Source organism: Lactuca serriola, chromosome 6 (assembly GCF_051521515.1).
Source record: "Lactuca serriola cultivar US96UC23 chromosome 6, Lser_US96UC23_V15, whole genome shotgun sequence".
NCBI classification, from domain to species: domain Eukaryota; kingdom Viridiplantae; phylum Streptophyta; class Magnoliopsida; order Asterales; family Asteraceae; genus Lactuca; species Lactuca serriola.
Window position 1 is genome coordinate 101011019 of NC_136413.1, and position 72089 is coordinate 101083107.

Here is a 72089-nt window from a genome sequence, read left to right on the forward strand (position 1 = left end):
TGATGATAAACTATCAAGGAAACACATTCAATATTTAGAACTTATTGTTATACACTTTGCTCAACATAATACATAGTGTTATGAAATTTATATGCTGTTAACTAAATTTAACCTTCCTGCGCTGTTTTAGAAAAGTCATAGAAAAATCATACGAAGTCGAAAACTAAATCCGTAAATTCTGAGAGTTCCCAAAATGTGTCTAGTTTACTCATAATTTTTATCATGATTTTTAATAACCTCCAACTTGGGTGAAATAGTCCATAATCACAGACTGGTCCGGATTGGTGTTTGAAATGATAGGCAGTTTTGTAAAAATCACCATAAATTGTAGACAAATCGTATGGAGATGTGCAAGTAGTCATTTTAAAGATAATAACTGGAACTACTTACACCTAAAACATTTTTTCAAACAAAAATGTTTAAGTTGTCCAAAACAGTCTGTGAATGGAGTCCAACTTTTCTGATGAAAGCTGTTAGAAAATTTTAGTTATGTTCTTGGTGTTTTAACTTGTATTCCCCCCCCCCCCCCTAAAAACTTGAGAAAACATGAAAATGTAGGGGTATGAACTCACCTTGAGTAGTTTCAGTAGATGAGTGTTGAAGGAGAGAAGTGTCCAACTCAAGAACACTTGAAGAATCACTTGAAGATTCGAAGATCTAACAAATATGATGATGTTTGTGTAAGCAACCTATAATTTTGAGTAGGAGGATGTGTAATAATCATAAGAAAGAGGATGATACTTACTAAATGAAGGAGAAAAGCCTTGGAGTATGCCTTGAAGTTCTCAAAATTGAGAGAGAAAGATGAGAGAGTTTGGAGTGTGATTATTGGTGGAAAAATGAGAGAATGAATGAAGTGTGAGGAGAGAGGGGACTTTTCTAGCCTTTGACCAATTGTGAGGTTGGAAAAAAGGTGGAAAAAGTACAATGAAGTGACTAGGTAAGGGCTGGTGGGGAATAGTGACATGAGTGGGTATGGGTGGTTGCTTGTGTCATAGAATAAAGGAAAGTCAACACTCCACCTTTGTACTTCACCCACTCTTCTTGGATAAGGTTTTATCCTTAAAAACATGATTAATCATTAATTAAAGGGTCTTATATGTTAAAATAAAGTTTTTGGTGAAAATCCCATGTTAAAACAATTAAAAACGGGCCTAAAACGCAAAACTAGACGAAAACCGGGAGAAAAATAACTTCCAGCGAGACCTCTCGGTCCTAGGCCGAGGTTCGGTCCCTACTGATGCCGAGCCAGAAGCGAAATGGGGCGAACCAGAAGTGAGAGGCGAAGGCGAAGGCTCAGTCCGAAGTCTTAGAAGCGAAGGTGGTCAGACCCGAAATGAACAGTAGTCTCGGGTTCGGGTGGGTGTATGCGAGGTTCGGCCATGAGAGGACCTTCGGGTTCGATTCTTCCTGGAGCCTTCGGGTTCAGGTCTTCTTGGTCTCGGTCCCTAAGAGGACTTTCGGGTCCTAAGAGGGTTTCGGGTCCTTAAGCCTATTTTATTCGTTTTTACCCCGATTCAAGTCGTTTTTGATCTGGTTAAGGCTCGGAATGACCCGAATGACTTCAAAAAGTTACGGGAATTTTTGAGAGAGATTTGGGAGAGATTTCATATTCTTGGAGAGATTTCTCATACAAAGAGATATTTGGGAGAGATTTCATATTATTGGAGAGATTTCTCATACAAGAGAGTTTTGGGAGAGATTTCACATTCTTGGAGAGATTTCTCATACAAAGAGAGTTTTGGGAGAGATTTCACATTCTTGGAGAGATTTGGGAGAGATTTCATACTCTTAGAGAGATTTCTCATACAAAGAGAGATTTGGGAGCGATTTCACATACTTAGAGAGATTTGGGAGAGATTTGACATACGTGGGGAGGTTTGGGAGAGATTCTAGATAAAGAGAGATAGAGTGAAAACGATTGAGAGAGGGTTCGTGTGTGGCAAATGCGAGTGTCCGGCTTCGCATTGCAAGGTTCGTAAACCCTGTTAAGCCTTGTTTAAGGATCTTACACACTCCTGATGAGTATGCAACATTGTTTTATCGGTTTGGTTCGTCACTTACCACAGTTTTTAGGTTAAGGAGATCTAGATGTACGCACTTTTCGATTCATGATCTCTCATTAGAATAGCGAGTTGTTTAGAAATTACATAACGTAAACTCTAGTACTCACGGGCAAATTGAGTCGAATGGTTTGACTTGTTGACTTCAGTTGACTTTGAATTGACCGGAAATTGACGGTTGTCACAGCAGTGAATTCGGTGAAAGATATGTATGTCAAGGAGAAATGATAGCAGTGTGGTAACGGGTCGGGATCCCGGTGGTTCAGAGTTATTTCTAGCTTGTATGAGGCAAGTGATTGTTGTGATCTGGAGCAAGTGAAGTATCATGGAGTGGTACTCGGTTGATAGGTGTGGTATCAGGACACCGCAAGGGGAAAGTTGGGTTTTGGGTTTCGATGGTTATGTTTTGAGGAACCTGGTCTGGTTAATGTCAGGTGGTGCATTGCGAGAGTAGTTCTGGAGTTGTGTGCCGCAAGCTTCGAGGACGAAGCCTAATTTAAGTGGGGGAGAATTGTAACATCTCGAGTTCAGGAGTGAAAGTTCAGGGTTCAAAGTGAAAATGTGAATGGGCAACTCGGCGAGTCCATGGGTGGACTCGGCGAGTAGGGTCGCAATTCTGGTCGCGTGTTAAGTGGCCAACTCGGTGAGTCGGCGGCTGGACTCAACGAGTTGGTGCTGTGTGAAGAAAACCCTAATTTCGGGGGTTGAGCCCTATATAAAGGACATTATACCCTCTCCCCAGCCTCCTTACTCTCCCTTGAAGTCCAGAAAACCCTAATGCGCGTTTGTGAGTGATTTTGAGAGCATTTGGACCTTGGAGAAATGTTTTTGGAAGAGACCTTAGGGAGTTAAGAGGCTTGGAGCAAGGGGCTTTGCAAGGATTTGGATTTCTCTTCTGTTGGAGCTTTCTTTTGAGGTATTATTTCGTTGATTGGGCGGTTATTCATCATTTTGGAGTTTTTGGAGAGCATAGCTTGTGATATTTTGAGTTTGGAGGTCAGATCTGAGGTTGCTACCTCGGATCTGGAATGGAGAAGTTCTAGAGTGCATTAAAGTCCCCGTTCTTAAGTGATTGGTGAAGCCATCTTGTCCCAAACCCTAACCCTAGAGTGTTATATGCCTAGATCTCTTTGGATTCACGTAAAGTTTGCCACTTTACGTGATGGATGGTTTGTAGAAGGGTAGATCTATGGTTTGGATCATCTGCATGGCTTGGAAAGCCTCTGTATGGATTAAGACCTAAGGGTACTCGGCGAGTCACAAGGGTATACTTGGCGAGTAGCATGAAGATAGGCAAGAACTCGACGAGTTGGAAGAACAACTTGGCGAGTTGGTTGAAGATAGCCTTGGACTCGGCGAGTCTGTTCTTGGACTCGGCGAGTCTGATCATGAGGTCCTAACCTTTTTCTGGTTAAGCTGTGAATCGGTGAGTCAAGGGATGACTCGGTGAGTTGAGTGAGAAAGGACTCAGGGTTGTTGGACTCGGCGAGTTGAGTTGCGGATTGGGAAGTTCTGAGCATAGGGACTCGATGAGTCAGCGGGTTGACTCGGCGAGTAGAGTCAGTCAGGAGGTTGACTTTGACTTTGACCTTGACCAAGGCTTGACCAGTTGACTTCCAGGGGCATTTTGGTAATTGTTGGCATTTGTTTTGAGTTCAATGTTTTGGTGTTGTCTAGTGGTGGAGATAGTGTCAGTGGTCGGAGCAGCTTGGTCTTATCTTTTCAGTCAGCAGTTGCAGGTGAGTTATCCTCACTATACCGACAGGGTCTACGGCACCAAGGCCGGCCCTTTATCGGATTGTAATCCGGGTATCGTTGTTATGTTATTGCTTTGCTATGTTTGCATCCTGGTAGTTAGGATGGTATTGTTGGATTAATGTCTAAGTCCATAACTATAATTGGTAAGACTTGACCCGACCCGGCATGGTCCATTTGGGTTGCATGGCATCATGAACTTGGATAGACTATAATGAGAGAAATAAGACACTTATGGTTATTAATATATTATAAGTTCTAGTATATTAATAATAAGAATAATAAGATTATTTAATTAGTATTGATCAAGAATTAATCTAGGATTAATTAAGTGATCAAAAGAAGACTAATTAAATATATGGGTTGATTGTGTAAATCATCCATACTTGTATAGTGGGCTAATGCTCCATGGATAATCAAGTTAGGCTAAAACCCATAGGATGGTCCATGGATGGTCCATGGTGTATTTGAACCCATGGATCCAAGGAAATGGAAAGTCATGACAATTAGGGTTTACCCTAATTCTAACACTATATAAAGATCTTATTCTCGACAAAATCGGCACTAGTGTGAGTAATAGAAGGGTTAGCCGATTTCATGAAGTGTAGATTTCTCTCAAGTTATTCCAAGTGTATTTGGTGTTCTGTGAACCATTTGAGGTGTCACACTTGGGGCACTAGGCACTCAAGCTTCATGAAGACTTTCTACATCAAAGAGGTATGTATTCTATCTTGTTACACTCATTGTTTTGTATGCTAGATTAGGATAATACCTTGGAAGTTCTTATTTGCATGTATAATAGAGAAAACATATATCCAAGGTATTTAGGGTTGCATGTACACTTAGGAGTGTTAGAATGCTCATAACCCAACAGTGGTATCAGAGCCTAGGCTTGTTTTCTTGTTATACTTGCAAAACTGCTTAAAAAATCAAAGTTGTTGCTGTCTGATCATCAGACTCGGCGAGTCCATCAGGAGACTCTTTGAGTCCGTGGCTAAAAAGTGATCAAATCGATCCAACTCGCCGAGTTGGTTCATGCACTCGACGAGTTGGACCCCCAGACAGCATAAATTCGACTTTTTTGGCTGGAATTGGACTAGGAACATTACCCTAAGATGTTTTTGAACTTATAAACTTGTTTTTGATGTGGTATTGTTCATGCTAATCCAATTTCAAAGATAATTGTCAATAGATTCATGTTTTGTATTAGTTTAAGGCTTAGACTAATTACATGAAAAAGTTTGATTTGAATTATCTTGTTCTTATGAGTTGAAGAGATTAATAGAAAAGTTGAGTGAAATAGTTGTTTTCAATCCAAATTAATCTAAGAGTTGATTCTAAAATGTGTTTTTGTAACTTGTCCTCAAGTTATATGAAAAGTCACATTTAAGTTTCATAAAACTCATAATAGTTGGCAAAGGTTACAAAAATGAAGAGTCTAGTTCTAATTAAATGGTTTTATGACTCCATAACTTGTCCTCGAGTTATGGAGGACCAAGAGTCTCTTCATTAAATAATAAATTTAAAAAAATGTAACCTTAATTAATTCCATAAGTTATAAAATAAAGAAAAGTTAATTCTTTTATTAGTTTAAAGTCTTCGATAACTTGTCCTCAAGTTATGGAACTTGAAGAGTTTTTGGATTAAAACTACATTAAACACATAAGTTATGGAATTAATTAGTTTTGAATAGTTTCAAAACTTGCCCTCAAGTTTTGCAATTTGAAAATTTTTCACTTATGAATACTTTAATTCCAAGTTAGCCCTTAGAATTTTAAAGAGTTAAAATTCAACCCTTATACTTTATAATATTATAAGTTAATAATAATAATAATATATATATATATATATATATATATATATATATATATATATATATGTATAAGAGTAAAGTCAGTCTTACCGCTAGTACACCTCATTCACGAAGCCGGTCTATAAGGTGGGTATAAGGTTGTTGCCTATAAAATGGCAACTTAATGGGTGTCCACTCTCACCCACCGCTTGCTTGACTGGTGGAGGGTCGTTAGCCAAACGGGTTTGACAGGACTAGAATTCTCCCTTCATTAAAAGTATTAATGATAAATACTAAGTAACTAAACTCTTAATAATACCCAATCTTAGTTACTTAGGAAAATGTGAATAAGGTGCTAATCCATGAAATTACACTCTGCACTTTGTTTAAGTCGGTTAGTGGAGCGTGTGTGGTTAACCGGCACACTAACTCGTATTTAACAATGTAGGCAAAGGGTAACTTAATGTTTATCATAGTGTCGATGGAGCGTGTGTGGTTAACCGGCACATCAATTGAGTGGTAAACACTTAAGGGTACCAAGTAATTTTCATGGTTACTTCACACCTTGTTTCGTGATCCTCGGCATCCCAGTCACAAAACCTGAAGGGCACACTCGAGATTGAAACATGCCATTGAACAGTTCAATGAATCTCAAAAGATCTAGGAGTTTCATAACCAATTAAAACCTAATAATACATTTCGTTTATCTTGGTGGAAATTGGTGAATCGTCATTCATCTACCTTCAAATATTTTATAGCTTGGATTACGGCATACCTCTTCTAAGTTATAAAATAGTTTGTTGGGTCCTAGCCTTAATATTTCATATTGGGTGTCATATTAAGGACTTAAGATCAACTATCTTGAATATCTCCCAAAAGATGTCTGGTTTAGACATTTATGATCTTCCCAAATCTCTTGAAACAAGCTTTCCTAAATGAAGATGATGTCCCATGGAAATCATACTTCTTTCACCTCCTCCAATTATTCTCCCGAACCCACAAGTTCTTGAAAAGTTTAAGGTCACTCAAGCCCTATTGGCAAGGCAAGGTCTAGGTGTGGTCACATCTTGGAGATTTAGTCACATATTGACAAGCCGGGAGAGTTGGGTGTCAAAGTCTTGAGAAAGTTGGTGGTTCAATCACCTTCTAAGTCACATAGTGAGTTTCTTTGGGACACCTATGAAACAGACTATGACAAGACCCTTAATGATCATATCTATTTGTTAAGATCAACTTCCTAAAACTTTATGGACATTGACAATAGTGACACAGGAAATCCAAGAAAGCATTCTCTTCCCAATGGAAAGGGATCGGCCATAGTCAACTCGGTTGACCAAATGGTAAAGAGAAAAGCTAAGTATGAGATAGTCCCGTGTACCATTATCAAAGGGTCCATATGTTTATATTGCCAAAGAAAGGGGCATTGGTTGCGAAGATGCCAAATTTACCTAAGGATGTTAAAGTCAATAAGTTTGACTCTACTTCAGGTAAAGTCCACTATCTAACTCAGTTAAGTTTCTATTCTGAGATTCTTATTACATGAAGTGACTAGGTCACATGGTGATGTTTTAAGAATCAAAGAAAAGTAAAGGAACTTAAAGAAAGAATATGCTGAATCTGATCGCGTTGATGGATTTCTATCGCGTAGTTTGAAGATCGGATTCTTGAGCTACTTCTTATGAGTTATGAGATATTGCTTAGGAATAGATAACAAGTTTTCATATGGATTGTAAGGATAAGTTTTTTCGCAAAGTTTTAAAATAAAAGAAAATTTTAGATTTTATTTATTTTAAAATATCCTTATAATGGCATTTGAGGAAAAATTGTTGCTTATATGATTCCATTAATAGCAAGAGTGGAAATATGAAATTGATTCTTTCATTTGTGGTAAGTTCTAAATTTACCAAATAAGGAAAGATTCTCATTACCCAAGTTTCAATTGGACCGGAACTTGGAATCATGCAAGTTGTATAGCATGATGAATGAGAACTTTCAAGTATTGGAAAATTAAGACTAATTACTTGTTCACATGGATGTGTGAGTCAAGTAACGGACTAAGGGATCGAGTACACATTATTGTGCACTGATTAAGTCCACCACAAAAGATTGATAAAACTATTCGTCATAGTTTACAAAAGCTCAGTAAATATGATTATACTTACAAGCTTAAGTGTAACTCTAAGACATTGGAAAAAGGTTCCAATGTAAGGCAGAGCGAATAAGAAGAATCAAATTAGGCAGAAGGATAAAAGTTTCTCAAATCTGAAAAGATGGGAGAGTACTTTAGTATCATTTTTGTGATCATCTTAATGATTAAGAAACCATATCAAAGTTAGTTCTCTAAGGAAATCTTAGTGTATTCTTATGACTAAGAAGAGGAACTTGAATTGTTGAAATAGTTAAATCAAGAAGATGAGTCATACTTCGTTCCAATACAAAGTCTTAGAGTCATACTCCAAGATTGTAACTTGAGTGACATGTCTTAAAGAAGGTTTAAAACACTTGTTAAATGTAAGAGTAAAAGTTTTCTACTCTTGTACATTTGAAATTGGTAAGTTGTGATGTTTTGGATAAAACAAAGACCAACTTAGGCCAATTTTGTGAAGTGTTTGTCTTGATTAGAATCCACACTATCTCTTGAATAACTGACAAGAAAGTCTTATATGTCAAGAGGACAGTGGGAGTCTTAAAGGTCTTGAAAGTCTCAAGAACTAATCAAGAATAAAACCTGAAGTTCTTCACTAGCACACGACTTGAGGTTTATAACCTATCGTGTTGGCATATTCTGTGCCCATTCCAATTAAAGTTGGCTTTGCATAGGAGTTCTTAGAGCTCTCAATTGGTAGCACAACAACTTGGAAGCAATGGCAGGCCCTTGAGCTGCCAGGTGGCAAGAAATTAAGATTGAGTTCAATCCATATGAGTTTGGATTTGTCATTATCCTTGTCTTGTGACTATGGTTTTGACAATTCACATGGATAAGAACACATACATCATTAAATCTAAGTGTCATAAGGTTTTTCTCCGATTCATGAAAATGATGGTGAGGAAACACTTTCACTAAGTAGATTTTAGCTAGATAGCAATTGTGATATTTGCATTCTCAAAGTCGTTAGTGGAGCGTGTGTGGTTTACCGGCACACTAACCTGGACTTGTGAAAAGTGGCAAAAAGGTCTAACCATTATGATTACGGCATCCCTCTTCATAATTGTTTAGACACACAAGTGTGCTATCTAAGGGAAGGTGTATGATTTTGATAAAGTTTTATCAAAACAATCTAGTATCAGAAATCTGAACTTTGGTAAGAAAGTTAGCTGATTTCTGAGTACATGTCAAAGCTAGTGGGAGCATAAGTGTTATGCTAATAATCATCATGTTAGTGGGAGCATGATAATTATGATAAGTATTGCAAGTTAGCAATGTTAATTATAGAAAACAAAAGTTTCAATTGGGAAAGAGTTGTTTTGCTATAATTAAGGGAGAGGAAATTATACTTCATCTCAAATCTATAAGCTTAGATCGTGAGGTTTTAATCATTTAGTCAAGGATATATATGAATTTCATGTTGGAATGGCTCAACATAAGGAAATTTTGTATATGAGTCCATTATTTGCGTTCTAAAATTCGATTATGATTACGGCATCCCTTTTCATAATCTGAATTATGAGAACTTGGCAAATTGAAATGGAAATGTTATAGCAAAAGATTGATTTAGTCTTTATGTGAGACATCATGAATCGTGTCCCATATGCTTCGGATATAGGATCGATTACATGTGCTATATTCATCCTTTCTAAAATTTTCCAAATGCCTGGGGCATTAAGAAGGGAAAAGGTTTAGAACTGTAGATGACTAAAAGGATTAAACAATTGTCGAGGACAATCTAAGGTTTACCAAAGATTGGTTGCTCAAGGACAGTTGGAAGTATAGTGATAATTCTGGAAGGACCATATTGACATAATCTGTAAGGAGGCAACTCTTGTTCAGAAGTGATAGTCAAAATGGAATCTGGAAATGTTTCAAAGTTAGAATTTTCAATCTGTTTAAGATTAGGAAACTTAATGCAAGAAGGATGTTCCCAAGGAGCCGATCTTCTTTGAAATGGTCTGTAATGGTTGTTGTCAAGTCCTTCTGACTTTGTGCATAATCATTACAAGAGGTTCAATGCATATAAGTTTAGAATCTAACAGATTTCAGTAAATGGCATGAATTTGGAATTCTTGCATTTGCAGTAAGGATTTGGGAGTGTGAAAAGAGAATCATTGAAGTTATGCTCAATTGATCTAGTTCAAAAAGTAAAGATCATAGACAAACATAGTATGCATACTTGGTGTATGGCATGACTAGTGTTTAGAAAACATAGTGTACATGCTTGGAGCATGGGACAACTATTGTTTTAAATTCAAGAATAAAGTTGATAGCTGAAACAGTATACAATGAATAATGTGTAATCATATGGTGATAAATAAAAGGTGTTTTATTTATGTTCATAGGTTTTGATACCATATTGGATTCAATTATTATTGTGTTTCATTTTGCATGTTTTGACTTCCAGAATAAACTGGGTTATTCTTCCGGAATGACTAAGTTATTCAAACCATCCACATTCGGTCATATGTTGGAAGTAGATATGAATTAAGACTGTCATGGGTTGGCTTGTAGAGGTCTAAGATGTTGGACAAAGGGCTACAACACTCATGAGTGCTCATAAGTTCTGAGTATTGGATTCAACCCGCGCTCATTGGAATCACTTCATGGATTTTATCATGAGTGATCATGAGACGATAATATATTATATTCTTCAAACCTAGAGATATGAGTTGTTACTATGAGTTGATAGTACATTGATTGCACGAAAATGCATTTAGTAACTCGGTGCTATAAAACGTGTCTTTGTGTATGATTCAACAAGTAGTAGAACAAGCCATATGAGTCGAAGTTTATCCATTCCTTTTACCTTCGGGATAAAAGCGATATTTGTGGGCCCCTCGATGATTTGATGATGACAAAAGGAAGTGCTCGGCCGAGCCAGGACTGATTTGATTTCTTCAATTAGTCAGTCATCATAAATCGGAAATCGGGAAACAACAAATGGACAGAGAGAATGATTATAATCCATGTCTCAGTCCATATGATATCTAGAATGGAGGAATATATGATCCCTTATCTAATGGACAAGTCATTAACAAAGGTCAGAGTTCATCGACAAGGTCAGAGTTCGACAGAAGCTTTTGAGAGCTACGATTGCCAGTTGGTTCCTGAAGTCATACGCAATATTAGTTTTAGACTTATCCAAGTGGGAGACTGTTGGATTAATGTCTAAGTCCATAACTATAATTGGTAAGACATTTGGGTTGCATGGCATCATGCACTTGGATAGACTATAATGAGAGAAATAAGACACTTATGGTTATTAATATATTATAAGTTCTAGTATATTAATAATAAGAATAATAAGATTATTTAATTAGTATTGATCAAGAATTAATCTAGGATTAATTAAGTGATCAAAAGAAGACTAATTAAATATATGGGTTGATTGTGTAAATCATCCATACTTGTATAGTGGGCTAATGCTCCATGGATAATCAAGTTGGGCTAAAACCCATAGGATGGTCCATGGATGCTCCATGGTGTATTTGAACCCATGGATCCAAGGAAATGGAAAGTCATGACAATTAGGGTTTACCATAATTGTAACACCATATAAAGATCTTATTCTTGACAAAAATCGGCCACTAGTGAGAGTAAGAAAGGGCTAGCCGATTTTCATGAAGTGTAGAATTCTCTCAAGTTATTCCAAGTGTATTTGGTGTTGTGTGAACCATTTGAGGTGTCACACTTGGGGCACTAGGCACTCAAGCTTCATGAAGACATTCTACATCAAAGAGGTATGTATTCTATCTTGTTATATTGATAGTTTTGTATGCTAGATTAGAATAATACCTTGGATGTTCATATTTGCATGTATAATAAAGAAAACATAGATCCAAGGTATTTAGGGTTGCATGTACACTTAGGAGTGTTAGAATGCTCATAACCCAACAGGTATATGTTAGAGACCTGGTTAAGGTCGGTATCCTGGTATATAGGATGATGCTATGCTAGTGATCGGTTAGGTCGGTATCCTGATTAGGATGATGTTATGCTATGTGATCTGCTAGATCGGTTTGATTGGATGTGAATTGTTATATGATTGAATGTTTATATGCACATGGTTGTTGGACTAGGGTTGGGTTGAGGCGGGTCCTGCTTTGTGTTGTAGGCCAACATACCCAGGGCGTACCGGTTATCCCGAAGGCCCAGCGAGCGGTCTGGATAGGCTATAGGCCCCAAGAGGGCGGACCAGACGTGCCAAGGCTCAGAGAGTGGACCAGGCCGACTGAAGGCCCAATGCGGGCGGACCAGTCATACTGTAGACTCAGAGAGTGGACCAGGTGGATTGAAGGCCCGGTGCGGGCGGACCAATCACACTGGAGACTCGATGTATATGGCTAGACTTGGAGGGTGGACCAGGTGGACTGAAGCCCCGGTACGGCGGACCAGTCACACAGTAGACCCAAAGTGCATGGATGTTCTGTGTTCTGTTATGATATGGCATGTTGTGCGTGTATGGTATATCTGGTTGGTATTTTTGGGGTATCTCACTAAGCTTTCGGGCTTACAGTTGTGGTTTAATGTTTTTTAGGTTCTTCAGGAGACCGTGGCAAGGCAAAGGCGTGATCGTACCGCTCCTCATGATTATGTTTTATGATGTGGTTCTGGGAAGACTGATAATAATTGTATTGAAAACCTTTTTGTAATCACTTAATGAAACTGGGTTGTTTTTGAAAAGTTTAAATTGGTTGAAATTTTTAGAGTGTTACATATGATTCAATTGTTTACACTAGATCTAGAGTTGTAAGCCTTGGATACATTGCATGTTCAATTAGAAAAACGTAGATCCAAGCATTAGGGTTTGCATGTGCACATAGGAAAGTTCTTATGGCTCAAACCCATCAGTTTTAACCCGATTGAAAATACACAGGTGCTTTTGTGCTTGTCTTTTCATTTGATCAAGAAGACTAGTGGCAGTTGGTGTGAGAGGACCATGACATCTATAAATCTCTCTTTGGACATTGCAAATTCTCTTCATCAAATACTCTCTAATATACTCCAAACAATAAATGATAGGTTTATCCCTACCGCCTTGTACTTTTCCATTCAGTACCTCACATAGGTTATTCAACAAGATGTTAGTATGTGCCCTCCCTGTTTAGTCATATAATAAAAAATGAGAACAAATCGTAACAATGACAAGTAAATGTTAACATAATTGAAAGATGAAGTGCAAACCTGAGAAATGAGATCTTGCCCAATGAGCTGGAGGAATCTATATCAGCCAATCATGAGCTTCAGCTTTGAATTTCTTTAGCTCTTTTAATGCTTTCTCAAAATGCCTTACAATAGTAGCAGTTTCACATGCCCACACCAAATTTTTGAGCTCTTTATCCTTCCACAGTCTTTTCATATTTTCAAACATATGCCTCAGACAGAACCTACGCTTAGCTTGAGGGAAAAGTTTGGCAATTGCAGGAATGATACCCTATTTAAATATTTCAGTACTTAGTTGACTAAATAACAAAAATATCAAATTAAATTGAAGTATATGTACCTTCTGCCTATCTGAGACGAAAGTGAAGTTTGAATTAGCATAAAGTTCCAGATCATCACCAAGTTGTTCCAAAAATCATGTCCATGAATTTGCGGTTTCATTCTCAATAAGAGCATATGCAAGAGGCAGTGTTCTAAAAGTCGCGCCATGGCGTGAGGCGTGGCTCCGCCGTTACGAAAAGCCTCATAACGTTGCTGTTAGGCGTGGCGCGTGGCAAGGCGTGATATGGCGCATTATGGCGTGTTATGGCATGTGTTTTTTCGTTTGAGACACAGTTTTTTGCTCTTTTTTATGTCTTTTCTAATCGGAGATACAAGTATTGTGGTTTTTGTTAAATTTTTGTTACTAGTTATTGATCTAACACTTCTAAAAAGTAGTTATATTTAATATAAAGTTATATTTATGTGGTAATATAATTTTAAATTAATACAAAATCGCCGCCTTACATCACGCCTTGAAAAACGTCATGGCTCGCCATGGCTCATTAAGCTTGAGGCTTAACCTTGCTGCCACGCCACGCCTCACGCCATTTAGAACCTTGGCAAGAGGATATATCCCATTATGGGAATCTACCCCTACGGCAGTCAAAATTTGACCAGGATAGGGACCTTTCATGAAAGTACCATCCAACCCTATGAAATCCCTTAGATTAGCCTTAAATCCTTCCTTTAATGCTCCTAAACAAATGTAAATTCTCCTAAACGTCCTTGTATCAGAATTTAAATTTGGCTCAGTGTGACAATCGATCTTCACATTAGTACATGGGTTTCTTTCCATCAACTCTAGTCCATAGCCCCTCAAGATAGCATATTGTTTCTGAAAATCCCCAAAAACATGCTTCTGAGCCAATGCCTTTGCCCGATGTACCTTCATTCTTGACATGTTCATCTTGAATTTTTGGATGAGATCTTCTTGAAGTGCATTGACTGGAATGGTTGGATTACTCTCAATTTGCTTCACAATGTTTTTTGCAATGTATTTGTAGTTACAAGCTTTAATGGTTCTTGATTACACACACCGATGTTCACTAACTAGGGTGTTCACCACCCAGTCATCTGTCTCTTTAGGTCTAAACACTAGTACAACCCAAGGACATTTACCCTCTTTCATATTTATTGTTTTGTCCTTGAATCCAGTCCTTGACTTTGTCCATGGCCCACCACTCATATTTGGGACCACTCCTCTACACTTAGCCCTAATCCTTGTTTTGTCATTTTTTTCAAAATGTAAATCCCTTTTTGTTTCAACTACAGGTTTGTTTATATATTCTTTCACATCTTTCTTTGTTTTGAACTTTTGTCCTAATGTGTAAGCCTTTGGATGAACTACAACCTCAAAACAACTTTTTGCATTTCTTATGTCACACCCCCAAACCAAGGATGGCGGAAACGTCCGAGGGTGGAGGACTTCATGTAGAGTATCACAACAACGAGTATAATAGTGCTCAAAGTAAATACAACCATCATAAATATAATTGAAAAAGTTACACCAAAGTATATGTTTACATGATTCGAATCAATTACATTATGAAACAAAATGAACTGTTTGACGATTTATCGTCCCATCCTCAAAACGTTGTTGATTTCTTGTTTTCACTGAATTCCTGAGAATACAAGTAGTTTTGAAAAGTGTCAACAAAAAGGTTGGTGAGTTCATAAGAGATTTTGTTGGAGAAGTAAACCGTTTTCCTTGTAAAAGCGATAGAATATGTATCCAGAAAATCCGATATTTTCTTTATAAAATTTATGTAATGTAGTCTTACAACCGACGACCAAAATGTATAAGTAACCTCTCTTACTAATAGAAAATGATATGTGTTTGAATTGACATAAACGCGCTTGAATTAAATGAAATTCCCGTAAATTCTTATGTTTGTTAATACTTTATGTATATGTAGTCCTAAATCTCAGGACCGAGAAAATAACAAGTATTGTCCATACTTAAAGTTATAAATGTGGTTTCAAATGATGTGTAGTCATAAATACCAAAACCGAAAGTGTACAGTAATATCTGTACCTATTGAGATAAAAAGTGATTTTAAAATCGACATAAAACCCATTTAAGTTTTATAAAAATCCCGTAAACTTTATGTATTGTTATATCCCTATGTGAGTCGCTATAATCATACTATGACTAAATGAACCTGCCACGACGTTTCTCAGGCGTCGTAAAACTGAAATGACATTTGTCACCCGTAGACCTGCAGGTCCCACTGTAGCTAGCAGCAAGGTGTGGGGTGTCAAACCCAATATAGATCTATACACAACTATCACGTTCTCCCTCCAGGAGACTCTGATTATAACTAACAGGAATTTATATCCCGCACTCGGACGTACGGAAAGAGATTGTCTCACAATTTAGGTTAACAAGTTTACAAGTTGTGTGCGTGAGTGTAAAACCCTTTTGTATGAATGTACCCTTTTTGTATGTGTGTGTTATGTGATGTATCATAAACTATACCTATTATAGTTTTATCCAAAATGTTTGTAATATATAAGAACTCTTTTATGAAAAAGCGTTAGTGTTATGAAATCCATTAAACTATGCTTATTATAGCTTATATACGTGTTCTAAAATGAATGAATAATCTTATCATGAATGACTTATTTTCAGTTTATGATGATAAAATTTACAAAGGAACACATTCAATACTTAGAATTTATTATTATACACTTTGCTCAACATAATACAAAGTGTTATGAAAATTATATGATGTTAACTAAATTAGACCTTCCTGCACTGTTTTAGAAAAGCCATAGAAAAATCATACGAAGTCGAAAACTAAATCCGTAACTTCTGAGAGTTCCCAAAATGTGTCTAGCTTACTCATAATTATTATCATGATTTTTAATGATCTCTAACTTGGGTGAAAAAGTCCATAATCACAGACTGGTCCGGATTGGTGTTTGAAATGAAAGGCAGTTTTGTAAAAATCACCATAAATTGTAGAAAAATCGTATGGAGATGTGCAAGTAGTCATTTTTAAAGCTAAGAACTGGAACTACTTACACCTAAAACAGTTTTTCAAACAAAAATGTTTAAGTTGTCCAAAACAGTCCGTGAATGGAGTCCAACTTTTCTGATGAAAGCTGTTAGAAAAATTTAGTTATGTTCTTGGTGTTTTAACTTGTATTCCCCCCCCCCCCCCCTAAAAACTTGAGAAAACATGAAAATATAGGGGTATGAACTCACCTTGAGTGATTTCAGTAGGTAAGTGTTGAAGAAGAGAAGTGTTCAACCCAAGAACACTTGAAGAATCACTTGAAGATTCGAAGATCTAACACAATTATGAGAGAGTTTGTGTAAGATATCCATGATTCGAGTAGAAAGAAGTGAAATAATCATAAAGAGAAGGGATTATTCTTACCAAATGTGGAGGAAAATCCCAAGATCAGCCCTCAAATCTCGAGTTCTAGAGAGGGAAAATGAGAGAGAAAAGAGTTTGCTCTTTTTGGTGAAAAGAGAGAAAATGAGAGAAATGAGGAAAGAGGAGGCTTTTCTAGCCTTTGACCAATTGTGGGGTTGGGAAAAGGTGTGAAAAGTACAATGAAATGACTAGGTAAGGGCTGATGGGGAATAGTGACATGGAGTGGGTGGTGGAGGTTGCTTGTGTCATAAAATAAAGGAAAGTCAACACTCCATCTTTGTACTTCACCTACTCCCTTTTGGATAAGGTTTTATCCTTAAAAACGTGATTAATTAATAGTTTAGGGGGGCTTATATGTTAAAATAAAGTTTTGGGTGAAAATTCCGTGCTAAAACAATTAAAAACGGGCTTAAAACGCGAATTTAATCGAAAACCGGGAGAAAAAGGCTTCCCAGCGAGGCCTCTCGGTCCTAGGCCGAGGTTCGGTCCTTGCTGGTGCTGAGTCGGAAGCGAGATGCGAACCAGGAGCGAGAAGCGAAGGCGAAGGCGAGGGTTCGGTCAGAAGCTCAGAAGCGAGGCTCAGAAGCGAGGCTCAGAAAGGAAGGTTCGGTCCTCGGTCCTCAGAAAAGAAGGTTCGGCAAGCCATCAGAAGGGAGGGTTCGGTTAAGAGATAAAAGGCGAGAAGTCAGAACCGAATGAACTGTAGTGAACAGTAGTGAACAGTACCTTCGGTTCGGTTCCTCTTCATCAGAAGGTTCGGTTCCTAAGGGGACTTTCGGGTCCTAAGAGGGGTTTCGGTTCCTGAGAGGGGTTTCGGTTCCTTAAGTCCGTTTTTTGCGTGGACTTCCGTTTTTGGGCTGTTTTCGCCAAATTCGAGGGTCGGGATGCCCCGAGTGATTATAGAAAGTTGGGAGAGATTTCGAGAGAGATTTGAGAGAGATTCCACATACTCAGAGAGATTTGGGAGAGATTTGACATACTTGGGGAGATTTCACATACAAAGAGATATTTGGAAGAGATTTCACATTCTTAGAGAGTTTTGGGAGAGATTTGACATTCTTGGAGAGATTTCTCATTCAGAGAGAGATTTGGGAGAGATTTCACATACTTAGAGAGTTTTGGGAGAGATTTGACATTCTTGGAGAGATTTCTCATTCAGAGAGAGATTTGGGAGAGATTTCACATACTTAGAGAGATTTGGGAGAGATTTGACATTCTTGGAGAGATTTCTCATACAAAGAGAGATTTGGGAGAGATTTCACATACTTAGAGAGATTTGGGAGAGATTTGACATTCTTGGAGAGATTTCTCATACAAAGAGAGATTTGGGAGAGATTTCACATACTTAGAGAGATTTGGGATAGATTTCACATACTTAGAGAGATTTGGGAGAGATTTGACATTCTTGGAGAGATTTCTCATACAAAGAGAGATTTGGGAGAGATTTCACATACTTAGAGAGATTTGGGAGAGATTTGACATTCTTGGAGAGATTTCTTATTCAGAGAGAGATTTGGGAGAGATTTCTGATAAGAAGAGATGGAGTGAACACGATTAAGAGAGGTTTCATTGGTGACCTTTTTGAGTGTTCGGCTTCACAATGCATGGTCCGTAAGCCCCGTTAAGCCTTGTTTAAGGATCGTGCATACTCCCGATGAGTATGCAACATTGTTTTATCGGTTTGGCTCGCCACGTACCATAGTTTTAGGTTAAGGAGATCTAGATGTATGCACTTTTCAATTTATGATTTCTCATTAGAATAGAGAGTTGTTTAGAAATTACATAACGTAAACTCTAGTACTCATGGAAATTTGAGTTAACCGGTTTGACTTGTTGACTTTAGTTGACTTTGACTTGACCGAAAATTGACGGTTGTCACATCTTATGTCTCTCAACATCCTCTCTCTGTTGTTATCTTCACCTACAATAGGCGACTCAAACGATTTTGGGTCTATGACCTCCAAATCTTCACCTTTAGTAAAGTCAACACCACTACCACTTGCTTCTTTGGTCATTTTTTAAACCCACTCAACATCTTCATCAACATGTATATGAAATTCTTTCATATCAACATCCACATCATCTACAATATTTTCTAAATCCACAAAGAAGTCTTCATCCTTACTCTCATCATTTCTCATATTACCCTCACTCCTACTACCCTCACTCCAAGGACCCTCACTAACACTTTCCTTAATTCCACTGTATCCATCCTCAAAAAACTCAACATCATGTAGATTTTTTCCCCACCATATTATGCATCTACATACCCCATTACCACATAATCATCTACTGGATTAACATCCCCTTTTGGTCGGTGTGATGGGTTTTAGCCATATGAACGTTTCTATGTGCACATGCAAACCCTAATGCTTGGATCTAGGTTTCTCTAATTAAACATGCATTGAATCCAAGACTTCTAATGGCTAATAGATTATAATAACAATAAGAAATCAGAATTAGAAGATTACCTTGAATCACTTGCTTGATCTTCTTGTCCTTGGAGCTTTAGAGTCATAATTGTCACTCCTCTAATGGCTTACAAACACCAAATAGCAAGAGGATGATTTGAGAGAGAGGAGAGGGAAGAGAAAAACGGCCAGGGTTTCTTTTCTATAAAGAGTGCCGATTTCCCTTGACCCTTAAGGTCTATATATACTAGTGAGGCTCCTAGGGTTTCACCCTTAAACCCTAATTGGATAACTTAGGCCCTAAGCAATCCAATACCCTAATTGATAAGCCTTTGGACGAATTCTAAGCCTATCCTAAGCCCTATAAATCGTCCACCTTTATCCATAAGGGATTTATAGCCCAAAGTCCAACTATCATACAATTGACAGTTTATGCCCCTTTATTCAATTAATCTCTTTAAGTCACCAAATTAATTCCTAATTAATTTATGACTTATATTAATCAAATAATAATATTATTATTCCTTATATTATTCTCATAATATATTAATAATATTCCTTCTCTCATAATAAATCATCTTGTCAAGTTGCTATGGTGAAGGCAACCCAAAAGGACCATGCACAACCGGGTCAAATACTTGCCTAATATAGTTGCAGCCTTAGACACTATTCCAACAGTCTCCCACTTGGATAAGTCTAGTAACTATATGTACAAGTATAAACCGATTAGCAATCGTAGCTCTTAAAGACGCTGTCAAACTCTGATCTAATCAATTTTGTCCTTTAGATAAGGGAGCGTACAGTCCTCTGTTTAGATATCATGCTGACAATTCTATGGAACCAATTTGTCTAGCATTTGGTTTCTCGATCTCAGATTTATTTGACATAGAACTTAATCGAACACATCAATTCAATTCTGACCGGGCCCGGCACATAAGTCAAATCAAATCATCGAGCGGCCGAGATATCGCTTTTACCCTCTTAGGATAAAAGTAACAGATAAACTTCGACTTATATGCATCTACTTATTCATTAATCAACTATACATAATAATGTGTTTTATAACATCAAGTTACTGATGCGGTTTCGCATTATCAATGTACAACCAATTAACAAATAACAAACCATATATCCAGGTTTTAAGACCATATGATATTATCGTCTTGCGATCACCCTTTATTTATCATATTCCATAAGGTGATTCCAGCAAGCGCGGGTTTGTTCCAATGCTTAAAACCAGTTCATAAGCACTCATGAACGTTGCAGCAACCTTTTGCTATGTCTATTACCATTTAGACAATCTACACACCAATTCATGACAATCTTCATTCATATCTACTTCCAACATATGAACGATTGTGGACAATTTGAATAATTCGATTATTCTTAATAAACTCAATTACTCTGGAAGTCAAAACATGCAAAGTGAAACAATAGTTAAACAATTAACATAAGACAGTAACATTACTCATAAATAATACTCTTTTATTTAATCATCAAATGTTAATTACATTTATCTATTACACGTTTCTACTACTATCTAATCTATATTAATATCATCCTTCAGCCCAATACTCCTAGCATGCTGCAAGTGCTTAACCCTACTCAGTCCCTTCGTAAGCGGATCTGCTGGGTTATCTTCTGATGATATCCTCTTCACCACGAGTTGTCCTTCTTCTACACGATGTCTAATAAAGTGATATTTTCTGTCGATATGTCGAGATCTACCATGATCCCTCGGTTCCTTGGTCAAGGCAACCGCTCCTTCATTATCACAGAAAATCTCCAAGGGCTCCTTTATGGTAGGTACAACTCCAAGATCACCGATGAAGTTCTTCAACCATATTGCCTCCTTTGACGCTTCGCTTGCTGCAATGTACTCTGATTCACACGTTGAATCAGCTACGGTTTCCTGCTTGGAACTTTTCCAAGTTACTGCTCCTCCATTCAAGGTAAAGACCCAGCCCGACTGTGAACGGTAGTTGTCCCTATCGGTCTGAAAGCTAGCGTCACTATACCCTCGCACCTTCAAGTCATCACTCCCTCCGAGGACTAAAAACTATTCCTTCGTCCTCCGAAGGTACTTGAGGATATTCTTAACCGCAATCCAATAGGCTCTGCTAGGGTTCCCTTGATATCTACTAACCATGCTCAAAGCAAAGGCTACATCAGGGCGAGTACAAGTCATAGCATACATGATTGAGCCAACTGCGGAAGCGTATGGTACTCGGCTCATTTCTGCTATTTCAGCTTCGGTACTCGGACTTTGAGTCTTACTCAACTTGGCATTACTTTGTATCGTTAATTCTCCCTTCTTCGATTTTTCCACACTAAAACGTTTCAGTACGTTATCTAAGTAAGTGTTCTGACTAAGTCCTATTAGTCTCTTACTTCTTTCTCTCACTATCCTTATTCCCAGAATATAGGAAGCCTCTCCGAGATCCTTCATAGCGAAGCACTTCCCGAGCTAGGACTTAACCTCCTGCAGACTCGGGACGTCGTTTCCTATGAGTAGTATGTCATCGACATACAGAATGAGGAAGCTTACTATACTCCCACTGGCCTTGACATATACACATGATTCATCTTCGCTTCGTACAAACCCAAACTCTTTGACTTTCTCATCGAAGCAAAGATTCCATCTGCGAGACGCTTGCTTAAGTCCATAAACGGACTTCTCAAGCTTACACACTCTATTTGGATGCTTCGGATCGACAAAACCCTCTGGCTGAGCCATGTAAACATCCTCCGCCAACTTCCCATTAAGGAAAGCGGTCTTGACATCCATTTGCCAAATATCATAATCATGAAATGCGGCAATTGCTAGCATCACTCTAATAGATTTTATCTTTGCAACTGGTGAGAAGGTCTCATCATAGTCAACTCCGGGAATTTGAGTAAAGCCCTTCGCAACCAATCGCGCCTTATATGTGTGTACGTTTCCATCCACGTTGGTCTTCTTCTTGAAGATCCATTTGCAGCCAACGGTCTTATGTCCGGGCACATTATCAACCAAATTCCAAACTTGGTTGTCATACATGGAGTGGATCTCGCTATCCATTTCCTCTTTCCATTTCGCAGACTCCGGGCCTACCATGGCTTCCTTATAGCTATTAGGTTCATCTAAATTTATTAGTGTACTATCACTAATATACGTGTCCCCTTCGGTAGTAATATGAAAACCATACAACTGGGGTTGAACTCTAACTCTTTCGAAACGTCTAAGAGGTAATGACACGTCAATCGGTTCAACCGGAGTTTCCTCCTCGGGTTGAGTGTCAGCGGTAGAGGTTCCTTCATCTATCGACTCTTGAATCTCTTCAAGCTCGATTTTCCTCCCACTGTCTCCTTGGCTTATGAGTTCTCGCTCTCGGAAAACTCCTTTCCTCGCAACAAAGACAACATTGTCCTTCGGTCTATAGAAGAGATATCCAAAGGATTTATGCGGGTAGCCGATGAAAATACATCGCTCACTACGAGGTTCGAGCTTGTCGTGAGTATCTCGTCTTACGAAAGCCTCGCAACCCCAAACCTTCATATGTGCTAACGAGGGAGCTGTCCCTGTCCACATCTCGTGAGGTGTTTTGGCAACCTTCTTAGTAGGGACTCGGTTAAGGATATGGGCGGCAGTCTCTAAGTCATACCCCCAAAAAGAGATAGGTAGTGAAGCACGAGTCATCATAGAGCGAACCATGTCCAACAAGGTTCGATTACGCCTTTCTGCCACACCATTTAACTGCGGTGTCCTAGGTGGCGTCAATTGTGAAACTATTCCACACTCCTTGAGATAGTCGTGGAATTCAAGACATAGGTACTCTCCTCCTCGATCGGATCGAAGCATCTTGATTTTCCTGCCCAATTGATTCTCCACTTAATTCTTGAACTCTTTGAACTTTTCAAACGTTTCTGACTTTTGTTTGATTAATTAGATATACCCATATCTACTATAGTCATCAGTAAAAGTCACATAGAAGCAGTTTCCATCCTTCGTGGTTGATCTAAATGGTCCACATACATCGGTATGTATTAGTTCCAATAGACCCTCACCCCTTTCAAATGTACTAGTGAAGGGTGACTTAGTCATCTTTCCAAGCAAACAAGACTCGCATGTGTCATCTTCCCTAAGGTCGAATGACTCCAACACTCCATCCTTTTGGAGTTGGGCTATGCGCTTCTTGTTGACATGTCCAAGACGACAATGCCACAAGGATGCTCTATCCATACCATTGGAAGAATCCATGCATAAAACATCATTTCCTAAGTTATCTACAATCATAACAGTTTCATAAATTCCATTACACGGTATTGCTTCAAAATATAAGACACCATTTAGATAAGCAAGAATAGAACCATTCTCATTATTAAAAGAAAATCTAAAACCTTGCCTAAACAAACCATGAAATGAAATGATGTTTCTTGCCATTTCTGGCGAATAGCAACAATTTTTCAAATCTAAACACAAACCATTCCTAAGCACTAAAGAATACACTCCAATCTTGGTCACAAGCGACGATCTTCTGTTCCCCATGATTAGATTTATTCTTCCATGCTCCACATCCCTATTTCTTCTTAGTCCCTGCAATTCAGAACAAATGTGGTAACCACAACCGGTATCAAGGACCCAAGAAATAGCATGAGATGAATCATTAGATTTAATTGTATATATACCTATGAAAGACGGCTTGATCTTTCCTTCCATGATGGCTTGCAGGTAGTCTGGGCAGCTTCTCTTCCAATGCCCTATTTTGTGGCAATGATGGCACTCTGCCTCTTTTGGGTTAGGGTTAGGCTTAGCGGGATCAACTTTGGTCCCACTAGAAGAGGAACCATCTCGGGACTTTCCCTTGCGGTGGCTCTTAGACGAGGCCTTCCTCTTCTTGCCTCTTCCTTGCCCAATGGCCAAAACAGGAGCAGCGGGTGGATTGGGAGTGGGTGCAACAGACTTGTCCTTGAGGTTGCTTTCAGCAACCCTAAGGAGACCTTGGAGCTTACTTAGGGTGACCTCTTCTTTGATCATGTGGTAGGTCATCCTAAATTAATTGTAACACGGAGGCAAAGAGTGAAGCACCATGTCGATCGCCAAGTCTTCCCCAAAGTCAACATTCAACTTGCGAAGACGATCGACATACCTTTGCATCTTTTGCAGGTGCACGGTTAGAGATTCTCCATGACCCATTTTGGCGGAAATCATGTTAGTGAAAATCTCGTAACGCTCCTGCCTTGCGTTTTGGTGGTATCTCTCCAACAAGTCCTGGTGCATTTCGTACGGATACATGTCCTCATAGGACTTTTGGAATTCGGCGTTCATTGTGGCTATCATGATGCAATGGACCTTCGTTGCATCACGTTCATGAGTCTCAAAAGCAGTCATTTCAGCCGGAGTAGCGATTTCTGGGTTGATCTTCTCGAGCTTCTCATCAAGGACATACTCCTTGTCCTCGTAGCGAGCAATTGTGCGAATGTATCTTATCCATTCGCTAAAGTTCGTCCCATCGAAAGTCACCTTTTGGCAAAGGCTCATCAATGTGAACGAGCTAGCAGCAGCGTTGTTCGCGTTCGACATCTACAAATAGAAAGGACAAAGATAGATTAGAATTTGAATCCCTAATTATCACCCAATAAGAAAAATTAGGGCTAGGATCCAACAACAATATTTACATATTAGAAAAGGGATGTCATAATCTAACATTCAAACAATTTGAAGGTAACTGAATGACAATTCACTAATTCTCCACCATGAAAACATAGCTTTAAGTTCTAAATGTATTGAGAATTCCTAGTTTTAGATGAGATTCATTGAAACTTTTCAATGGCATGTTTAAATCTCGATATGCCCCTCTCGTTTGTGACTGGGATACCGAGGATCACAAAGTGGGTGTGAATTACCATGCAAATTCACATGGTGCCTTCATTGTAACAATCACCTATTCGATGTGCTGGTAAACCACACACGCTCCATCTAACTATGATAAACAATGAATCACCCTTTTCCACCTTTGCTTAGAACCAATTAGTGTGCCGATAAACCACACACGCTCCACTAACTTCTTAGCAAGGATGCAAAGTGTAATTTCATGGGATTGCATCAATTCGCTTTTCCTAAAGTAACTAAGATTGGGAATTTTGAAAAACATGTAGTTACTTTGCATTTCATATTATACTTTTAATGAGAAGATGAGGTTGCCCTATCCTACCCGTTCGGCTAACGACCCTCCACCGATCAAGCAAGCGGTGGGTGTGAGTGTACACCCATTAAGCGCCATTTTATAGGCCGCAACCTTATACCCACCTTATAGACCGGCTTCGTGAATGAGGCCTACTAACGGTAAGACTAGCATTTTAATTATACATATATATATATTAATCTTGTAGTATTATATTAGTATAGGGTTGAATTTTAAACTTGTAAAATTCTAGGGTTTGAAATTTAAATTGTCTAAATTAAACTTTTAATCACAAAACATAAATTTCAAAACTTGAGGGCAAGTTTTAAACTTTTCAAAACATAGAGGATCAAATAACAAATAATCTAAATTAACATTTAATCACATAATTATCCATATTTGATTTATTTAATAATTTCTTGCAAAACAATTTACCAATTTAATCAAAATAATTAATCAATTATCACATAAGGAAATAAATATTTTATTATTTGATAAATATCTTCAATTAGATCAAGAATATACTCATATATATCAAAAAATCGGATTTATATTGATCTAATATGATAAAGGCAAGTATCTCAAAGATAAACAGCAAGAAATCCCGATATTTGCTCTTTCTGACGCTTGGACTCGCCGAGTACCCCAATGGACTCGCCGAGTCGAGCCTACTCGCCGAGTCCACTATGGGACTCGCCGAGTCCATCAGACAAAAACATAAAATTCGAATTTAGCAAGCATCAGACAAGCAACCAATGCATCAATTCAATAGAAACCAATCTAGGCTCTGATACCACTGATGGATTTTAGCCATATGAACATTCCTATGTGCACATGCAAACCCTAATGCTTGGATCTAGGTTTCTCTAATTAAACATGCATTGAATCCAAGACTTCTAATGGCTAATAGATTATAATAACAATAAGAAATCAGAATTAGAAGATTACCTTGAATCACTTGCTTGATCTTCTTGTCCTTGGAGCTTTAGAGTCACAATTGTCACTCATCTAATGGCTTACAAACACCAACTAGCAAGAGGATGATTTAGAGAGAGGAGAGGGAAGAGAAAAACGGCCAGGGTTTCTTTTCTATAAAGAGTGCCGATTTCCCTTGACCCTTAAGGTCTATATATACTAGTGAGGCTCCTAGGGTTTCACCCTTAAACCCTAATTGGATAACTTAGGCCCTAAGCAATCCAATACCCTAATTGATAAGCCTTTGGACGAATTCTAAGCCTATCCTAAGCCCTATAAATCGTCCACCTTTATCCATAAGGGATTTATAGCCCAAAGTCCAACTATCATACAATTGACAGTTTATGCCCCTTTATTCAATTAATCTCTTTAAGTCACCAAATTAATTCCTAATTAATTTATGACTTATATTAATCAAATAATAATATTATTATTCCTTATATTATTCTCATAATATATTAATAATATTCCTTCTCTCATAATAAATCATCTTGTCAAGTTGCTATGGTGAAGGCAACCCAAAAGGACCATGCACAACCGGGTCAAATATTTGCCTAATATAGTTGCAGCCTTAGACACTATTCCAACATGGTGATCATCCCCTGTGCCAACAACTTTTTTACCATGGTTATCCTCAAACACTAGCCCCTAAAGGGATCACTCTCTCGATCAACTGATTGTTTTTTGTTGATCACAGATTCATTAGGGTACAATCAACTTTGACAAATCAGCGGGCTCATTCAAATCCAACTTTTTACTACATGACCCAACAGCTGATTTCCTTTTCATTCTAACCCTATTCATTTCAGGAGAATGATCCCCTTCAACTTCCTCAATACGAACCTTCAATGGGGACTTAATGTAAGGGACTACTCTAGTATTCCCATGCTCAATGTATAAATTAATTTCCTTATGCTTAGACACATACCTTGCCAGTTGAATGACTTCCTGATCAGTGCCAAGGGGTAACAACCCACTATCCAAGTCTGTTTCTTGGATCATGAAATGGTAAAACATTATACCTCCATCATTGTACCCTAAAACTGCCATCATATCATCTAACTCGTGGACTGAAAACACATCCATGTCCACAAAATCAAAGTGATCCACAAGCCCATCTATGTATGACCTTCCAGATACCGTATTTGTGAACGAACTCCCATGATTTATCTTGAATGTGCAAAAGCTTGAAATAGAACCTGATGTGAAAATTCAAGAACAATAAAATGTTAATGACGGAGGAAAGCAAAATTACATTTCGTCAAAACATAGCATTACAAGGTTTGTGCTTACCATATTCTTTACGTAGGTCGGGTGGTTGGGTGTAGCGTGGACGTAAAGACCACAATGTGAGCACCATTTTCCTCGATACACCCTTCAATCAGTTGAATTATTTTGTCAGACGACGATAAGAACTCACAATTGAAGAAGATGGGATGATCAAAAGGTTTTCTTGGGGAAAGAGATAGAGTGTAAAGTCAATGTCTGAAACTAAACCCACCACCTTAATGAATATAGCTATTAATTTGTATGTTCAGAAAAGGTCATTTAGGGTAAAATGACATAAATACCCTCATGTGCAAGTCACATGGGGCAGCTTAACGTTGGAATGGACGGACATCCAACCCGGGGACCAAATGCGTGCAACTTATGGTCCGTAGGTACTATTTGAGGGAAAAAGGTACTGTAGGGACTACATTAGAGAAAAATCCAAAACCTAAAGGACCATTCGCGTAATTTGTTCGAAACAAAATCATAAAAATCTGATTTTGCAAAGATTGTTGTAGATTGTAATTGATTGTGTATGTAAAAAAAATCAGATTTCTTAGGATATTTTGTGCAAAATCAATTCCTGGTTATTTTTTTGTGCTGTAAATCCCGACTCTCGTTTCTCGATACGCATGCCATCATACAGTTTTCTAATAGATTTGCGAAAGTGTTTTCCCAATTTCCCGTTCGTTTTGATTCCAAAAACGTTGATGGAATCCAATTCCGATATACCAAACTTCGGGAATCAACGTTTAAAGTTTTGCGATTAATAGGATCGGATTCGATAGATTTTACGAATCTAATTTTGGTCGAGACTAAAAATATGATAAAAATATAATAATATAATAGATCATAGTCTGAGTTTAAAAACATGCTCAAAAATAATTTATGAGGCTTGTAGCTATCCCACACGAAGCAGTGTACGGTCTGTTTCAGGAAAATCAGATAAATACTGATTTTTATAATTTTAAAGAGGCGTAACTTCTTCATACGATCTCCGTTTTGGACGTTCTTTATATCCACAAAATCAGGAGAACGTAATCTATTCATTTTTCTTATCCATAACTTTCAAATATACTTAATTAAAAAAATTATCTTTAACGCCACAAATAGATTTTATTTTTGTTGATTTTTTATTCAATCTTCAACGGTGGACTGTTGAAGCAGTTTAGGATGTTCTAAAAGGTGATTATGAACATAATATTTTTAATATACATATTAAACATAAAATTACCCACAATTGCTCATTAATACATAGCGTTTTGTGGTGGTTTGACCGCCGAGCACAGACCAATTTTTACCAATTGTTACAGTACGCCCAACATACTCCAAAGGAGTCTCGTGACTATTCTGCCTAGTAAGCCCAACATACTCCCATGTACGCCATGCATACGAGGCTCAACCCTAAAACCGCCAAACTTTCGAAGGCCATAACTTCTTCGTTCTAAGTCTGTTATCGACGATCCTTATATCCCCAGAAAGGTAACGAGAAGCTCTACACTTCTATCAACTCATCGTTGCCTTCAAACTTCCTGAACTAAAATCCAAAATTCATAAATAAATAAATAAAAGTCCGAACTGCCACTTTACGGTTATACCCTTGGGCTCCAGATCACAAACCAAGAAAAAGACATGCAAACATTTTTAAGTGTACAGACAGTGAGCTAAAACGTATGTTGCCGCATAGACATAGCTTAAATGAACTTACAAGAGATTCTAAACAAAAAAGAGACACCACATTCATAGTTTTTAAACTCATACGAGTCATGAGTTGACTCGTAAGAGTCGAGCCATTTGATACCCAAAACGATGCAACTCGTAACGTGACGCATTTTTCGTCTGACTCGTAAAAAAAATCTGATTCAAGTACTGACTCGAACCGAGTCGAGTTGGCTCGTAAATCGGATGAGTTATGAAACATGTGACTTACTTTCGTTTATCCGATGGTTAAAGTTATTATCCGGTGGTTAAGGCGATTATCCAGCTGTATGATGGCATTTCACGAGACTAAAAGGTCAAAGTAAAAAGGTGTTGTCCTTTTCTTAAATTGTACTTCTTCTTCTTCTTCTTCTTTCCTGACCATTCTTCATTTCTTCCTAAGACGTCTTCTTCTTCACTTCTTCCTGCGATTCTCCTTCTCTCCTCTATCACTTCACAATCTTTCATCACTTAAAAGGTAAGGTTTCTTTCTTTCTTTTTCAGTTTTTTTATAAGATTATGCAAATGAATGTGAATAAATTTGTTGCATTAGTTTTTTTATCTCAAAGATTCTAATTCTTGGAGAAAAGGAGTACCCAAGGGTATTTTCGGAATACTTTTTTTAAACATATTAGAGTTAGTTCAAGAGTCTAACTCTTTCCCGGAAACCTTTTCTTAACCTATTCTCGTTTTCTATCTTCCCTTGTTCACTATGTTTCTTTCTTTGTTCCAATATTACTTGTGTGTAATTCTTATCTTTAATCAGTTTCTATTTAGTAATGCGGCATCAGGTTCTTTGGTTTGTAGATTTTAATTATGCCTAAAGGAAAGGCAAAACTATATATCACTTGGGAACATTGTACTAAAGCAGACCCAACAAATAGAGTTAGATTGCAATGTAACTATTGCAATATAATTTTTTTCTGGAGGAGTATTTAGAATAAAGGAACTAGTACTAATAAAAGGAAGAGAGGTAAATTATTCAAATGGGTGATTATATATTATAATACTAATAGGTATCAAGTTTAATAAATACAAGTTTTACCTAATTGTAGGACCAAGGAACCTGAACAAAGTGTCTTATGTTAACAAAGCTAAAAAGCAAACTTGTTGACTCAGATGATTGATGAGGGAGATGATATTGGTTTCTATGAGACAACAGTGGTTGAAGATGAAGATGAAAATGATGATGACCACTTTATCTCTGAAGTTTATTTTTATGATTAAGCACACCAAGTCTTTTTGTCATTTGCTTTGTTACTAAATCACTGGTTATTTTTTGATACTTTATGACGTGTATGACGCCTAACTAATGAATTTGTAACATATTAGTAAATGTGCTTAAATATTCGGTTTATATTTTGTTTACACATGATGTTCTATATAATTTCTAGTGTCATGACTGTCATGAGTCGGGTCATGATTCGAGTCACGAGTTAAAATTTAGGATTTCGAGTCACGAATTGACGTCTATGACCAAATTATTGTATACCAGCGATTTGATGTTTTTATCAAAATATTGGGTTGATTTTTTTTTTCTTTTTGGGAGGGGAGGATTGATTTTTTATTTGCTAAATACATTTCTAGACCCCGTGAGCCTCTAAACCCAGGTTAAGTGATTTCATTATTCAAATAATTTAGGTGAAGATACTAGATAGGACAGCTTTAAAGCTAAGAACCACTGGATATTTTGATGAGTTAAAAACTAGTTGGTATAAAAGGAAACACAAATCTCCCATAATATTATGCAGCTATACAAATACATTACGTTTATGAGTGGTTGAAAGAAACAAAAGAAACCCACCCGCATTTGTGATGAAAGCTTATGATTTTGGATGTGTGTGTATTATTTATTATTATGCTTCAGAGAGATCTGGGTTTGGTGTTGAATCCTGTGGTTGTTCAGGTGGCTGAGATTCATGCTTGGCAGCAGCTTGCAGTACCCTGTTCTGGACATTTACCGAGGAAGGCGAAGTCGGTAAACCATTGCGATTACTTTCCAGCTTCGCAGCCGCCCATGAAATCGCCTGCCCTCCCAACTTAACAGGGACCACAAGTTGCCTTCAACGGATCCATCAATCAATCAATCAATCATTTAATCAATCATTAATTATGTATAATTAACATACATCTCAAATATTTACCCCACATCTCTCTTGAAATCGTTAGAGTCCTCGTAAGAAGCAATCCTTCGATATATAGTCTGGTGTTTGTCAAAAAAGGAATTCATGTAAAAAACTACTAGTATTTAATTTTTTCGTCAACCGTGATATAGATAGAGAAAGAGTACCTGACCAATGCCAGCAACAGCAATGAATTGCAATGTCTTCTCCCACTCTGTTACAAACATACATCACATATATATCAACGCTTAACAAATAAGCACTAACAGTAGCACGTAGTTTTATCATGATTTCTGCAAAATGGGACCCACACTATGAACATGTATTATGTGAGATGTAAATCACAGAGCCCGGTAAGTCCACAATGGAAACTAAAACTCTCTCTCTCTCTCACACACATGCCTGACTCAGCAGAGAGATTTAGTAATTATTTTTGTTAAACTTTGAATGAAGTTGTGTCTAGTGGTGGCAATGTGTTGTTACAGCTTCTATTTACATTCTTGAAAGAATAATTTGGAAAAGATACAAACCTAACAATGCAAATGCAGTTGCCAGAAAACCCTGTAGACAACCAAGCAAGCAATCACAAGAATTAGACCAAAACTGTTACTAGTGTATTTCAAAATTCAGAACTATATTGAATGGATATTTTTACTCTTTAATGTTGTTGTAGGACTGTTTTTGCACAATAAACAAACTTAAAATATCTTAAGATTATATATTAGTACTGAAGACTAGTGAAAAATAGGCTTACCATGCCATACCCGATAACTTGGAATGGAGTGATACCCTCAAGAATAGCCTCAGCTTCCTGTCATTAATTAAGCCAACTTGGATTAACAGATACATTGAGCAGTTGAGACTAGTTTATCTAAATTGCGTTCAAGACAAGTACAGGCAGACAAAAGTTAAAATAAATTATATACCTCATTGAGTATCGTAAGTGTTGTCTCAGGTTTTGGATCTTTAACACGCAAACCCTCCTGAACCCAAGAACGGAACCCACCTTGGACCAAGTATGGTCTCTGCCATTTCCAAATAAAAAAAATCAAGATTTTAGTAGTAGTAATGATTATAATATTTTAGTAGTAGCAAAATAGATACTTTCCTTAATCCCAAGTTTCCTCAGCGATCTTGCGATTCCCTTGGAGCGAGTACCATCAGCGTCCATCACTATCACCTTCGACCCTTGCTATATAGGTCCACAGACAGATCACAGATAGAAAAAACAAGTTATTATACAAAAATCATGCTATTTTTTAGACATCGTCTCTCAATTCTAACTAATTAAGTGCATCCGCCCTCAAGGTTTTCAATTCCAGTGTCCCATATTTACATCTCATGTGCGATATAGGATTGCTGGAAAAACAATCCTTTTGTAGAAACTTTCTAAAACCAATTACTGTGTCTTTAAACTCAAATAAATAAATAAAATCCAGGCAATCACATACTTGAACAACTTTCAAGTTCCGAATGACAGCAGCAACCAATGCATCATCAAGATCTTTCCCACTCTTGAGTAACTTTTTTACACCAGTATCAACCTGAAATTCCATAGTAACGAAATGTTAATTAATGGCATTCACCAAAATGATACAAATCATTATTTTTTCTTTGCAACACTCGTGTTATTATATGACAAAAGGAGAAACAGATCATCATGGGAGAGTAATCTCTATAGTATGAATCAACCTCAGGATATTCCACACTAGCATATCGAAATCGAGCTGTCCTTCGGAGATCAGGAATTCCATCTCTCTCTCTGAAATCCTTCACATGGATAATGTAATATTTGAGCCATACTTTTCGAGAATGAGATGATAACTTCATAATATAAAAACATTTAGGAAAGAAAGGCTAGAAAAAATTACAGTCTCTTGCCTCAGGCCGGACATCAATTAGTGCAACACTTTCTTTCCCTTTCAGCAGCTCAAAAGCCAACTTTGGGGATAAGTCTCCAGCATATCCAGCATAGGTCAGGATCCAGTAAGAAGCCCTGTAAGCATCTGAGGACACGTAAGCTTCCATCAGAGCATCAGCTGGTTTTTCAAGAAAGAGGAAAAGAAGGACAGCCATACCATAAAGTGGTTGATGTTCCAAGCAAAAGTACAAAAGGGACGATCGGATCACTAGGATCAATGCCAATAATTCTCTCAAATCCCTCTATGGAAACATAAACCTGCTGAAAGGTTGTCCCAATAGGCTTCAAGACACCATATGCCTTATCTTCTGAAGAATTTAACACATTCTGGAGCTCTGGAGGGAGCATATCCTTGGCGGATGCATAAGCATACACCAAAAACATGGCCCCTTCTGATACCAACTCCTCAACTGTGACGATCACAGTTCTCAACCCATCAACAGCAATACCTCCTGCTTTACTTGATACTCCCTTAGAGTTATTTGATAATCCAGACAATGCACTACTAACAGAGAGCTTCAAGTTATTAACAGAACCATCAATTGCACCATTAACACCCTTTGAAGCAGCTTCTACTGATGAAGTGATTGTTTTGAGTGTATTGCTAATAGCAGTGTCTGTATTGCAAACTAGGGCACTAAGGGATTCATTTATTCCAGCAAAAACATCCTCTGAATCTGTTTTTGAAAGGTATTCTGAATATATATCCGGTTTCATGGAAGCAGATGCAGGATCATCTGGAATATTGGTTGCAATAACTGTATTTCGCAGATTAAAAGCCCTGGGCAATGATCTATCTTTTCCAATGAATTGATCTGCAAATCTAAGAGAGTTCAACTGCTGAAGTCCTTGTACATGAACTTTGGCATCATTTTCGATGATGCATTTAACTGTGAATGCCTTGCGACTCAAGGAGAAGTGTCTACACCCTCCATATAGACAAACCTGCAAAAAGTAGTGTCATGATTCATAATGTAGTGTACACAACACATAATTCGGGTTTTGAGTCGGTCGAAACAAGATTTAGGGTAAAACTATCCTGGATATTTTTACCATAATCCAAGCTTATGCTCAATCCATGAATGAAGATAATTCTAACCTGGGAATTTGAAAAACAGTTAGCAATGGTGGAGCAAACGGGCAGCATGTTGAGAAGAAGCCCGCTGGGTGGTTAACAGTTGCAGAATTCCAGTGGCAAGAGCTGAATTTTGACCTGCCAGGCCTTCAAACATGCAGATGGCAAACGAAAGCTGAATTATCCGAATAAAAATGATGTGTAATAGCAACGAGAGATTGAGAGGTGGGAAGTGAGTGGGAAGATTGTGTGGCGTCCTCCAGCTCGTTGCCTTATCATCCATCTCATCCATAATTTCATGTTTGTTTCCATCCGATAAATTATATTTTAGGACTAAATAGTAAATAGGGTTTTGGCAAAGTCAATTTAAAATAAAAATCAATTTATTAGTTTATGACGGTTGTTGGGTCAAAATATGGTTTATACTTTACTTTTCTGGGCAATTATATTTTTGTGTAATATTTTAGAATTTATGGCCATGTTTACGGCTGAGTTTACGGCCGTAAACACCTTACGGCCGTAAACTCATTTACGGCCCATATGTTTCCGGCCCATATCCAACATGTATAAATAGAAGTGTTAGGGTGAGGAGTAGAGATTAATGATTGATGAACACAAAGTAGTTTACGGCCAGAGAGAGAAATCGTGTGTGAATCTTTTATATCCAGATTATAATTCATATCAATACATACATAAATTCATCATATTCTTCTTCTTCTTCTTCTCTTCTATTTTTATCTAACATCATCCGTTTGATTGGGATTCCGCACCATCAAACAGATCTGACTGATATACGGGCAGATTAGGGACTTACAATTGGTATCAGAGCCAAGTTGTATCAGTCAAAAGGTTTTATTGTTTCGTTTGGAATCTGAATAGTTGGTGTTTACGGTCAAAGCTTACGGCCGTAAACACCGAGTTCTTGGGCCGTAAACTCTATTTGGAGCATTACTTGATCTTATTTTCGAATTTTTTTGCGTTTTTGGATAGATCTCGCAAAAATAAGGGGGGTTTGTTCTTTGTGTTTTTCATAAAAAATGGTTTTTGATCGAGTTTTGGAGAGGGGAGGAGCGAAATTGTCGACACCTGGGATCGAACCCGGGTCTCCTGGGAGCTAAAACTCGCGCCTTGCCAATTCCTCAAACAGTTCACTTGTTGATTCATTCCGAAATATTAAACTTAACCTCTCCCAGTCGCAGCAAGTTTCGCATTACTTACACTTTTAACCCCAAAACTCAATTCCTTTTAATTTTAAATTCCTTTTCATCCAAAATTAAAATAATAATAATAATAATAATAATAATAATAATAATAATAATAATAATAATAAATAATAATAATAATAAATTGTTTTTATTTTTTATTTTTTATTTTTTTTTTGTTTTTGACTTTTTATTTAAAATTTTGATTTTATCTTTCAAGTTTGACATTTGTTTTTAAACTTTGACATTTTCGTTTAACCTTTAAAATTTCAAATTTAACTTTTCGGTTTGACTTTTCAAGTTTGACTTTTCAAGTTTGACTTTTTAAAATTTGACTTTCAAGGTTGACCTTTGACTTTAAAATTTTGACTTTGACTTTCAAGTTTGACCTTTGACTTTAAGCTTTGACTTTCTCATTTAACTTTTAAATTTTCAAATTTAGCTTTTCGGTTTGACTTTTCAAGTTCGACTTTTGAGTTTGATTTTTTTAAATTTGACTTTTAAGGTTGTTTTAAAAAAAAGCGGGGGGGGGGGGGGGGGGGCATTTTAAAATTGACTTTTAAGTTTTATTTTAGCTTCTAGTTGTGCTTTTTAATCGATTTTGAGGTCTACGAGGGAATTTGAGAATCGTCAGGAGATGTTAAGACAAAATTTCAACTTTTTCGATTATGTCCCTGGAGAAATGCTCGAAACTCAGTTGCAGCGGTTTACTACACTCACTACTGAGATGAATATAGTCGGGATCTTCTTGTCTAAATCTGAGACAAACAAAAAGCTATTGAATTCACTTCCAAAATCGTGGGATATGGACGTGGCTGACATCAAGAAGACAAAATATCTCAATCGTCTTAGTCTGACTGATATAATTGAAGAACTTAACGCTTTGAATTGTCGAAAAACAATGACTTCAGCAAACCTTCCGGTCAATGAAGTGTCGTGTTCTCATTCATGTGAAGTTTCATGTTCTCAATCATGTGAAGATACGATTAAATTTCTTCGGGAACAAATTGATTTATTTAAAAGAGAAGTTGAGGACCTAAGATATGAAGGATATCAACTCAGGAAACGACAGAAACCCCTAAAGGCTGAGTTAGAAGCAAGAACCAAGGACTTTAGGAAACTTCAGGAAGACTACAGTAACAAATGTGAAAACTATGATTATGTAGTCAAACAAAATGCTGAGCTAGTGGCTGAAGTTGAATCTTTGAAAGGAAAGTTTGAAACCGCCAAACTTGATGTTAGAAAATATGATTTCTCAAGTGAGGTGGTTGCAAATATGATAGACCAAAGCATGCAGTTTAAAGGGAATCAAAACAAGGGTCTAGGGTATGATAGTGTACCTCCTCCTTTCAATCATAACTACACATCCATCCCTATGACACAGGAAGAAATTGCCAGGGAGGCACATCTTAAATACGGAAAACCAGCTGGATTTGTGTCAGGAGGTATTCAGGTTGAAAATACTAATGTGTCTACTTCATGTGCAGGTAAAGTAGCAGAAGATGAGAACAAGGAGAGTTCTTCTGAACAAACAAACGACCCCTTGAACTCTAAATCTGTTGCTTCTAATCAACCTGCCGTTGAGAAATATAGGCCTCCAATTCCAGCGCAACAGAGTGCCTATCGCAAGTGTGCATGTGGAAACAACAAGAAACGAGGCAAGGATACGCCACTAGGGGCAGGAAGAGATAACTTCACAGTGAAGAAAAAGACTTGCTTTCACTGTGGAACACCTGGACACATTGCCAGAAATTGTCCTAATCGCGCATATGTTCCCTACTATGCACAAGGCTGGCAGAACGCGCCAAGAGGGAGATTTTTCAAAAGAAACCCCTCAAAGTCACGTTCAGACCATGATGACTGGAACGCGCAGAAGGCCAAGAATTCGAATGCCAAGGGAAAGAAGGAAACGTCGGCCCAGAAGTCTAGTTCAAGACATGCTCCTGTGAAGCCAAGACCGGTTAGGTCAAAGTCATCTCGGCAGTCGGCTTCTAGTTCCAAATCAAGTACTGAGCCACCCATAGGATCGAAAAAGAAATGGGTTAAACCCAACTACAAATGGGTTCCGAAGGCTCAATCTCCCAAATCAACTAACGACTCTAATGTTTCTACATCTTCTGTTTGTGATAAGCAGGATATGTCATGGGAGAAAGTATTGTGTGTTGATGACAAAGGTCGACCCAGTTTCAAAATGGACTGGGTTCCAAAGACCAACTGATCCCGCTCTGTGCTGGAGCAGCTATGGAGGCATATCATCAGACATCGGTTTGTTGGTAGTGGCTGCTCCTGGCATATGATTGGGGGCATCTCTCAACTGTACAACACTCAGAACATTGTTTGGGAGTATGTGTCCTTTGCGGGAAAGGAAGAAAAGAAGGGATCACATGGGGTTAGTGCTTAATGATATGAAGAATTTTCGGATCTGTTCTGAGATTATGCGTGCTGTTCTCAGACCTTCTGGATGCAGATTCAATCGGTGAATTACGGTTTGCGTTTTCTTCTCTATACTCCTAAGTTTTTCTTAACCTGATTCGCTTTAAAGACTAATTTTTGTTTTAGGATAGCTTAAATTTGCGCATTTACTTTCGTTTCTCTCCTATGCACAAATTTAGGGGGAGAAACAAAAACAAAACAAAAATTAGAAAATTTTCAAAAAGGGGGAGAAATAAAAACAAAACAAAAATTAGAAAATTTTCAAAAATCCAAAAACATCAGAAAATCAGAAAATAAAAAATATATTGGTTATGAAATGTGTTTGAGGGAGATGTTTTGGGAAGTGATATTATCAAGTGATAACAGGCAACCTGAGTCTGCGTAACGTACCCGAAGTTGAAGGGTCTATACTCTGACTTGATGCGTCGGTAGGCACGAAAAATTTTAAATGGACTTGACTAGGGAGATTTGAACTTAGGAAATTTATAGACTTGACAAATCTTGACCTAGTTAGATACGTTCAGCCTGACAATACGACGCTCGGATAGGTTGAGCAGGGAGATATATATGAGAATCTACTCGTCACGTTAATTGAACCCGTACTTGGAACCGTGGCTTAACTTTTCCTCGATGTGCGGATTTTGTCCTTAATTCCTATTGGATGGGGCGACTGGTAAATTCCGATAAATTAGGTCTGTAGAAAATCGTTTTCTTTCTTTCTGTCTGTTAGTCATATGTTGTCTCCTTTGCGTGACTTATAATCCGACCTGGTACACAACATATGCAACTCTATTTCTCTGCAGGATATATATATATGTGTGAAATGTATGTGTGAAATACTTCTCATCTGTTAGCCATATGTTGTCTCCTTTGCGCGACTTCTAATCCGACCTGGTACACAGCATATGCAACCTTCTTCTTCTCAACCCCTCTGAAGTAGTTAGCAATAGAATTCTGAATCTCTTCTCTCTCTGAATGGTTGTCTGCTCACCCGGTGTAAGGAGTACTCGGGGCATATCAGGAAGCGGGAAACACGTTCCAGTACACTTAAAATTGAACACATATAGATTGTCTATAGATCTCGCTGCTCAATTTAGGTGGACAACAATATCCATGGTCGTCGTCAGATGAATGGTCCTTAAGATATAGTATCTAAGAAATTAGGATCAGATATAAATTTTAGGTTTTTAAGTTCACCCTGTCTTGTAACAAATAGTATGTCCTAAATTTGTCACGATTTTTCGTGTTTAAGTGGACCACAATACCGACGATCGACCAGACAAAGATGTGAATATGGAAGGTACCGACAAGTGGATAAAGGTTGTCTAAAAACTTTGATCCCAAATCACTCTTAAAGTTTGATATCATTTTATTTTGTTAAATTTGTCATAGTTTCTTCTAATTTAAATATTATGGGAGAATTAAAAATTAAAAATAATAAAAAATAAAAAAATTCAAAAAGCAAAGAAAAATCAAAAAAATTAAAAATCCAAAAATAGTGTTATTTCTGTTTTATTTCTAGTTCAGAAAAATCAAAAATCCAAAAATATTTTTGTTTCTATTTTAATTTGTGTGCTAAGTTTTCTTTTAGTTTTGTTTTGTCTTGAATAGTGATTTCAGGTATAGATAAGACTCATGGAGTTTGTGTTGAAGATTTCTAAGCCAAAGCCTCGTCTGTGAGCATCGAAGAATTCGCATTCGAAGGAGCAAGAAATGAAGATTATTCTTTCAACATTTAATCCTTCAACCCCAGAAGCAAGGTGAAACTGCAATTGAAGATTATGTGACGGATTGCATTGAAGCCTCCTCAATCAGTCTGTTGCTATCTTTGTACCTGCTGAAGTGATCCAGAAGATTTGTTCTCTCTGATGTTCTCTCTGAAGATTCTCAAGCTGAAAGCGCCATCTTTCAAGAATCAGTACGTCAAGCCTCCTCACCCAATGTGCGATCAATGCCAAATTCTGAAGAAATGTCCAACTGCACAAGATGAAGTCATTCATTGAAGATTCATATGTTCATCCTGATGCTATGAAGAAATTGAAGATAAATGCTGAAGCCAATTTCTCATTAAAGATTCACAAGAAGAGCCAGCTACTTTTTAGGCGGAGCTTGTTGGGTCAATTAAGAAAAGAAAGCTATAAACCAAGGGGGAGATTGTTGGGTCAAAATATGGTGTATACTTTACTTTTCTGGGCAATTATATTTTTGTGTAATATTTTAGAATTTATGGCCATGTTTACAGCCGTAAACACCTTACGGCCGTAAACTCATTTACGGCCCATATGTTTCCGGCCCATATCCAACATGTATAAATAGAGGTGTTAGGGTGAGGAGTAGAGATTAATGATTGATGAACACGAAGTAGTTTACAGCCAGAGAGAGAAATCGTGTGTGAATCTTTTGTATCCGGATTATAATTCATATCAATACATACATAGATTCATCATATTCTTCTTCTTCTTCTTCTCTTCTATTTTTATCTAACATCATCCGTTTGATTGGGATTCCGCACCATCAAACGGATCTGACTGATACACGGGCAGATTAAGGACTTACAACGGTGTAAAACAGGAGGGTTTTTTTTAAACAAAAATATATGTATATTTAGCTTAACTTATCTTGCAGCAAAACGCTATAAGCTAATAAGTCATTTTTAATGTTTGAAAAAAAAAAAAACTCTTTATATGTATAAAATTATCAAAAAGAGCTTCAATATTTGTCTTTTGGAAGGAACCAAAATCATAATACATTCATGGGTATCAACTTCATACAAAGCTAAAATTGCATTCTAATTGAATAACTAATGAGAACAACAAAGAAAAAAAAATTGATACAGATTACATTTAAGATACCAATTCCAAGCAACCAAAAATGATACAATCACATTCAAAATACCAATTCCAAGTAACCACAACACCATTTCATAGAGTTATACATACAGTTGAAGAATAGAATCATATGGCAAACAGAAAAAAGAATTGAGAAGAAAACTTCTCAGTTGGGGTTGAAGCTCAATACAGCAGAATGAAAAAAAAAAAAAAAAAAGATGAACGAAAGCAAAAGGAACCTACATCGTTGTTTCTTTCATCAGAGGCGTCCGATTTTTTTATTAGGGTAAGGGGCATATTGGTCAATCTTTTAAAAGGGTGGAATAAAGAGTTTTTAATAAGTAAGGGGTAACAATTTTATCAAAATTAGCTTATTACAGGTCCCAAACAGCTTTTCAGAAAATGCTTACTCGAACATTCTTTTTAACTTATACTAGTGTTAAACCGGTAATGAGTTAAAAAACTACTTTTTTAAGCTTTGCCACATAACTAATCCTATAAGGCTATACATAATGGTTTACAAAACCATTCCCATGAAGGTGTACCACATCATCCAAAACGTCAATTACTTGCATCTTACCAGCTATAGGAAACGGTGTTCATATGAAGTTGCTAGTGAGTTTAGAGAAGAAAGAGAGACATAGAGGGGAGGAGAAAAATGTGAAAGAGAGAGGAAGGAAGGAGAGAGATTTTGGCTTCCCATAACTGCACCCACGAACCTTCACAATCACATATGTTAAGGGTGGTGTTTGGAAGAAAGTCACATGTGAGTTTCTTGTGCTAACTCATCATACGCGTAGCTTTCTCAAAGCATTCCGTATAGCCTGTCATGATTTAGCAAAAAATTATTAAAATGATCCAAATAAATAAAACTTACGTAGATCCCCAACTAATAAAAATCTAGGTTGGTGGCAAAAAAAAGTTACAAATTTTTATAGATTATCATCTAAATATGACTTTTAGCAAATGCCCAACTATGAAAATCACCACTACCTCATCCGCATTTTCATGTTTATTACCGACCAATAAATTTCATTTTAGGATTTAATACACAAAATAAAAATAAATTATAAAAGAAAAAGACAAATTAGAATAATCATATAAGCCGTTTGTCAAATTTAGCCCGGCAAAATGACATAAATAATCAAGATTTTCATAGATAAAAATCTTGGTGGTTAGGGAAAATTTAATTCTTTTTCAAGATTTTTATAAATGTCATCTGCAAAAATTTGGCCTTTAGCATATACCAAACTGTGAAAATCTGCACCACCTCAACTGTATTTTCGTGTTTATTTTATGCAATAAATTATATTTTATGACTAAATAGACAAAATAATAAAAATAATTATACGAGAAAAGACAAATCATACAAGGTGTGTTCGATACAGAGCGTTTGCGGGCGTTTAGGAGCTTGTGACTTCTAGTGTTTGATAAAACGTTATTTTTTGGACAAAAAATCTCGTTTAACACAACAAACTTTTAACGTTTAGCTTAAAGAGTTTAGGTCATATTTTGGTCACTTAACTTTTGGTATTGTATTCATTTTGTCATATAACTCGTTTTAAGTTTTAAAATGTCACTTAATTTTAAATTTTTGCCAAAATGATCACTATGACCGAAAATAATAGGTTTCTATATTTGTTTTTGGCTATCTAAGGTCATCAAACTTCTTTTACTGGCTTTTTTATGTTACTGAATTTTTTTTGTTATAATTAGTCATTAAACCTTTGAAATTATACTCATTATGTTTTATATAATTCTTTTTTTTTTTAATTTGTTTTTATAACTTCATTTTTATTTTGTTTTTACATGTTTTTCACAATTTGTTTTTATAATTTTATTTTTTTATTTTCGTTTTTATATGTTTTTTCATAATTTTTTTATAACTTCATTTTTGTTACGTTTTTCATGTTTTTTTTTCACGATCCATTTTTACAACTTAACTTTTTTCTTTGTTTTCGTGTTTTTTTTTTCAAAATCCATTTTACAACTTCATTTTTTATACGTTTTTCAATAAAATGTTTTTAGAACTTCATATATTTGCTTTTCCACTTAGATGTAAATTAACCGAACTACAAAATTATTAACCCAAGTGATAATCCTAGAATTATCACTTTGTCATGCATCCAGTAACATTGTATAATTAGCAACTTTTTTATCTGATGATTTATCTATTACACCAGTAACAATATTGTATATGTGTTTCTCACATAAAAAAAAATCATAATTACATAACTTACAGTATCCATAGTTCTTGTTATGACGTTGGATATTACCTGACTTAAGAGAATCATATTTTGGATCCATAATACCAATAATCAAACAAAACAGATAATTCACTACTAAAGAAAAACCAACAACAAAAACAAGAAAAAAAATAATGATTTTTTTGTTTGAGAAACATATGTGGGGTGTTGTTACTGACTTACTGTTGTAATAGGTAAATTTTATAAAAGAAAGTTGCTAATTATGCAATGTTATTGGATGTGCGAAAAACAAATAATTCTAGGACTATTACTTGGGTTAATAATTATATACTTCAGTATTGACACATAATTGGTAAAACAAATATACGATGCTCTAAAATCATATTATGAAAAAATATATAAGAAAAAAAAAGAAAAAAAAGTTGTAAAAATGAATTTTGAAAAAAAAAAAACATGAAAGTAAAGTAAACAACCTTGTTGTTTACTTTTGGCAAATAACGGATTTACCTCTAGGACTATTCTACGGTTTTATCTTTTTACCAAACTATAAGGACCAATTATGCAAATTTTCTTTTTCATTTTATTGAATTATTAAATAATTGATAGGGTTTTCCTTGTTTTCCTTTTGGAGTCTTGGGTATGGCCACATTAGAGGAGTTATACTTTGGGCTCTGTATCCATTGCAAGGTTGTCGATCACATGATAGATCAAGAGGTAAGTTTTCTATTCTTGTAGTTTATTTTTAACGTATGATGCTAAAGCAAAAAACCTAGATGATAGGGTGCATGTATACTTAGGTAAATCTATGATAGTTTCTGCTACCTTTAGATAGTGTATTTGATGCAATAAATCTCCAACAGTGGTTTTAGAGCCTTTTGGTTTTAGTTATTTACACTATTGTGAAAATCAAAAATGAAATTCTAGAAGTAGAGCATTACACAATGTGTTTGTTCTCTACGAGACACGTAGTCGTGTTTTTCCTGTTTTTCAAAATTTTGGTATTTTTTGAATTTTGAGGATAAAACTCTTAATTAAAATATTGTTTTAATTTAGTTAAATCTGAATGTTCAAATAAGAGATTATTTTTTTAATAAGGAAATTATATTTGGATATTAAATTAATAATATTTGAATATTTATCTTGAATATTATTTAATTATAGAATTTAAAATTGATGATTTAAAGGATTAAACTAATTTTAAATAGTTTTTTAATAAAGTTTTAAATTATAATGCTTAAAAGGATTTAATTAAAACTTTAAATATTATTTAAATTAGAGAATTAAATTTTAGTATTTAAAAGAAAAGATTATAAATTTTAAAGGTTTAAAATTAGTATATGGTATGATTACTATATATAAATAACAACCTACAACATGTGTTGTAACATCCCGAAAAACAAGGGTAAAAAATTTATTTTATTATAATGAAAACACCATTGTAACTTTATCCAAACATTTAAAAGCATTTCAAAATAAAACAATTATCAGAGTTCATTCCCAAGGATCACATATTGCGGAAAGCACAGGTATATGTGTTGCGATCAAGCCAGACCCTTCACTTTCAAACCAGAAGTACTTGAAACCATAAACCACAAACTACAAGCACAAAGCTTAATGATTCATGGAACTCGACGAGTTGATGGACCAACTCGACGAGTTGAGTCAACCAGGATGTTGACTTTGACTTTGACCATTGACCAGAGTTGAACCTTAAAGAGGTTATGAGTATGAAAGGGTAACTAAAGGAGATTATTATGTGTAGGAGTTTGAGAGGAGTTGATCCCAGAGCAGAGGACAGTTCAGTTACTACACGACACTCGAGGTGAGTTACCTTCCAGTAGGAGTGGGTCGAAGGCACCAATGTCGGCCCACTAGTATTGGTTATAGTTGAGATGATTGTCTTTGTGATAATTGTCTGGTATGCCACTATTTGTTATGTTTTGTGTGCTAGTATGTTATGTTATTATGTGATAGTGGTAGGGGTGAAATTGTCCTCGTTTCTAGGTTGAAAGAAACCGAAGGGGAGGCCAGCACCCAGATATGCTAGACAGTTACCGATTGAAAGAGACTGAAGGGGAGGCCAACACCCAGATATGCTATGCAGTTATCGGTTGAAAGAGACCGAATGGGAGGCCAGTACCCAGATATGCTAGGCGTTATGTGATTATATGGTATGTGGTATGATGAAGGAACTCACTAAGCTTTGTGCTCACAGATTTCAATTTTTGTTTCAGGTCCTTCTTCTTCGAAGGGAAAGGAGCTGCCACGATAGCAATGCATCGCACACATGATTTTCCACACATGTGATTCTTGGGATTTGTACTCTAACATTATTTTCCTATGCTATGTTTTGAGATGGATAACTTGTGCTTTTCATGATATGAGATACATTGATGACATTTTAGTAAACTGTTTTATAAATCTTTAAATTAAAAATGAAATTTTTGGACCATATTTTTAGGATGTTAAAAGTTGGTATCCGAGCCTTGGTTTGAGGGATTTGGACACACCTTCGGGGGTGTCTGGACTCAAATCAAGGGTTTGAAAGATTTTTACAAGAAAATATTTTTTTCTAAAAATTAAAATCAAGAGTTTGAGAAAGAACAAGGTGTGTGATGCGCGCAATCGACCAAGCTCAAGTAAGTTTTCCCCAAGATACCCATACATGTTATGTTATGATATGATATGATTATGAGAACTACATGCTAGATTAGGGCTAAGGATCTAGGAAGATGCCTTATGTGCATGCTATATGTGCTTATTGAATTACATGCTAGAACTGATTAGTTAGTGATATGATGACATGAATAGGATATGTGTGGTTTGGTTACTCGATGCTCGTTTGTTGCTTACGTTTTGCTTTTAGGAGTTCTAGTTATCTTTAACCAATTAGTAAACGAATACGTTAAGTTACATATTACAAGGACTAAATAATTTCAGAAGGTTAGGTCTAGCCCTATTTCGCAGCTCTTGTTTGAGTCCAATCGTTGTAGGGTAGGACCTCTCATTCGAAAAATTATCTATTCTTAGTGATATGTAATGGTATTCGCGAGCTAGTTATGTAAAGGTAGCAGGGACTTTTTATGCAGCCGATGGCGGAGAGTGGGTTGAAGAGTTGCCCTAGGGTAAGCCTATGATGAGATTAGTGCAATGAGCAGTAGCAGTGAAAGGGACTAGGTGAAGTCAAGGAAATATTTGAGAAAAGTACAGATAGATGTGGAAGGTAGTATGGGCCCGTACTAGTGACAACAGAGGATCCGTACTCGAGTCAAGGAGGGTTGAGATAGAACCAGGGAACTTGTAAAGTGTGTGAAACCTCTTGAGATTATGTATGACCCTGACAGTTATGTGGTTTGTTTCAGAATGGTGGTGACACGTCACGGAGCAGGAGGTTCAGGGTCAGGGCCAGGTTCAGGTTCAGGTTTGGGTGCAGGTTTCAAGCCAGTCATTGACGGACTATGCGAGTTCATCGCATATGAGATTACAAGAGGCATCCTTGAGGCGACCTTGGTGATTTTCGGGTCGATCAAGGAAGGGATCATTGAGCTGATGGAGGATCGCCTCAGGGCATTTCAGAGTGACATGGCATCTAGCCAGTCAAGGACATGCACAATCTCATTCAAGGATTTCAGGGGATGTGGTATGCCAGACTTTCACGGGGTGAAGGACCCCATTGTGGCCAGGAGGTTGATTGCAGACATCGAGTCTGCCCTGAGGGGTCAAAGGTTTTGTATGTTGCAGGTTGTTTGAGGGACAGAGCTAGAGATTGGTGGGAGGCGGTCAATGATTCGTTAGGAGCCCCAACCATTGAGGCTATGACCTAGTCGAACTTTGTGACCAGGTTTAGGGATGAGTTTGCATATGCTATGGAGCTTCAGCAGCATGCTAGGGTGTTTCTGGATATAAGGCAGACGACTGATTCGGTGGCAAAGATTACCTCCAAGTTTAGGGAGAGGGCCTTACTGGTGCCTCAGTATGCAACGGATGAGGAGATGAGGAAGACCCGATACCACGACATGTTGAGGGCTGACATATGGAAACATGTCAGCTACTAGGCATGCCCGACTTTGGAGGACATGATAGCCAGAGTGAGGGAGAGGGAGATTGACATAAAGATCCTCTGGAAGAGAAAGGCGGAGGTTGGGCAGGTTACTAGGGTTTCATGTGAACGGCATCCCAGTACATGTGTTATTTGACTCGAGGGCTACCCGATCATTTGTCTCTCTTGCTCTTAGCAAGAGGTTTTCTGAGTCTTTTGGCATGTTGGATTGTCCTCTAGAGGTTGAGATTGCTAACGACCAATCTGTCTAGGCATCGGAGGTCTACAGGGATTGTGTTTTGAGAATGTATAACGAGCATTACCTCATGGATTTGGTTCCCATTCCGTTGCATGGGAACAAGGTCATCATCGACATGGATTGGCTGAGCCCTAATGGGGCGGTGATCGACTGTGCGCAACAGTTGGTACGTGTCAGGACCCTAAGTGGGGGAGAGCTGGTGATTCATGGCGAGAGGCCGCAGTGTGGACAGGGTTAGGTGCTACCTCCAGCAAGGTTGCGTAGGATATGTCGCCTACGTTATGGATACTCGGGAGGCGGGTAAGGTGAATATGAGTGATGTGCCAGTGGTGTGAGAGTATCCGGACGTATTTTCCAGAGGACCTGCCTGGAATACCTCTGGAGAGACAGGTGGAGTTCAGGATCGACCTAGTCCCTGGTGCGGCTCTGATAGCCAAGGCACCATATCGGTTGGCTCCTCCTGAGATGCATGAGTTGTCTACACAACTGCAGGAGCTGTTAGAAAAGGGGTTCATTAGACCGAACAGTTCACCTTGGGGATCCACGATCCTGTTTGTGAAAAAGAAGGACGGGTCACATCGGATGTGTATAGATTACCGGGAGCTGAACAAGGTAACAGTGAAGAACCGTTACCCACTCTCGAGGATTGATGATCTCTTCGACAAGCTACAGGGGGCATTTTGGTTTTCCAAGATAGATTTGTGTTCAGGCTACCACCAGATGCAAGTCAAAGATGAGGATATACAAAAGACCGATTTCCGGACTCGCTATGGTCACTACGAGTTCATGGTGATGCCCTTTGGGCTCACCAATGCCCCTGCCGCATTCATGGACCTAGTGAACCGCGATGGAAACCGATGTTGGATCAGTCTGTGATAGTCTTTACCGATGACATCTTGGTTTACTCCAAGACGCAGGAGCAACACAAGGAGCACTTGCGGGAGGTTTTGGATACCTCGCGGAGGGTGAGCTTGTATGCCAAGTTCTTCAAGTGTGAGTTTTGGTTGCGCAAGGTGCAGTATCTTGGGCACCTTGTCAACCAGAATGGTATTTTGGTTGACCCGACCAAAGTGGAGGCCGTGATAAGATGGGAGGTTCCGAAGTCTCCATCTGAGATTCGAAGATTCCTCAGGCTAGCAGGCTATTATCATAGATTCATACATGACTTCTCCAAGATAGCAGTACCCTTGACTTGGCTGTCGAATAAGGCCATTGTATTTCGCTGGGGGCTTGAGTAATAGGCAGCATTCGAGACATTGAGGCAGAGGTTTTGTGAGGCGCCGATCTTAGCCCTGTCAGAGGGCATCGAGGATTTTGTAGTATACTGCGATGCGTCCATTTTAGGTCTGGGCGCAGTGTTGATGCAGAGAGGACACGTCATCGCCTACGCCTCGAGGAAGCTGAAGCCTCATGAGGCGAACTACCGGACGCATGACCTGGAGTTGCGGGCAGTTATTTTCGCACTCAACATTTGGCGACACTATCTCTATGGGGTTCGATGTACCGTTTACACGGTCCACAAGAGCTTGAGGTACCTCATGGATCAGCCAAATCTGAACATAAGGCAGCATCGGTGGTTAGATGTGCTGAAGGACTACGACTGTGAGATCCTCTACCACCAGGAAAGGCTAATGTAGTGGCCGATGCACTAAGCCTCAAGGTATTCGCAACCCCGATCAGAGACATCTGTCTGAGGATGACAGTAGTGACTCCGCTTCTGGAGAAGATCCAGGAGGCCCAACAGGAGGCTATGAAAGAGGAACACCGGAAAAGTGAGCGTATATGTAACAACCGGTTATTTCGGGTCAATAAAAGTCAAACAAGTTAAACCAAAGTCAAACGAGTCAAACATAAGTCAAATTATTAAATAGTTAAAATATTTAAATTCAATAATTAATAGATTATACCCCACATCTTTTTCAAAACCACTTGTATTCTCAGGAAATCAGTAGACAAGTACCCACACAGGTTTTGGTGAAGACGAAGCTTAGTATTGTTACGTCTGATATTTTGTTGTATGCTTTTGGGTTCAAACAATGATTTAAATACAATGTAAATATTAAACTATCAATACGATGTTTGTAATGCTTTGATCTCTATTATGTAATTCTTATGATATTATACATGACGTCCTCCGCCCTCGGACGTTTCCGCCGTTTACTCGGTTCGGGGGTGTGACGATATAGTGGGCCAGATTTCCTCCTTCGACTATGATAGCCGCGAGCTGTTGACACATGAGTGTGTGGCCGCACACCCGAGTATATGGTCGCATACATGAGTGTGTGGCCGCACACCCGAGTGTATGGCCGCACACATGAGTGTGTGGCCGCACACCCGAGTGTATGGCCGCACACATGAGTGTGTGGCCGCAAACCCATTATCTATATATAGATGAGGCTCATTTTCACTTCATTTCCCCTCTCCTCAACCGGACATCTCTCTCTCTCTCTCTCAGGTTTCTTCAACCACAAACCCTCCCAAGACTTCAAAAACCTGAGTAATCCATCCCTTAGCTTGTTGTGCTTGAAGAACCACTTAATCTAAGCCTAGAATCATTGAGTATCATCATGTTCTTCATCTCTTTGAAGGAGTGTGGCCGCACACCCACACAAGGTGGCCTCACACTCCTAAAAGACCCTCTAAAGTGAGAGTTGGACTTCCATATTCGAGTTGGACCTAGAACACTTCATGGATGCAAGTATGGACCTTGAAAACACCGCAAAAGTACCTTCCATCATGACTGTACCGCCGCACACCCATTGGGCCGCACACCCATGGTCGTACACACCTTTAAGGTGACCATACACCTCCCCCATGCAATCCTTTAAGGTTCTAGCACTTAGTGTAGGTAGTCCCAAGTTCTCAGAGTGGTTATCCATCACATTTAGTAGAGAAATACCTTCACTTGACTCCTTTATGTGTCATTACATGTTAATTAGGATCCAATCGTGTTCAAGGTTTCACTTGAACATCCGGCATTCTGTATCGACCTTTCATTAGAACCGCCCGAGGTGAGTTTATACCCCTACATTTTTTCGAGTTTTCATGTTTTCAGGGGGGAATACAAGCAAAAGTACAAGGAAACTTGTGCTCAAAATATATTAATTTGTTTAAGATAATTATATTTTCAGTATGCTTTTAACACGGAAAACAGGTTTACCAAACGATTAACAAATCAACTCGTAGAAACAGTTTTCTAAACTAGAGCAATGAACTTATGAGTCATGTAGCAAAATGTATCGTTTTATAAAGGATTCATGTTAATCACAAAAGGATTTTCTATATTATTACTTGTAAATTTGTTAGTCTAAGTTGCAGACACATCCTTGGTAACACTCACCACAAGAAATAGAGTGTAGGACTAGCACTTGTGACCATAATCTCTTGTAGGGAGAGCGTGACTGTTGTGTATAGATCTATACGAGACTAACAATCCCGCACCTTGCTGCTAGCTACAGTCGGACCGGTAGGTCTACGGTGATAAACTAATAAAGGATACTAGCTGTTGTGGGCCATATCCAGTCAGTTATGGTTATGAAACTCACAACCTAGATAGCAGATATTTACTTTTGTAATAATGAATCAAGTGAACTAACCTCAAAGTAATAATCGATTTGATTACTAGAGGGTATTAATAGTACCTTCAGGATTTAGTTCAACACGTTTTCTTTTATTAGTTTTATTTATAAAATAGGGCTATATACCTCACTTGGAGTAACCAGGTTTTTTAAAAGAAAACTACGTTTACTGATATAAGTATGGTAGATATTTGTACACCTCAGTTTATAACGGATAACCAACTATCAACTTTTAGGGAAAATATAGGATTTTCTCAGGATAACTCGGCTATTCATAAACGGATTGTTTTTACATGAAATTAACGGATATTCATATCCACGACTCCTTGGATTGTACATACCTTGTATGAATATGTATGTCATGGAAGGAATGGTTTTTCAAACATGCTTTTCATAAGAAAATATAGGATTTTCTTGAGGAACTTTTTTCAAAAGGATTCAAGAAAACATTTTCCATCAAAACTAAATGCTTATGAACTCACCAACTTTATGCTGATATTCTTTCAAAACTGCTTGTATTCTCAGGGATTTAGTAGACAGGTACTTCCAAGACTTTTGGAGAAGTCGGCGTGTTAGAGTCACGTCTTTCGATTTTACTTTTGTCAAGAACAAAACTATGTACTAAGACAATTCATATATGTATTCAATGTTTGGGTGTGTTTACTATGTTTTCTATGATACAACTGTTATGATACTATGCATGACGTCAACCACTCCCGAACGTTTCTGCCATTCCAGTTTGGGGGTGTGACATCAAATGTCTGCAAGATCCTGAAGCTGTAGAAGTCTTGAAAGACATACATGAAGGAGACTATGGCAATCATACTGGGGGTAGATCCTTATGCTCCAAGATACTAAGAACAAGATACTACTGGCCAACCATGAAAAGGGATTCTTTTCTACATGCTCAAAAGTGTGATGCTTGTCAAAGACATAGTGTATCATCCAAAAACCCAGGTATACCTTGTGAACCCTTATCTTTGAAGCAATTGTCTATATTGGTCCTTGATAAGAAAAAGGGGTGTTAGACGGGTACGCAGGGCGTACTGGAGAGTACGCTCAGCGTACTCGTGTGCATGCTTGATCGTGGAGAGCTGCCTAGTACGTCGGGCGTACCAAGGTGTACGCGAGGCGTACCAGGCCCAACTTGTAACCCTAATATTTAGGGTGTCCCCTATTTAAAGAGTGTTATGGCCTCCTTGTAGCCACCATTTCTAGAGACTTAACCTCCCCAAAACCCTAAATCTCGTTCTTGTAGCAAGAGTGTGCCTTTGAGAGCTTGTGGGTGTGTTCTTGAACTTTTGGATTGGAAAGGAAGCTTTGGAGAAGAAGGAGTTAGAGCCCAAGCTCTTGGATCTGAGCTTAGCAGTGGGAGAGGCTTCATTCGGAGGTAAAAAGCTTCAAGCTTTCCCACTATTTTGTTGTGTTCTTGTGTGGGGTGTTTTAGGGTTTTTTGTCCCCCAAAGTAGATGGCTGTATGAGTTGATAAGCCCCTAGAACCCGAGATCTATCCCATGTTGGCTTATTTTGTGTTGTTGAGCCATAAAAATCTAATCTTGGTCATTAAGAGTTGTCCATGCATGAGTTATGAGTCCTTTAAGGAAGGAAATGGCATGATTTGGGAGTTTGTGACTTTTTCAGCCATGCAAAGGCATAAAGTCACTGACTTTATGGACTAAGAGGAACTAGAGTAGCTAGATCTGAGATTTGAGCCTTTGTCTTAGCCAATTAATACCAAAAACCAAGAGAAGTGTGAAACTGGGACTTACGTCGGGCGTAATCCCAGTACGCGCAGCGTAGGGGGTGGAGTTCCCCGTTTCTGGTTAGCCACAGGTTACGCCCCGCGTACAGATCTAGTACGCGCCGCGTACTCCTTTTGTTGACTTTTGTGGACTTTTAGGGTCTGGTCAATATTGAGGGCTATTGAGCATTGGAGTGGTAAAATGGTCTTTTACCCTTCTGTGAGTGTAGAGGATTAGTCTAGCTTCTTGAGGGCCAATATTAATTAAGGAAAATTATTATGTGTTAGGCGGGAGCTAGACCCGGGAGTAGAGATCACGATCCCGATTGCGAGATTTTCATTCACTAGCTTACGTGGCGAGTCTTTTCATTATACTTTACCTTGAGTAGTAGTTATGTGTGACCAGAGGATCTTATGTGCATGAACGTTGTAATGAGATATCCTGCTATTTACTTGTGTTATGCTTTATGTGTATTATATGGTGGTGCTGAGTTGGGGGACCGGAGTGTCCATCTGAGTTGTGGGACCAGAGGGTCCCACTGAGACACATTGACCAGAGGGTCCAATTGAGTTATAGCCTCAAGTGGCTACTGTGTTGTGTGTGGTATTTTGGGGAACTCACTAAGCTTTTATGCTTACCGTGTTATGTGTTATGTGTTTCAGGTAGTTCCGAGGATCGTGGCAAGGCACCAACATGATCGTACACACTAGCAGGAGATTTATTTTTATGATTCTGGGATTGTGTTATCTTTTATTGACACTTGAGGATATGTGTTTTGAGAATTATGATACAGAATTTTAATGTGTTAAAAATGAAAATTTTGGTTGAAAAATTACGTTGTTACACATAGTAACATCCTGCATCAACCGGCAGAACCTCTACATCCAATAATCTCTCCATGGCCGTTCATGAAATGGGGGATGGATATAGTGGGAAAATTACCAATGGCCCCAGGAGGAAAGGTCTTCATGCTAGTGATGACCGATTACTTCTCAAAATGGATCGAAGCTAAAGCTTTCATACATGTAAGAAACAAAGAAGTAGTCTTATTTATTAAATGCAATATCTTGACTAGGTTCGGGATCCCGGCTGAAATCATATGCGACAATGGATCCCAATTCATAAGAAAAACGACAACCGAATTTTGCACAAGTTGGGGAATCAAAATGATAACATTGACGCCTATTCATCCCCAAGCTAATGGTCAAGCAGAATCCAACAATAAAATCATAGTAAACAACTTAAAGAAAAGATTGGACAAGAAGGGAATATGGGCAGAAGAGCTTCCTTTCATCCTATGGGCAGATGGGACTACTTCCAAAGTAGCAACGGGTCAGACCCCCTACTCTTTGGTATTTTGAACAGAAGCAGTGATCCCTACTGTACTAGTAATCTCGACAGCAAGATACTTGCTGAAAGACCAAGAGAATAACGACAAGATCCTATCACAAGATCTTGACACTATCGACGAGCTTAGGGATCTTGCCAAAATACGCATTGCTACTCATCAACAGAGAATCACCAAGGCTTATAATAAGAACATAAAGGTCAGAAGGTTTCAAATACAAGACTTGGTATTGTGGAAAATATTCCAAAACACCAAGGATCCCAACGCAGGTAAATTAGCTACTAAATAGGAAGGACCATATATTATAGTTGTTGAAGCAGGGAAAGGAGCATATTGGCTAGCAACGCTAGAAGGAGATGTTCTACCAAGATCCTGGAATGCTATACACCTCAAAGCATACTATATGTAAGTAGGGTCAGTAGATCCTAGACAAAACTAATGTACACATGTCCCTTACCTTAAACTTTTCATCATTATTTTCTCTTCGATTACATTACTAACTTAAGCATCGAAGGGGCGTTAGCTAGACTAGTGCCCATCCCTAGCTAACATTTGCTATGCAGAACAACGTACATTTAGGAGTTCTCACAAGCAATGACCCTTGGGGTTGAAGATCCTGCAGTCCAAGGATCCTCGAGAATAAAGATCCTGAAACGTAAGGATCCTAACACTTGAGAAGCTCCACTATATCAACGTTGTAGTCTTTAAACTATCATGTACATAAGTTAGAGACTGACCATCTCTCCAACACTTTAGGGTACTTAATCCCCTCTAAGGTTTAAAGAGAAAATTACCTATTTTACACGAACTAATGTTTATACACCTCGCTTGGACGCATGATATCTAACTGTGGGATATGGATAGGGGATCATTTCACGATGTAGTGGCTTGGCAACCCTCTTATCCTTGAACATAAGCTGAGATCCTTAAGGTTTGTAACATTTTCATGTTATCAAAAATTGGGATCCTACCCCAGTTATTACTTAAGGTATATAACATTCTCATGTTATCACACGTTGGGATCTTACCCCAGAATTTACTTAAGATTCATAAAATTCTCATGTTATCACACGTTGTGATCTTACACCATAAATTAATTAAGGTTTATAACAGTCAATAGTTGGGATCCTCCCCAGTATATAACATTAACATGTTATCCATTAAACCTATAATGTTACACAAGAATTTTGTCAAAGTCTATAACCTAAAAAGGGAACTCCCCCGTATGACCTTATTATTAAGGATCCTCATCCTTAAGGATCCTAATTGGTAAGGATCCTCATCATTGAAGAACCCTATCATCAGAAGTTAACAGCAACCCTGAGTTCTTTCCTAAGTTGAGATTTATCCTCAATAAATTCTAAGGTTGAAAAGCTCATGAATCTTAAGGAGAAACTCGAAGATAATCAGGTTCCATCTATCCATATTATCGAAAAATTCTAAGTAAAGTTTAAGGATCCTGAACTTTCTAGGATCCTAAGCGAAAATCATTTGATTATCAAAATTCAATTGTACTAAAGATAATCCACTTTCAGAATTTAAGTCTCAGGATTGTTTGCTGGAATCAGGGTTTTTGGAATCCTAATTATTTAAGGATCCTAATATGCAGAAAAATCAAGAGAGAGATATAAAAGGAAAACACAACCTTATCATTCAAAAAAGGGTTGCATGTAAACCAAGCCAAAAGGTTAATTGTCTAAAATCACTGATAAAAACGAAAAATACTTAAACTAAATTTTTGCAGGCCTAGACCTTAGCCTGGTCATCATCGGCCACATCTTTCTTCTCCTCCCCCCTCCCCTTGGTCAGTCGCAACACAAGATCCTGGCTGGCGGTAGCAGGCTTGCCAGTCAATTTGGCCAGTGCCTCGAATCAACCGTCCACATCCTAGGACCCTGTATTCTCAAGATCCTCCATAAGACGAATCTTGGCCTCCCAAACAGCCACTGCAGCACTGACCTTCGCATCGGAGATCACCTCCTCCATCTCATGTACGTGCTCATCCTCTCTCTCGGCCTTCTCCTTGATGAGTAGATCCACCCTCATCAGAATGTCCTCGTTGGTCGCCTTCCACATCTTCCCCTATCCCTGAAGGGCTTATTTAGCCCTCTCCGCCCGAATCCTCAGGTCAGCGGAAACATGATCAGAGACCTACGACAAAGATGAAGTGAGTCAACAAAAAAACAAAATGAAGAATGAAACAAGAATGGAGTCAATACTTATAGCTTGGGAGAGACCAACTTCTGGAGTGCTTCCTCGGCTCCAAGGCTCTCTAAAGATAAAACTATGGATAGAGCAGTCTTTCTTTTCCGGGATCCTGGAGTCTTCACTACCAAGTCAACAGTTGATCTTTTAGGAGGAAGAGAAGATGAACTATTCTCCTTCTTCACCACCACCTGGTCCTTCTGGCCGTATCGAGATCATCAAGAGTGAAGCATGCACTAGATTGAATGGCTTTGGATCCTATATATAGTAGAGGATCATTAATATCTTCACCACAAATAGGAAAAAAACCACGGATCTTACCTGTCGACATGAGGTCCATGGCGAAGGAACTTTCCTATGGGATCGTTTGATCAAATCGGCAGGATCTTTTGACTTCAGGAAAAGCAAAAAACTTCTCAATTTTCTCTTCAGAATCCTCAGCAACGAGAACAACCTCCTCGAATTTTAAAGCTACAAAGAAGAAAACAAAAATGGAAGATGTGAATTCCAGGATCTTTATATTTATGTAGCACCCGGTTCCTGGTATGTAAATGTTATTGGAGTATTTCCTTTCTTTTAGCCTTGGACTCGGCGAGTCATAGGTCCGACTCGCCGAGTGGATGCGGGACCCGGGACACGTTTAAGTTGGTGACTCGGCGAGTCCATATCCTGGACTCGGCGAGTCACAGCTGTTGGGTGAAACCCTAAGTTTCAGGGGTTTGCACCCTATTTAAAGGACTTATCAGCCCCAAGCCGGCCCCCATTGACCCTTAAAGCCCTGTATCTCTCGTTCTAAGCTATTCTTTGAGAGTTTGAGGTTAGTGTGTGTGTTTTTGAAGGCTTTGAAAGAGGAAGGAAGTAGATCCAGAAGAAAGGAAGCCATCCAAGCGTTATTTGTGTTCTTCCAGCAGTTCCTTTCAGGTATAACTCGTTTTCCCCTTGATTCCATGCTTAAAACTTCATTTTGGTCCTTCTTGGTCAAATCCCCAAGCTTGTATGTGCATTGTATGTCGTAATAAGGCGTTTGGCCTTTGGATCTAGGCAAGATTGAGCTCCAGGGGCTCAGATCTGTTAGCTTTTTGGCCCCATGTTGCTTGTTAGCCCTAGATCTACCCTTTTGAGACATTTTGAGCCCTAAAATCCATACTGGTGAATATCCACACGTAAAGTTGGAAACTTTACGTGTGATTCGTGTCCTAGAAGTCCAGATCTATGAATGGAATGGACTGCGATCGAGCAAATCCGTATATTCAGTAGGTGCATGGCAACGACTCGGCGAGTCGTTCATATGACTCGGCGAGTCTATTCGCGAGTCTCCGAGTTTGTCCCCTTTTCGTAGTATCGAGTGAGCAGTGAGTCACGGGGTGTGACTCAGTGAGTCCGAAGCTTAACTCATCTATGGAGGTACTCGGCGAGTCAATGCCCTGACTCGGCGAGTTCAAGGCAATCTCCTTAGATCAAGAACAGACTCGACGAGTTGTTCATACAACTCTGCGAGTCTTCGCATAAGTGTTCATCGGATGAAGATGAACTCGGTGAGTTGTTCATACAACTCGGCGAGTAGGATGAAGGACTTGAATATTGGTTAAGAAGGTGAACCCGTCGAGTCGTCGCCTAACTCGACGAGTAGGATCAGGATTCAGGGCAGTCGTTTGCGTAGGGACTCGGCGAGTTGGAAAGCCAACTCGGCGAGTCGAGGTCAACTGAAAAGTTGACTCTGACTTTGACTTAGGGCAAGGTTAGGGGTAAAATGGTCATTTTACCCAAAGGTCAGTGAGCAGTGTTTGATTGAGTATATTGTGGGAATTGCAGCCGGAGGGTTTCCGGAGCAGCAACAGCAGTAGTAGGTGATCAATTCCCACACAGACCAGCAGCTATTTCGAGGTGAGTTTCCTTTCCAGTAGGAACGGGTCTAAGGCACCAAGGCCGACCCGCGTAGACGAGATGCTAGTACTAGAGTGTGGGCCGAGCCCGTATCTCTGGGTTTAGTCAAGTATGATATATGTGTTAATATGATAGAGTTGCTTATACTTGTTGTCTGCGTGATACTTGTATGTTATGGGTTAGCGGTTGAGTGTGGGCAGGGCCCGTATCTCTCCGAGGTTGGAGTGTGGGCTAGGCCCGTATCTCCCAGATAGCGAAGTGTGGGCAGGGCCCGTATCTTCACAAGTGTGGGCGAGGCCCGTATCTCCCGGCTAGCGAAGTGTGGGCAGGGCCCGTATCTTCCCGAGTGTGGGCAAGGCCCGTAACTCCTAGCTGAACAATGGTTGTTATATGTTGCATGGTATGTGGTATTATGGGGGAACTCACTAAGCTTTGTGCTTACAGTTTTCAGTTTTGGTTTCAGGTACCTCCTCAGCTAGGGGAAAGGAGCTGGCGCGGTAGCGGCACGTCATACACACACTTTCTCCGGTTTCCGCATTTACGAGCTTCACTGGGATTTGTACTCTGATATTTTGATTGAATGTATGAATTGGCTTTTAGACATGGTTCACTTGGGTGATAATTCGATCAGACAATGTTTTAGTTTTTAATATTTTCTAAAAGTAATGTTTTTAAAACGAAATTTTTGGTCATGAAAATTGGGTCGTTACAAGTTGGTATCAGAGCCCTGGTTTGAGGGATTCGGACACACCTTTGGGAGTGTCTGAACTCAAATCGAGGGATTAAAAAGGTTTTCTAAATGAAAATGTTTTCAAAAATTTAGAAAAGAGTTTTGAGAAGGAACGAAGTGTGTGATGTGCGCGATTGGCCGAGCTCAAGTAAGTATCCCCAAAGTACCCATACAAGTTTATGTTATGTTTATCAGCTTTTATAGAACCGCATGCTAGAATAGGACTAAGGATCTAGGAGTGATGCCTTATGTGCCTGCTTTATGTGTTCTAGTTGTATGAGAGCTTGCATGCTAATTGTTGAATAAACAGTAAGTAGGATATCCTGCTTAGGTTATGCCTGGTAGTATGAGTTTAGCACTTTATGCTAGCTCAATTCCTGAGAGTAGATAGAGTTAATTGAGATTGTTAGCCTTATCTGAATGTTGCTTGCTTCGTGCTTCGTGGGACTCTGAATAATGGGAGTTAGCCATTAGGCGAATACGTCACGTCACATGTGATCAGGGTTGAATAATCTTAGAGTGCCGGATTTGATCCTACTGCGCAGCTCTTGTTTGAGTCCAACCATTGTAGGGACGAGTCGGGTACTCGAAGGATTATCTGAGCCTCGTCACATGTGATGGTATTCGGGTAATGGCTAACTGGCATTACAAGGAGGCCTGCAGCAGCTGAGGACTGGTTAGAGTGGAACTAGAGATTTCCCTAGGGCAAGCCTAGGATGAGTATAGCAGTGATCAGCAGTAGTGAAAGGGATCTGGTGGAGTCGAGGCATTCCTTGAAGAAGGTACGGATAGATGTGGAAGGTAGTATGGGCCCGTACTACTGAAAGCAGAGGATCCGTACCCGAACCAAGGATGGCCAAGATAAGACCAGGGAACTTGTAAGTAGATGTGATCCCTCAGGGAGTATCAGTATCACTAATGATTGCTGTGATGTATTGCAGAATGGTGGTACTTCGATCGAGGCCGGTAGATGGCGGTTCAGGAGAGGGGTCAGGTTCGGGATCAGGTTCCGAGCCGATTGATGAGGGGCTACGCGAGTTCATCGCGTCAGAGATCACCAGGGGTATCCTTGAGTCGACTCCCATTATCTTTGGGTCGATCAAGGAAGGGATCATGGAGTTGATGGAGGATCGCCTTCGGGTATTCAGGAGTGATATGGCATCTAGCCAGTCAGGATCTCGCACGCTGTCCTTCAAGGACTTCAGGGGCAGCGGTGCGCTGGATTTCCATGGGGTGAAAGACCCCATTGTTGCCAGGCGATGGATTGCAGACATCGAGTCTGCCCAGTTGACTAGCTTCTGCCCCGAGGGGTCGAAGGTGAGGTATGCAGCAGGATGTTTACGGGACCGAGCCTGGGATTGGTGGGAGTCAGTGGGTGACTCGTTGGGAGCCTCAGCTATCGAGGCTATGACCTGGTCGGACTTTGTGACCAGGTTCAGGGCAGAGTTCGCGCCGGCGGTCGAGCTTCAGCAGCTGGCCAGGGAGTTTCTTGACATGAGGCAGACGACGGAGACTATGGCGGAGATCACCGCCAAGTTCCGGGAGAGGGCTTTGTTGGTGCCCCAGTATGCCGGTGACGAGGACATGAGGAGGACTCGTTACCATGATATGCTACGAGCTGATATCCGGGAGCATGTTAGCTTTTCGGCTTGCCCTACCTTGGACTCCATGATTGCCAGGGCGAGGGAGAGGGAGATAGATTTGGAGCACATCCGGAAACGGAAGCTAGAGGAGGGTCAGGCAGGAGGGGCTTCGGGGAAGAAGCCCAAGGGATCAGATGGTAGGCCGAAAGGCTAGTCAGGACCGAGCCGCTGCGGGAAATGCGGCAGGACGCATATGGGGGCATGTAGGATGGGTTCAGTAGGCTGCTACAAGTGCGGCAAGGCAGGGCACATTAGCAGGGATTGTACTACTCCAGTTTCAGCTATTCAGACATCGGAGTTGCTGTGTTTTCACTGCAACTAGAGGGGCCACAAGAAGGCCAATTGCCCCCAGTTGACAGATTCAGCGCCGGTGAAGGCGCCAGCTCCAGCGACCCTGCGGATCACGGATGGTCGGCAGGGCAAGGCAGAGGCTCCAGTGGTGAGGAGCCGGGCATTTCAGCTGACTACCGAGGAGGCACGCGCCGCACCCGATGTGGTGACGGGTATGATTCTTTCCCTCTACCTTATTTTTCTGATGTTATGTTATTGATATGTGCTCTGTATGTATATGTATGTATTAGGATCGTTCCATGTGAACGGCCTCCCAGTTCAGGTGTTATTTGATTTGGGTGCATCCCGATCATTCGTTTCCCTTGCGCTTAGCAGGAAGTTTCATGAGTCATCGGGCGAGTTAGATTGCCCTTTGGAGGTGGAGATTGCTGACGATCGATCGGTGCGAGCATCGACGGTATTTCGAGATTGCGTGCTGTGTTTGTTTGAGGAGCGCTATTTGGTAGATTTGGTTCCCATTCCGTTGCGTGGGAACAAGGTGATTATTGGCATGGATTGGTTGAGCCCTAATGGGGCGGTGATAGATTGCGCGCAGCAGCTAGTGCGGGTCAGGACCCCAAGCGGGGGAGAGTTAGTGATTCATGGTGAGAGACCCCAGTATGGACCCGCTGTATGTTCAGCAGCGAGGGCTAGGCGCTACCTTCAGCAGGGATGCGCAGGTTACGTCGCGTATGTGATGGATACCCGGGAGGCGGGTAAGTCGACAGTGAACGAGGTTCCGGTGGTCCGAGACTTTGCAGATGTTTTCCCAGAGGAGCTTCCTGGGATACCTCCGGAACGACAGGTGGAGTTCAGGATCGACCTTGTTCCTGGTGCGGCTCCGATAGCCAAGGCACCGTATCGGTTGGCTCCTCCCGAGATGCAGGAGTTGTCTACGCAGTTGCAGGAGCTGCTAGACAAGGGATTTATTCGTCCGAGCAGTTCGCCCTGGGGAGCCCCAATTCTGTTTGTGAAGAAGAAGGACGGGTCGCATCGGATGTGTATAGATTATCGGGAGCTGAACAAGGTAATGGTGAAGAACCGTTACCCGCTTCCGAGGATTGATGACCTCTTTGACCAGCTTCAGGGAGCATCTTGGTTCTCCAAGATTGATTTGCGTTCGGGTTAACATCAGATGAGGGTCGGGGAGGAAGATATGCAGAAGACCGCGTTTCGGACGCGCTATGGCCATTATGAGTTCGTGGTGATGTCGTTTGGACTCACCAATGCTCCTGCCGCGTTCATGGACCTCATGAACCGCGTATGCAGACCGATGCTGGATCGGTCTGTGATAGTCTTTATCGATGACATCTTGGTTTATTCCAAGACCCGGGAGGAACATGAGGAGCATCTGAGAGAGGTGTTAGAGACCCTGAGGAGGGAGAGCTTGTATGCCAAGTTCTCCAAGTGTGAGTTTTGGTTGCGCGAGGTGCAATTTCTGGGACACCTCGTCAACCAGAACGGGATTCTGGTCGATCCGGCCAAGGTCGAGGCCGTGATGAGATGGGAGGTTCCGAAGTCTCCATCTGAGATTCGGAGTTTCCTGGGATTGGCAGGCTACTATCGGAGATTTATCCAGGATTTCTCCAAGATAGCCGTACCCCTGACGCGGCTGACGAAGAAAGCCGTGGTCTTTCGGTGGGGACCCGAGCAGCAGGCTGCATTTGAGACACTGAGGCAGAGATTGTGCGAGGCGCCGATCCTAGCCCTGCCAGAGGGCGTGGAGGATTTTGTAGTTTATTGTGATGCGTCCATTTCTGGGTTGGGCGCGGTGCTGATGCAGAGGGGGCATGTCATTGCCTACGCTTCGAGGCAGCTCAAGCCTCACGAGGCGAACTACCCAACGCACGATTTGGAGTTGGGGGCGGTGGTCTTTGCCCTCAAGATTTGGCGACATTACCTCTACAGGGTTCGATGTACCATCTACATGGACCACAAGAGTTTGAGGTACCTCATGGATCAGCCGAATCTGAACATGAGGCAGCGTCGATGGTTGGACGTGGTGAAGGATTATGATTGCGAGATCCTTTACCACCCGGGGAAGGCCAATGTGGTGGCCGATGCGCTTAGCCGCAAGGCGGCGCCGATCAGGGACGTTTGCATGAGGATGACCGTGGTGACTCCCCTGTTGGAGCAGATTCGGGAGGCTCAACAGGAGGCTATCAAGGAGGAGCATCGGAAGAGCGAGCGTGTGGTGGGTCAGGTTTCCTCCTTTGATTATGATAGCCGAGGACTTTTGACACTACACCATAGGGTGTGGGTGCCGTATCACGGAGGCGTGCGCCAGATTTTGATGGAGGAGGCGCACAAGTCCCAATTCTCTATTCATCATGGGGCGACGAAGATGTATAGGGATCTTCGTCTAGAATATTGGTGGCCCTGCATGAAGCGGGATGTGGCATGGTATGTCGAGCGATGTTTGACCTGCAGGAAGGTCAAGGCCGAACATCAGAGACCGCATGGCAAGATGCAGCCGTTGGATGTCCCACTGTGGAAATGGGAAGATATCACGATGGATTTTATCACGAAGCTTCCCAGGACCGCACGTGGAGTGGACTCGATTTGGGTCATCGTGGATAGATTGACCAAGAGTGCTCACTTTATTCCGATTCAGGAGAGCATATCGGCCGAGAAATTGGCCGACATCTATATCAGAGAGATTGTGGCACGGCATGGGGTGCCAGTATCGGTGATCTCGGACAGGGATGTGCGTTTTACTTCCAGGTTTTGGAAGAGATTCCATGACGAGTTGGGCACTCGTCTGCATTTTAGCACTGCCTTTCACCCGCAGACGGATGGGCAGAGCGAGCGGACCATCCAAACTCTGGAGGATATGTTGCGGGCGTGCGTGCTAGATTTCGGTGGTAGCTGGGATACCTATCTTCCCCTGGCCGAGTTCTCCTACAACAACAGCTATCACGCGAGTATCGACCGCCCTCCCTTCGAGATGTTGTACGGACGGAGGTGTAGGACCCCGATATGCTGGGGTGAGGTTGGCCAGAGAGTCATGGGGAGCACCGAAGTGGTGCTCGAGACGACTGAGAGGATCCAGCAGGTCCGGAGCAGGATTCAGACTGCTCAGAGTCGGCAGAAAAGTTATGCCAACAAGCGTTGATCCGACTTGGAGTTTCAAGTCGGGGATATGGTTCTCCTGAAGGTGTCGCCTTGGAAAGGCGTCATCCGATTCAGGAAGCGGGGCAAGTTGGGCCCGCGATTCATCGGACCGTTCAGGGTCGTAGCCCGGGTGGGCAGGGTAGCGTATAGGTTGGATCTGCCAGCCGAGCTCAGCCAGATCCACAGCACTTTCCATGTCTCTCAGTTGCGAAAGTGCCTAGTGGACGATTCTGCGGTAATACCCTTGGAGGATATTCAGGTTGATGACAGCCTGAATTACGTTGAGCGTCCAGTCGCAATCCTCGACAGGAAGTCAAAGGATTTGAGGAACAAGAAGGTGGAGCTAGTGAAGGTGCAATGGCAGCACCGCAAGGGTTCGGAATGGACTTGGGAGCCGGTGGACGAGATGATGGAGCATTATCCCGAGCTGTTTCAGGATCGAGCAGAAGACTTCGAGGATGAAGTCTAAAATAAGTGGGGGAGATTTATAGCACCCGGTTCCTGGTACGTAAATGTTATTGGAGTATTTCCTTTCTTTTAGCCTTGGACTCGGCGAGTCATAGGTCCGACTCGCCGAGTGGATGCGGGACCCGGGACACGTTTAAGTTGGTGACTCGGCGAGTCCATATCCTGGACTCGGCGAGTCACAACTGTTGGGTGAAACCCTAAGTTTCAGGGGTTTGCACCCTATTTAAAGGACTTATCATCCCCAAGCCGGCCCCCATTGACCCTTAAAGCCCTGTATCTCTCGTTCTAAGCTATTCTTTGAGAGTTTGAGGTTAGTGTGTGTGTTTTTGAAGGCTTTGAAAGAGGAAGGAAGTAGATCCAGAAGAAGGGAAGCCATCCAAGCGTTATTTGTGTTCTTCCAGCAGTTCCTTTCAGGTATAACTCGTTTTCCCCTTGATTCCATGCTTAAAACTTCATTTGGGTCCTACTTGGTCAAATCCCCAAGCTTGTATGTGCATTGTATGTCGTAATAAGGCGTTTGGCCTTTGGATCTAGGCAAGATTGAGCTCCAGGGGCTCAGATCTGTTAGCTTTTTGGCCCCATGTTGCTTGTTAGCCCTAGATCTACCCTTTTGAGACATTTTGAGCCCTAAAATCCATATTGGTGAATATCCACACGTAAAGTTGGAAACTTTACGTGTGATTCGTGTCCTAGAAGTCCAGATCTATGAATGGCATGGACTGGAATCGAGCAAATCCGTATATTCAGTAGGTGCATGGCAACGACTCGGCGAGTCGTTCATATGACTCGGCGAGTCTATTCGCGAGTCTCCGAGTTTGTCCCCTTTTCGTAGTATCGAGTGAGCAGTGAGTCACGGGGTGTGACTCAGTGAGTCGGAAGCTTAACTCATCTATGGAGGTACTCGGCGAGTCAATGCCCTGACTCGGCGAGTTCAAGGCAATCTCCTTAGATCAAGAACAGACTCGACGAGTTTTTCATACAACTCGGCGAGTCTTCGCATAAGTGTTCATCGGATGAAGATGAACTCGGCGAGTTGTTCATACAACTCGGCGAGTAGGATGAAGGACTTGAATATTGGTTAAGAAGGTGAACCCGTCGAGTCGTCGCCTAACTCGACGAGTAGGATCAGGATTCAGGGCAGTCGTTTGCGTAGGGACTCGGCGAGTTGGAAAGCCAACTCGGCGAGTCGAGGTCAACTGAAAAGTTGACTCTGACTTTGACTTAGGGCAAGGTTAGGGGTAAAATGGTCATTTTACCCAAAGGTCAGTGAGCAGTGTTTGATTGAGTATATTATGGGAATTGCAGCCGGAGGGTTTCCGGAGCAGCAGCAGCAGTAGTAGGTGATCAATTCCCACACAGACCAGCAGCTATTTCGAGGTGAGTTTCCTTTCCAGTAGGAACGGGTCTAAGGCACCAAGGCCGACCCGCGTAGACGAGATGCTAGTACTAGAGTGTGGGCCGAGCCCGTATCTCTGGGTTTAGTCAAGTATGATATATGTGTTAATATGATAGAGTTGCTTATACTTGTTGTCTGCGTGATACTTGTATGTTATGGGTTAGCGGTTGAGTGTGGGCAGGGCCCGTATCTCTCTGAGGTTGGAGTGTGGGCTAGGCCCGTATCTCCCAGATAGCGAAGTGTGGGCAGGGCCCGTATCTTCACAAGTGTGGGCGAGGCCCGTATCTCCCGGCTAGCGAAGTGTGGGCAGGGCCCGTATCTTCCCGAGTGTGGGCAAGGCCCGTAACTCCTAGCTGAACAATGGTTGTTATATGTTGCATGGTATGTGGTATTATGGGGGAACTCACTAAGCTTTGTGCTTACAGTTTTCAATTTTGGTTTCAGGTACCTCCTCAGCTAGGGGAAAGGAGCCGGCGCGGTAGCGGCACGTCACACACACACTCTCTCCGGTTTCCGCATTTACGAGCTTCACTGGGATTTGTACTCTGATATTTTGATTGAATGTATGAATTGGCTTTTAGACATGGTTCACTTGGGTGATAATTCGATCAGACAATGTTTTAGTTTTTAATATTTTCTAAAAGTAATGTTTTTAAAACGAAATTTTTGGTCATGAAAATTGGGTCGTTACAATTTATATTAAAGAATCCTACCCTTTTTTATCCATATATCTGAGAGAAGATCCACATTGGGAATAGAGTCACACCTCACGAAAAGGTATCTCTCTTTCCAAGCTCCATCGTTGTGCTTGGTTTTCAGGACCAGAGGAGATCTGTGGGTTTTGAACTTGAGGAGGAAACGAGAATTCCCATAGGTTGTGAGAACATATACGCATGCTAGTTCATAAAGGCCTATGTCAAGGCCTTTTAACTGATTTACCTGGTCGACCCAATATAGGATCCTCCAGATAATTGGCATGGCCTGGATATACGAAATCCCAGTCGTCTTGAAGAATTCAAAAACAATCCCAGGGAAAGGATATTTCAAACCCAAAGAGAAAGGGTACCCAGGAAAGCACACCCAAGTGGGAGAGACGAAGTCGGGCTGAATGAGGCGATCGAAGCGCCTGAAAATAACTTCTGGGGGAAAGGCTCCATTAAGTCTTAGAGACTCAATATCATCATCCCCAAAAGAACATGTCTCCTCATAAGAAAGGATCCCTTGATCGACAAAATTGTCGTCAGGGAGGGCTAAAATACTTTTATGGGAGACAACCATTTTTCTAACCATACTGAAAGAAATCGAGACGTTATAATAATTACCTTCTAATGAATCATCGATGCTCGAAAAGCAATACAGGTAAAGAAGGGAAGAACGAATACGAGATTGAGGAATTGATCACTTCTATTTATACTGAATGATTGAAGATGATTTGACTAATAACAGCTAGTAAACTCTCCGTTTGATTTCAAATTACCTAGTCGTTAAGGGTTAAAACCTGAAATTACTCTCCTCTCTCCTTTTATCCATTTAATTTAATTTATTCCTTTATTATTTTCAAAATTAACTCTTACATTTTCAGGAATAACTTAGGGACAATTGTTAGGGCTAGGATCCTCAAAATATTCAGGATTCTCAGGTATCCAGGATCCTTAGCTACCTTACGATCCCGACTGTTATCGTTATTATTTATACTAACTTTTGTAACAGTCATATTTTGTCCATAACTAATGCATGTGCTATTGGATTAGTGTCTAAGTCCATAACTATTTTGGTATGTACTTGACCCGATTATGAGCATGGTCCTTTTGGGTTGCCTTGACCATAGCAATATGTAGGATGAATTAAGGAGAGAAAGGTTTAAATATGATTTATTAATATATTATGAGAATAATATATTAAAGGAGAAATCATATTATTTAATTAATATTAGTCAATAATTAATAAAGAATTAATTTTGTGGCTAAAAGAGATTAATTAAACTTAGGGGACTGAAGTTGTAATTATAAGATAATTATAATTGGGCTATGGATCACCTAATAATATATAGGTTGGACGAATTCTATGGGAAGCCCATTAGAAATCGTCCAAGGGATATGTTAAAGGAGTCCATGGGCTGCTTAGGGCTTAAGCAGCCAGATTAGGGTTTCCTAGTTGAAAACCCTAATAGCCTACATGTATATAAAAGGCCCCTATGCCCCAAAAACGTGGACAAGAGTTCCTTTAGGGTTTCTAGACGTTTTGGGCAGCATCCTCTCTTCTCCTCTTTCATCCAAGTTGCTTAGTGGTGTTTGTGACTCCATTAGAGGTGCAACACTTGAGGCACTAAGCTTTTGAAGCCAATCAAAGCAAGGAATTGATTGTTATTACAATATAACAATCAAAGGTAATTACTAAACCCTTTATTTCAGTTCTTATATGATAGATCTAGGGTTTATAGCTTTGGATATTCAATTGCATGTTCATTAGACAAACTAGATCCAAAAGCTATTAGGGTTTGCATGTACACCATAGGATTGATGTTTTGCTTAAAAACCCATTAGTGGTATCAGAGCCTAGGGTTGTTTGTTAGTGAATTTGATGCTTAGTTGATCGTTTTTTGCCTGAAAATCAAAAAATTTTGGCTTCTGCATGCCTGACTCGCCGAGTCACTTGGTGAACTCGCCGAGTCGTTTGTACTCGACGAGTCCAGGTCCAGACTTGATGAGTCAGCGGGTCTGGCAGGCTGTTTTCGCGATTTTCTTGCTGTTTTGGCTTTGGATACTTACCATAAACATTTTTTTATTCATAAAATCCGATTTTTATTGATTTTGGGTGAATATCCTTACCAAAATAGAAGATAATTGTCAAAATTTAGATAATCTTTTGTTTTATTAGATAAATATTGATTATTTGTAATTTAGATTTGAATTATCTTGTGAAAAAGTTTCAAATTGCACCCTTTAGGTTTTATAGTTTAAATTTGAACTTAAAAGTTTTGTTTATGAAATTTAAATAAGTTAAACTCTAATGTTTTGAAAAGTTTCAAAACTTGCCCTCAAGTTTTGGAATTAAATTTTTTTTTGATTAAAAGTTTAATTTTGAAATATTTAAATTCTAAACCCTAATGTTTTGAAATGTTTCAAAACTTGCTCTCAAGTTTTGGAATTTAAAAGTTGATTAAAAGTTTAATTTTGAAATGTTAAATTCTAAAACCCTAGTAATTTGAAAAGTTCAAATCACACCCTTATGGTTTTATTAATTAATTAAAGTGTATAATTAAAAGTGATTTAATAAATCCATAAAGTTTTGGTTTACATTTAATTAAATTAAAAGTATAATTTACTAAGTTAAACCACCTAGTATTTTAAAAGTGTAAAATACGCCTTATACTATATATAACTTTAAAAGTCTAATATTATATATATGTACGAGTAAACAGTCAGTCTTACCGTTACTAGGCCTCATTCACGAAGCTGGTCTATAAAGGGTGTTTAAGGAAATTGCCTATAAAATGGCGATTGAATGGGTATCCACTCTTACCCACCGTACTCTTGACTAGTGGAGGGTCGTTAGCCGAACGGGTAGGATAGGACAGAAACCTTCCATTATAAGTATAATGAAGTACAAAGTAACTAAATGCTTATACAAATTCCCAAATCATAGTTACTTTAGGCAAAATGTGAAATTGTATGCTAATCCGTGGGATTACACTTCGTACCCTTGTCAAACGTTAGTGGAGCGTGTGTGGTTAACCGACACACTAATTTGGGGATGACATTGGTGGCTCAGGGTGGCTCGATGTTTATCATAGATCAATGGAGCGTGTGTGGCTAACCGACATATTGATTAGGTGATAGTAGCATTGGGTGCACCACGTGATTCGTATGGTTATTCACACCTTATTTGTGATCCTCGGCATCCCAGTCACAAATAGTAGGGCATAATCGAGATTAAACATGCCATTGAAAAGTTCAATGAATCTCAAAAGATCTAGGAGTTTCAATTCATTTAAAACTTAAACTTCCTTTTCGTTTTTCATGGTGGAAATTGGTAAATTGTCATTTACCTACCTTCAAATATTCTGCGACTAGATTACGGCATCCCTCTTCTAGGTTGTAGAATATTGTGTTGGATCCTAGCCTCAATAACTCATTTGGGTGTTTTATTAAGGACTCAATCAACTTAACTTGAATTTCTCCCGTTTTGTAGATGTATGAATCTTACAATGGTTTTCCCAAATCCTTTGGAACAAGCTTTCCAAATGAAGATGACGTTCCAAGATACGATCAAGGAAATGAGAGTCACGCTTCACTTCCTCCACCTCCTTTAATTGTTCTCCCTAACCCACAAGTTCGAAGGCTTGAAAAGTTCAAGCTCACTCAAGCCCTTTAGGCAAGTAAACACGAAGATGGGAAACCTGTGTGTGCACACGTCTTAGAGATGAAGTCATACATTGATAGGTTAAGCATGTTGGGTGTCGAGATTTCAAGTGAGTTGGCTGTTGACTGGGTTCTTCAGTCACTTCCTGAATCATATAGTGAGTTCGTTAGAGAGTACTATATGATGGATCACGACGTGACCCTCATTGATCTCACCTATTTGCTTATAGCTGCTGAATCAACAATGATTTGGCGTGCTGGTCAAGCAAATTTGTCTGGTGAATCAAACTCCCAAACTTCAATGGATATTGGCAACATTGGAAATCCAGAAAGAACTAAGTCTGTGATTGTCCGATGTGCTGTGCCAAAGGAGTCCATTTGCTTTTATTGCCAAGAGAAGGGATATTGGAGACGAAGCTGCCCTAACTACCTGAGAGATCTAAGAGATGGGAGAGTCAAGACGTATGGCTCTACTTTAGGTAAAATCCATTAACTAACTTTTTTAAGTTCCTATTCTAGATTCTTAATACATGATGTGATAAGATTACATTTTGATGTTTTGTAGGATCGAAGAAAAGAGAGGAAGCTTAAGTGAAGAAGTGAGTTGAATCTAATCATGAAGAAAGTGGATTTCGATCGCATTGTTTGAAGATTGGATTTTTGAGCTACTTCTTGGAGTTAGAATAGATTGCTAAGAAATATGTAACAACATAGTTTTTTTTAATTGAATTGCATTGTAAGGACAGATTTTTCTGCAATAAAATGAATTTTGATTTTATCTTATTTATTTATCCTTGCAATGGCATGTATGAAAAAATTGATGTTTGAAGGTTTCTATTATTAGCAATAAAGGATTTGATTCTTAATTATGTTATTTGTGGAAATGTCGAGAATTTACCAAATAGGGAGAGTTTCTCATCGCCCAAGTTTCAATTGGACAGAAACTTGGAATCATACAACTTGGTTGCGTGATGAATGAAAACTTTCATATTTGGACATTAGGCTAATTCTTTGACAAAGTGTCAAGTGAAAGACTAGGAAATCGAGTACACCAGGTTGTGTGTTGATCAAGTCCACCACAAAGAGAGATAAGATATTCGTCATGATTTACTAAAAGTTTAGTAAATATGATTATACTTATAAGAATAAGTGTAATTCTGAGTTAATTGAAAGAGCTTCAATGAATAGCAAAACGAATAAAGAAGAATCAAGTAGGCAGAAAGATAAAAGTTTCTCTATTCTAAGAAGAAGGGAGAGTACCTTTTATTGTGTTTTATGATAGGTCTTAACGATTAAGAACCATGTCTCAATTGATCCTCTAAGTGAGTCTTAGTGCAATTGCATGTCTAAGAAAAGGAATCGAGAATTGTAGAAATGGTTAAAAATCAAGAAGTCAATCATACTTCGTTCCAATATCAAGTCTTAGAGTCAAGATTGTGACTTGAGTGAAAAAGTCTTAAGTAGGTTTGTAACACTTATCAAATATAGAATAAGAAAAGTTCTTATTCTTGCACATTTGAAATTGGTAAGTTGTGATGTCTTGGATAAGACAAAGACCAACTATGACCAATTTGTGAAGTGTTTTGTCTTGATACAAGCTACACTAACTCTTGAATATTTGTTTTGTCAAGAAATGTTTCTTGAGAAGAGAACCTTATAAGTCAAGGAGTCAGTGGGGTTTTTTAATGTTTTTGAAAAGGTTTCAAGAACAAATCAAGAATAAACCTTATTAATCATCACTAGCACACGACTTGAGGTTTACAACCTATCGTGTTGACATTATTTTGTTTATGTGCCATTCCAATTGAGTTAATTATGCATATGATTTCTATGAGTTCTCATTTGAATGCATAAACACAAAATACCTTAACCGATGGAAAGTACATTGATATGTAAGGATAAGTTGCTAAAATACTTGGAAGACATGGTGGGCACTTGTTAACCCATAAGGCAAGAAATCAAGATTAAGAAAGTTCAGACCATATGAGTCTGGATTTGTCGCAAACTTTGGTTTTGGCAAATTCACATGGATAGGAACTCATACACCATAAAAT

The 72089-nt window shown here is 39.4% G+C and overlaps 1 protein-coding gene and 1 long non-coding RNA gene across 3 annotated transcripts; one reads left to right on the forward strand and one right to left on the reverse strand.

The window, feature by feature from the left end:
• The first annotated feature begins 29428 nt into the window (after window positions 1–29428).
• Window positions 29429–30495, forward strand: LOC145056587 (uncharacterized). The gene is made up of 2 exons (XR_013685835.1): window positions 29429–29627; window positions 30205–30495. It is a non-coding gene; the product is annotated as an uncharacterized LOC145056587 (long non-coding RNA).
• Window positions 30496–30864: 369 nt separating this feature from the next.
• On the reverse strand, window positions 30865–34522 carry LOC145056585 (Rhodanese/Cell cycle control phosphatase superfamily protein). Of its 2 annotated transcripts, none has more exons than XM_079004278.1 (12): window positions 34293–34519; window positions 33351–34138; window positions 33154–33268; window positions 32965–33042; window positions 32724–32816; window positions 32381–32464; window positions 32199–32297; window positions 32027–32083; window positions 31803–31833; window positions 31440–31486; window positions 31294–31352; window positions 30865–31210 (listed from the first exon to the last, which is right to left on the reverse strand). In XM_079004278.1, the coding sequence occupies exons 1-12, from the start codon at window positions 34338–34340 to the stop codon at window positions 31006–31008; spliced, it is 1704 nt and encodes a 567-aa protein (XP_078860404.1). In that variant the 5' UTR covers window positions 34341–34519; the 3' UTR covers window positions 30865–31005. The 2 variants fall into 2 exon arrangements, with proteins under 2 accessions (XP_078860404.1, XP_078860405.1); XM_079004279.1 differs by having other exon boundaries at window positions 30990–31210; window positions 31279–31352; window positions 34293–34522.
• Window positions 34523–72089: the final 37567 nt, after the last annotated feature.

What these genes read in the sequence shown, in the direction of transcription:
- LOC145056585 (XM_079004278.1), bottom strand. Translation starts at nt 34,340, where the DNA reads ATGCTGCCCGTTTGCTCCACCATTGCTAACTGTTTTTCAAATTCCCAG. An exon ending in TAATTGATGTCCGGCCTGAG is followed by an intron (nt 33,043 to 33,153) that starts GCAAGAGACTGT and finishes ATCCATGTGAAG; the next exon opens with GATTTCAGAGAGAGAGATGG. An exon ending in AACTGCATTTGCATTGTTAG is followed by an intron (nt 31,487 to 31,802) that starts GTTTGTATCTTT and finishes TGTTTGTAACAG; the next exon opens with AGTGGGAGAAGACATTGCAA.